At 39.4% G+C, this 66505-nt stretch overlaps 3 protein-coding genes across 4 annotated transcripts; 1 reads left to right on the forward strand and 2 right to left on the reverse strand.

Annotated features, from left to right (window-relative positions):
- Nucleotides 1-3900: 3900 nt before the first annotated feature.
- On the reverse strand, nt 3901-14762 carry LOC135474508 (uncharacterized). Its single transcript, XM_064754183.1, has 9 exons — nt 14449-14762; nt 12826-13255; nt 12178-12249; nt 11682-11927; nt 8814-9410; nt 8221-8325; nt 7831-7960; nt 6953-7040; nt 3901-6734 (listed from the first exon to the last, which is right to left on the reverse strand). Exons 1-9 carry the CDS (start codon nt 14511-14513, stop codon nt 6605-6607), a joined length of 1863 nt encoding a protein of 620 aa, XP_064610253.1. The 5' UTR covers nt 14514-14762; the 3' UTR covers nt 3901-6604.
- An 87-nt stretch (nt 14763-14849) lies between these two features.
- On the forward strand, nt 14850-18821 carry LOC135482239 (THUMP domain-containing protein 1-like). The gene is made up of 3 exons (XM_064762118.1): nt 14850-14894; nt 16228-16444; nt 17845-18821. The coding sequence occupies exons 1-3, from the start codon at nt 14869-14871 to the stop codon at nt 18739-18741; spliced, it is 1140 nt and encodes a 379-aa protein (XP_064618188.1). The 5' UTR covers nt 14850-14868; the 3' UTR covers nt 18742-18821.
- An 8271-nt stretch (nt 18822-27092) lies between these two features.
- On the reverse strand, nt 27093-60194 carry LOC135469967 (extracellular serine/threonine protein kinase FAM20C-like). Of its 2 annotated transcripts, XM_064748651.1 has the most exons (9): nt 59292-60194; nt 58738-58900; nt 34424-34548; nt 33228-33306; nt 32481-32573; nt 32163-32275; nt 30802-31092; nt 30096-30177; nt 27093-29401 (listed from the first exon to the last, which is right to left on the reverse strand). In XM_064748651.1, exons 2-9 carry the CDS (start codon nt 58749-58751, stop codon nt 29116-29118), a joined length of 1083 nt encoding a protein of 360 aa, XP_064604721.1. In that variant the 5' UTR covers nt 58752-58900; nt 59292-60194; the 3' UTR covers nt 27093-29115. The 2 variants fall into 2 exon arrangements, with proteins under 2 accessions (XP_064604721.1, XP_064604713.1); XM_064748643.1 differs by having other exon boundaries at nt 58738-60194.
- Between the last annotated feature and the right edge of the window lie 6311 nt (nt 60195-66505).

Genomic DNA, 66505 nt, shown 5'->3' on the forward strand with positions numbered 1-66505 from the left:
GAGTTTTCTACCGCTTTTGATTTATATTGTAGCTTTTGAATTTAAGCCTTGTTAAGAGTTTCTGTCAAATCAACCAAAGCACCAGGTAATGCCACAATTATTCTTTGTATACTTTTAGAGAGAAATGTAATTTTTAATTTTTGTACACTGTTTTTGTATAGTATAGATAATTTGATGCTTCACCTGGATGTACATGTGTGTATCATTTTGTGTGATAATATTGGAGGACAACCAGTTTCTTCTGTCTGTAATCTTCGGAGGTGACAAAATATATGGTCGTCAACTTGATCTTATTAGGGAAAGATTTTGAGTTTACAAATCTAATTTATGTTCAGTCTGTATGTACACTGTACGTTGAAAAGTATTTGTATGAGTATAGTGAGTAAGAATTGTCTTAACAGATAATCCAGTTGACTATTTAGTTATGTCTATGATTTTACCCCATAATTAGTTGGACAGTATTTTGTGCTTTTTTTTATGAGGATCTATTCTCTCACTCTGGGCATGTACAGTATTGTATACATTTTGCAACATTGATGATGATGATGATGACAAATCCCAAGTTTAATGATAAAAGACAAGATTTACAATGGATGGTATAATTTGCTTTTACTTGGATATATTACTTACTGGATGTTGTTGTAACTGATGTAGCTTGTTTAGTGATACAGTTATGGTATTAACATGTGTGTTGTCTTGTCCATCATAGTGTCATTCTGCTGCAAAATGCATTACATGAAGAGTGAATTTCTACTTATTTAGAAATAGCAGAAATTTCACGAACCTTGGGAGTCAAAGACATGTATGTGTTTGATTGATAAATCTGTCTATAATATTCATAGCTGATTTCGGGTATGAAAGGTACAAAAACGTATTTTGTGAATATTTCAGAAAGAATCTGGCTCATTCTTGGCCAGGATGCATTTTATTTCTGGAAGAGCCTAAAGACATGTAAAAAAAAAAGACAAAAAAATAAGGTTTATCATCTTTTGAAAACTTAATATACAGGTTGGGGGGGAACATGCCATTAAGCCAATTTTCAGTGATTCCAGATACAAAATCAGATGCAGGACTGATTGGTTGATGGGGCATTGGTAAGGATATTGTTCATTTTCTTTTGTCATCCTAGTGCACAAGATGAAAATAAAACTTTTCTTAAATGGATCTCTTTTTTTTTCCAAACCATTCCCTGTGTATATTTAGCCCAACCTGAAGTCTTCTTTTTATTTTCCCCGAATGCATTCCCACCATGTCTGAACAAAAAAAAAGAAAACATATATTCAAATTAATTTAAAACCAAAGAATATCATGTTTAACCCAACATTTCTTTAAGGTTTATGGAACAGTTTTCTTACATTGCCATCAATTGCATGAAATGTCTTCAGCTTTTTATGTTCATGCCAATCTGTTTTGTCATAACCACCAAAATTGAACAGGAGTAAAAAAAGGGGACTTGTTTGTTAAATCATTCCTTACTTTTTAAAGGCAAGGGGCCTGTGTACGGTGAAGACACTATTGCAGTATTGCCACATTTATGCCATTATTGGTACACACAAAAATTCTATGTTTTTGATAGTTTTAGTGATTGTGAATTTGAATTTATGGTCACTATTTTGTACAAGGTGTTCAAAGAGAGAGATTCTCTGGTTGTTTAAAAAATCAAAGTCTTTTTACATGAAATTTACATCGTCATAGAAAAGTAGGGTAGGACAGTAGAATACTACTTGTATATAATAGTATGTAATACAACTTTGATCTGTAATTTCTTCCCCTCCCCCCTTCAGTCATTGTTTTTTATTTCCATTTATTATCAATGATAAAAGTCTCAGACCAGATCACAGTGTTTCTGAAAAAGAAAAAGTTTCACTTGTATACAGCTTTACACAGCAGCTTACACAATTATCATATATGTAATTATAGACAATCAAATCAGTGCAATAATCCAGTGTTCACATTACATTTGCAACCACAAAACTAGTCCACGAGATTTACACCATTGACACCAATGGATTGTTCCTGAAAGTTTTTATGTAATAGTATCCAGTTATTTTATTTGAGGAACACTAAAATTTAAGCAGTTTAGTGCTGTAGTTTATATAATAGTTTCAAAATGGAATGCCGTCTCACAGGAGCCGTGCTAAAGTCTTGTCCACCGACATTGCTAGTGATTTACCAGAGTGTGAACTACTGCTAGGACTAAGGACCCCGTAACTTTCATGGAGAGAGTTTGTAGCCATTTGCGACCATGTATTCCATGAAAGGTTTACCTGTGAATTTGTTGAAACAGTTTCAAAAACAGAATTCGATTCGGTTCTTAATGAAACTGTTAATCACCAGATGTTTCTAGCTTTGTGTTAATGGCTTGTATTAAAACATGGCCACTCTAATCTTCTCACTCTATTCTCATCAGGTTGCAGTTATTATAACCGTATACTGTGCATCTTCTAAACTAATAGCCATTGATAAAACTTTGGTTGCTTGGAGAAAATAATATTGTCAGTATTTGCATATTCCTTTACTCAATCATAATAGTAAATTTTCTCTCAGTATGGTACTCAACTGTTCTTTGATCTCTCCAAATTTCTGTGCCAAAAAGATCAGTTACTAAACAATTATTTTTTTTTTCCCACCCTTAAGTATTACACCAAGTACAGTAGTTTTAGACTTGTTTTACTAGTGATTATTTAGTTCCTTTTTTTGTACAGTTTACCATGCCTATATTTGTAGCAATCTGTCAGAAAAATGTTTGTGCAGATATGTATTTGATACCAGTTTCGGTATTTGAAACGGTTAATAAAATTTTATATCCAGATTTGTGTTCTTGCTTTAAACTGTGAAGTACCTGACGAGTTTTGCCAGATGAGAGCCGAAGCTAAGTCACACTAAACTTTGATGTGTTGTTAGTCCGGCAAGTGCTTGAGTTGTTCAGCCTTGTGGCAATACATGTATATATATATATGAAGACCCAGACTCACACCCTGTGTTGGGTCATGTCAAAGGTTTTAAAAATGGTACTATTTGAAATATTGTATGCTTGTAACTCAGCGTTGAGAGGTTAGAGCAAGGAAACAGGATTGGTTGGCCAGGTGTGAGTATAATGTGATGGGGTGGGTTGTCATGTCTGGTGTCTTCAGCATGATACTTCCATGGCAGCAGCACTTTGGCGGCATGGACTGTCTGCCACAAGAAGACATAGTATATGTACACATACCTGATGACTCCTCGTCGTCAATGGACTGAAAAATTGCAAAGTACGACATTAAACCCCAAACATCCATTCATTTATTGTGATGTTTCAGTGATGCAGCGCAAAATATGATGAAATCAATTGTGTAATGCATTCCTGTGAGCCTATTGCTCCTCAACTTTCTGGATTACATACAAGATCACAAACCATTGTTTCCAAGCAGAAAGTGCATTTTACTCCAGCAGTTGATAACTTTAAGTGAAGGCTGTGACATGTTGATTCATTTGGTTGACAATTTACGCCATAAACATGCCATTTAATTGACACCTCAACGCCTGATCAAATAATCGCTCCATGTACTGACTTGTCGCTAAAAAGATTTGAAGAAACCCATCTCTCAACCCATTCACTGTTCGTCTACTCTGATTGGTACTAAGGTATAAGCGCTTCATTTTAAAAAAATAGGATCGTTTGGATTTATTTGTCTGATTGGTCTTTATATGCTGTACTCAAGAATATTTCATTTATATGACGTCAGCAAGTATTATGGTGGGAGGAAACCAGACGCTGCCCAGGGGAAACTCATACTCATCCGTAGCTTGCTGACAGACCTTTCCATGAGCATGCTAACCACAAGCCAGAGAGGCCCACAGGGTTATCTGGAAGCTGATGTTCATAAAAACAATAAATTCAAGCTTTTTCATGAACTCCATTTATTCAAATTAAAGAACAAGTCAAGCTTCATGATTAGTTTCCATTCTCTTAGCGTTTCTCTGTTCTTTCTGTAGGTTTAGAGACCTTTACCTGTGTTTAATGAGCTTACATGATCTGAAATAAAAAGAAAAGTGTAAGGTATGTACAAAAAAAAAAAGGTCTTAGATTAGCACTGGTCTTAATGTACGAACAATGTGTGAAACTCCACAAAGAATCATGATAGAGTCGTGTGTTTAAAGGTACTGCAGACAACAAATTAAAATATAAACAAACATTAAGGTGTACTCTGTATTAACTTCTCCAGATGGGTGTTTGATATCCGGACAGTTTTCTACATAACAGATGACAGTCCAGGTTTGTGCGTTTGGGGCAGTTGTTGGATGTTGATTACGGACACCAATGTTTCCTCTTAACTGCAAGACACCCCAACCTAGTTTTTCAAAAGTGTAAAAGCAGCTAAGCCCAGTATTACTTTTAGCATGAACAAAAGCCCACCAAATTCATTTCCTGCAATAAAGGAGAAATTTAGATTTGAGTCCGACTTGACCTTCGACGCTTTGAAACCAAACTGAAAAAAACATGCCTTGCTCAGGATCACATGGGATGTCTAGACCTTTAAATAGAATCAGGCATTTCTTCCTTAACACCCTCGACAAGTGGAAAAACATGAATGATCCTAACAACATATTTTCCTGATTTGAGATGTATTCTTGGATGACAGCACTGATGAACACCAAGGAGAAGAACAGCAGAAACCCAACTGACTGCAGGCAATGATAGGGTACTTCACACTTCTGCAACAGCCAAGGTGACCTTTAGAACTTTGCACAAGTGTCATCATAAAACTTAATCGAAACTAAAAGGAAGCTTATCAACCTCAGACTTACTATTCATCTGCAGACTGACAAAGACACATTAAACACATTTATGAGACAGTACACAGTGGATACATTCAACTAGATACCTTTCAGTGTTGTCAATGGACGTGAAGAGAAAGCGGCTTTCAACATCAGGAAGATTATCTAACAAAATCTATTCTACCGACAAAGGTGCATGTACAAAAAGCATTAACAGCCATAGAGTGCTGTGCAAACTGATGTGATACAGAACACATCAGAGAAAGATAACAGCATATACATAGGGGAAATACTTGATGAGGCGTTCTACAGGAATGCTGGTATTACTGGAAATGTACTACTCTGCGAGGTCCTTGCAATTTTTCAACTTAATAAATCAGTAAACAAGTGCTGTCTTACAGCCTGCATATTCCAATTTACATTAAGTCTCATTATCCCAGTGTGCCTTCAGCCTACAAATGTATAAGGTGTATGAAGGTGTTTTTTTCTTTTCCAAGAAATGACTGGTCAGACTGGTTTAAAAAGCTCACATTTAATTCTTTCCATTTTCGAATGGGTTGGTCTGGGGTAAACTGGTCAAGTGATTTCATTTAATCGTTGTCCTTCCAAACTCAACCTACATTTTTTGAGCACATTAAAACAAACTATCCATCAGAGATAAGCCACCCCACTTAACCCCACCTAACCCAACTTCATCAGCAAGGACACGATTTCCCGTTACAGTTGGTTGGTATGACGAAGCTAAGCTATCATTACCAGTATTACTTGACTGTCATCACATTTCAATAGAACAAGATGTCTATGAGCAAGTAGGAGTATTTCCATGATTTACCTGACAAACAGTTGTCACACTTACATGCTAAGATCATGTAGGATTCCTCAGGCTTACAACAGAACTGACAACAATGGAAATGGCACATATTTAATGTATACAAGTAAACAGAAAAAAAAGATCTTCTTGTATGAAATCTAAATGTGCTGCAATTTACTGTGTAACAAGTTAAACAGTTCCAGCTTAGTTTTATAGTTTATCCTTTGATATAATGAATCAATGATTAAATGATGAAAAACAACAGAACAGAAATAAAACACGACTGAAAACACTGGTGCTTTCAGCTTCAAGGATCTCTACTGTAAACAATGACATATGCTCTGTGAATAATCTTAAAGCGATGAAATTTGCCTGTCATTCAATGGTCAATTCACTAACCAACATCAAGTCATCAATCTCATTTGCTGATCCAAAACAGCCTTAACTTCATCACAAAGTAATGAATTACCACACCAAACTTTATGTTATTTTTCAGCTTTATACTGTGACATGCATCAATGAAAGAAAAAATAAAAAAAAAAAACCCTTTATATATATATATACAATGGTGAAAAATGTTAATATTTGGAACCAAAGTCAATGCATCAATTATCAAGAAATGCCAGACACAGAATACCAAACGTCTGATTAAAACTGCCCTAAATCATCTCCTGTGTACGCCATCTGGCCAAACCATGATAATGAGACCACTTGTATTAAAACACGATCTTTCCTCAACACAAATTCTTTTATCCACATTTATGTCAACACTATTATTTAAAAGGTGATATCGGTGATAGCAAAGTTTTGGTCAATGAAGGCTTCTGTTAACACAGAAGGAAGTTGTCTCTACACCTGGTCTTCTCTATACAGGTAATACTAACTACGGGCAGGTATATAATGTACACCAATACCACTGTAAGACAGTTAATCTGGTAGTGCACATTGTAAAAGTTCCCACTGCTGGAGTATCCACACCTGGAAACCAGCTTGCCATAATACTACTGAAGATTGACACCACAGGTATGTATCAGTTCATATTTTGACCGTAAACGTCACAGGTTTTGTGCCAGTGACCGTCCCTCCTGTTTTAAACAGAGCTTTGTGTATAAGTCCTGTGTCCACAGGTGGACCGCTTGGTTTACCCACTGAGTCCTTCACAGATCTGAAACACACAACAAACAAACAAACACAGTCAGTCAAAGAGGTACTAGTGATACTGAGGATAATCCTTCCACTTTTTATTCACCACAACATGGCTGACTTGGAGTTCTGCCATAGTCATTCATTTTTCCAATTTTTATCACTGTGCCTTTCATACAAAGATATTAGAATTGTGCTGCAATTTATACTCAGTACAATAGCGTTTGCACATGGTCTTACTTGGTGAGCGCTTTGATCTCTGCCGATATTTTGGGTGTTGGAACAGAGGCTGTAACTGGCGTGATGAGTTTGACCTGCATGGGCTGGCCTGTAACAGAGGACATGCAAGTTTTACACCGGATTAGTATGAAACAAATAACATATATATCATGAAACATGTAACATTTGAAGTATGACATACTGGCTTTGTATGATTTATTTATTTGATTGGTGTTTTACGCCATGCTCAAGAATATTTCATTTATACGACTGTGGCCAGCATTATGGCAGGAGGAAAATGGGCACAGCCCCACATGACCATCCGCAGGTTGGTGGCAGACCAGCTTTGTATGAAACATATAACATATCAAGTATGACATTCTGGCTTTGTATGAAGAGGAAACATATAGCTCATGTTAGACTGGCTTTGTTTGACATATAAATCATGATATGTTGACTTGGTACAAAACATGACAAATCACTATAGCCTGGCTTTGCATGAAACAAAAAACATACATATTATGATACATGAAACAGGATGTATAAATCATGATATGCTGACTTTTATATGAAACAGGCTTTGCAAAGAAATACAGGGCGTACAAATCATGATACCCTGGCACTGCACAAATCAGATCACATGCAATTCGTGATGCACTGGTTTTGCATCAATCAGATCACATGCAAATCATAATGTACTGGTTTTGTGAAGAAACACTCCAACATTGTTCTGAGGTGAACATATTCTGCATATCTGTTACTGAACTATGCATTTGTATATAGGTATTCAAACATCATTCATTTAACAGATGTAGACATAGAAGCATTTTGCATGTTACAACATTGCTAATATACCAACAACATTTCCATAAAATTCTAAATGTTTTATTCTCTCTCACCATCCAACTCTCTATTATGATATTTTTTCACGGCTACAACTGCTGCCTCTTTGTTGACGTAGACAACTTCTGCTGATCCTTGTTTGACCAATCTGGCCTTCTTCAGCGCACCAATGGCTCCAAATAACTCCTGCAAATGAGGAAAACACTGGTGAGCTATCACTACACGTAGTCAGTTATTACTAAAGACAAAATGCTTAATTTGCAAGATAATCTGACAAAGTAAACATTCTGATCAAGATGTCATGAAAACAGATATTCATCAACTGCTGCTTCAGTAACAAAATCAAAACTTCGAATTGATCAGGAAAATGTGCTGATCCTTGAAAACTAGTCCGCAAATACAAATGTCAAACGGAGCCAGTGCTCCAAAGGGCTTTGTGAACTTACGATGACATCATCCTGCGTGACAATCGGATGGAGGTTGGTGACGAGGATACGGAACCCCTGGAGTGGACTGAGGACATCACCAGGACCAACATCCTCAGTCAAATCCTGAACAGTATAAGAAAACAAAATGATTCAGTGTTGCAAGCAAGTCAGTTCACTGAAGATATGCTTAATCCTTAGAGAAAGTAACAAGAGAGCAGCCGTATTTCAGAATGCATGGACGCTTTTGAATAAGCATGCCTCTGAACACAGGCAATTTGATAGTGAGTTAGACTGTGCTTCAAAAAGTGATCTTCTATCACCTGTTTACCAGAGCTAGCATTCCTGTTGCTGTTTCAAACCAAGAGACAAAGTTACAATAAAAATTCTAGAGAACTATAGAAAAACACGCATGAATACAGGCATTGGATTTTAGTATGCTAATGCTTTCATTTCGAACTCTTACTACTTTCAAATAATTTTTGACCCAAAATCAAAACCAATAATACTATAATATGGTCAATGTTATTAGGCAAAATACAGATTTTTCACCTATCATTACCGATTACATGCAAATGCCACTGTCTAAATGACATGCCAACTCCATACTTTACCCTTTTAAGGCCATCTATGGAAGAGGATGCTGAGAGTGTTATCTTTTCCTTGGGCAAAACCCTGCTGCTGGAGCTTGGAGCGGAGAGGCGACCACTTGGCCGAGAGAGTTTGAGGGGAGCAGCGACTGGTGCACTGCTGACCGCTGTCTCACTCTGAACTGTCTTGGGGCGGGAACGGCTGAGGACCAATGGGGGTCCTCCTACCATAACAGGAGTCGCAGGCTTAGGGGGAGGGGGCCTTGATTTGGGCAGCACTGGTGTTGGAGCATTCAGTATGAATTCTTCTTCGTCAGCATAATCCATGGAAAGCCTAACATTTGGAGGATCGCTTTGTTTGTCGGTTATTTGTGAGGAATACATAATGGGAGCGGACCGTGAGACAGTAACAGGCTCAGAACGAGCGATGGTAACGGGGGCCATTCTACTGGTGCCATTACCACTTCTCTGGGGCCGAGCGTCTGTATTAAATGTTATAGGGGTAGGTTTGGAGTACTGCGAATAGTGTTCATTCTTCACTTTAATCACTGGTCCTCTGTCCGCATCTATCAGGGATGAACACTCAGAACCAAGGCTCATGGGCTCATCTTCAAACAAGTCCTGAAAACCAAAGCATCTTAGTGTAAATCTGGATTCTACTGATTGATTGATAGCAGGTTTAGCTAAACCAAAGCTTTACTTTGAATTCCTACAAACAAGGATGAATCATCTGGGTTCATTTAAGTAAAACTGGTTTAAACAGCCAAATCTTCCCAGCATAACAGGTATGAAACATTTCAGGAAAATCCAAAATTTAAAGTTAATGGTAAACAGTTAATGGTAATCAGTTCAATCTTAGTGTTTCAAGTTAAAACCAGGGAAGTGTACATGGACAAAGGTAGTATCATCATAGGGTACAATGAAAGAGTGAGGGCTTAAAACAAAAGACAACACATATTTCTACATTTATTTGATGTTTTACATCGTACTTAAGAGTATTTCACTTCTGCAACGACGGCCAGCATTATGCAAATATGACTCTGAGTTCGGAAAAATGAAAATGAAACGATCCTCGACATACTTTAGCCTTAGATCGATTGATTAGTTTTTTACGTCATATGAGCAATGTCTCAGCTTTACCAGGACGAGAATAGTTGCATTCGACAAATAAAGAACATAACACTTGTAGACCTGACATGACAGTCACCTTTTACAATAAGCTTTTCTAGACAACTGGGACACTATTCTTTTGACACCCATTAACTTTGGCATCTGGGGACAAGCCATTTCAGGCGAGTGTATGCTGGTCTACGCCATACGTAATGCAGCGGAGACAGATTTTCACACCACTATATGTAGACCCCTCTCCCAATAGGACATCACCAGATGAGAGTGAAGTAAATGGGAGTTCGGGGGCAGCAGGCCCTCGACTGCCGACGATTGTGCGTTGCCAGAAATGAATACAGAAATGATACAGTTATCATAAGTTGATGATTGAAAACAAAGTGTGATTATTGTAATTCCTCATTAATTTTGCCAGAGATGCTGTCTAATTTCTTTTATTCTAAACAAACTTTAGAACTTTCATTCTAAATAAACTAAATAAATTTAAGCATATTTACTACATTAATGCATAAATTGTCAACGATGAGGATTTACACTTTTAACATTCATTTTATGTGATAGAACAAGATCAATTCATATTTAATTGTACTGCATAAAACACCAGTTAAAATAATAAATATTTAACTAAAAGAGAGGACTGCCACACATTTTACAAAAACTGAAAACTTTTAAGGTGCTCCTTGACCTTTGTCCTTCCTAAGCATCTTAAATACCTCATTTGCTCACGTATAGCTACCAAATGAAGCATGTGTGTTAAACTTTTTACAGAGTTTACTGAAAAATACTGATAATGTTTCCTGGGTATTCTCAGTGAATTCATCTTTAATGAGCAACTAATTGGGAGTTCAGCACAAGGAGTTGTTAATTTCAAGGTTCTTTACAACAGATGCTGGCACATCAGGTTGGCTGTGAATTTCCCCAATCGGAGTTTGATGTGGAGTTGATGTTGTTGTTAAAGACGACGCAACCGAAGAACTCGACCCGAAAACTTTTGTTATGGAGTGGCAACTTTTGTTATGGAGTGGCAACCTTTAGCTAAGGCTGCATTGTCATGGGTTGCTTTTTCTGCTCTTTTGGAGCTGCTGGTCATAATGCTAACAAGCTTTTGTTTCGACATACACACATGAACATAATGGCGAACTGAACTGGTGTAAAACACTTGACACATGCACTCAGGCAAAGTCATGACTCTCCACTATTCAGTTTTTCTCCAGCACTTCTGATGCAATGTGACCAGCTGAATGCCGAACCCTTGAGAATGAAACAATGTATCTTGTGTCACATTGCAGGACTGAAAATTAGGCCCAACAACGAGAGTTTTAGCAGATACTTGTATCCTCACAGGGCGGAGTTTTATTGTTTGAAATACTGGTTGGAAAATTGGTAATTAACGGAAATATTTGCCAAAAATATCACCCATGATGAAAAAGTGGAATTTTAATTCAAAGATCGGAAGCCAGGAATATAAGAAACAGAATTCAGTTTTAAAACAGGACACATACGGCTGGAGAGGAAGCCAGAACAAGCTGGACTTGAACTCACAGCAACTACACTAGTGGGAGGAACTTGTCAACTTTGGTCATTCCACCAAACCGGCGTGCTAACAACCTCAACTGCAGGAAAACAAATAATATAACCCAAGTTATTTAGAAGAGGATGAAAACTGACCTAAACAATGACAGACATTCTTTTCTGATGAGCTTGGCAACAAATCAACAGTAAGGAATTAAGGAATTCTGGATGTATTGCTCAGATAACCTTTAATACCTCATAACCAGAAGGGACTTTCATCGAGGATATGGTCTTGGAGAAGCTGGGCATAGAGGGCTTCTCAAAGTTTGAAGGTTTGGTGATCTTCAGTTCACCTCCACGGTGTATCTGTACCCCTCCACTGTGTAACTGATTCCCTCCACTGTGTAACTGACTCCCTCCACTGTTAAACTGTAATCCTCCACCATTAGTCCTGGTGATTCCTCCGAATCGCACAGCACCTGTGTTTGGGTTGTTATTCACCTACAATCAGGAAAATAATAATAGATATACTCATGAAAGTTCATTTCATAAATTAAAATCTATCAAGCATGTTTAGATTATAAACTATGAAACAGTTTTAGTTAAGAAACCCAACTTACAAAATATATCCCCTTACCCCTTCAGAATATGCTGCTGTACCACTGTGTTAACATATGCAAGGCACCATGTGCATGAAAACAAATATTAACACAACTTACAGCCAGTGCGGTTATATATTGATACAACTTACTGTTCTCACTATCGCACCATTTCCTCCCGCTTGTGCCCTTACTTGAGTGCCAGCGGACGGGGGACTTCTCAACTGAAATGTAAGTCAAGACAGGTAAACTTTTAGTTAAATTTCTATAATTTGTAAAACACAAAACTTGTTTACTTAAATGTATTAGAGGCGAAAAATCTGGAACTATATCAAAGAACTCAAACTCCTATGAAAAATCAAACACTTTTGTGATTCTTCATTATGGAAAAATCTGTCTAAGACAGCATGGCCCCTTAGTGGTGCATTGTTTTGTTCACTCAGTCATGTTCAAGCATCACTTGTGATTTTTTAAACAATTAGAATGACAAACCTTTACTATACAAAAAGAGAATTAACACAGAGAACTATGTGATTCAACACTGCTTGAGCATAACAGTTCACATACTTTGGTTTTCACATTTCAAAACACATGTACCTGTTCAAAAAAAAAAAAAAAAAAGAATGTGAAGAAACTTGATTTATTTACTTATTTGATTGGTGTTCATGCCATACTCAACAATATTTAACTTTTATGAGGGCAGCCAGCACTATGGCTTTTCACATGTACGGGTGCAGAACGAACTTGAGCTTCACTTTCACATAACAAAGAGTTACACGCATCAAAAAAGACATAATCACCTGTACACGAGGACCTGGACCTTTGGTTTCCTTTGTAGCTCTGGCATTCTGTATACGAACACGAGCATCAGAAAATTTGGTTTTCTCAAGGATCTTTGCCCTGGCATCAACAGGTTTCTTGGTTGAAAGTTTTTGCCGTGCATCAAACTTCTGATAACTGCCAACACCTGTTACAGTCACATTAGCCTGTGGATTCTGATTTGCACCACTAAATTTTCTTGTAACAAGTCCACCAGCGAACTTTTTTGTTGTCAGACCAAATTGCTGCCCTTGTTTATCTTGTTTATGTTGCGCAAATCCAGTGGCTCTGTTATTAGTATTTTGCCATTTAATAGGGCTGACACGTTTATTTTTTGTAGTCAATCCTCCAAGACGTCCCTTCACACCAGGGTTTGATATCACAACTTTACCTTTGACTGGGCCGTTATATCTGTGAAAATAAGCAAGTCATCAGAGTACAATGTTGACATATGTCACTTTGGTGGGAACTCTCGACAAATGGGAACGACACTGTTTACACTCGCCATAACTGCTATCGCATGTTGGTTTCTTTTTAAAATGGAACTTTCAAGGCCACCAGTCTGCTAGGGAAAGAAGGCGAAAAAACTGATAAGGGCTAGAGGTGTAAGATGGATAAACTCTGGCAGTAATGCAAGAAAAGTAAGGATAATAATGTCTGACTCTGCCGAAAGTGATTACCAAATATAGAAGCAAAGGCAGAGTTTTTTAGGGCTAAGTGTAGCCCATAAAAATCTGATCAATAAGCTGAGGCGCCATTTCAGGAATGCTATGAGTTCAAGCAGATTGAGACAAGACAGGATGGGGGTTCTCATAAACTAACGCGGCTATAAGGTGTGATTTTATGACATTCCCGGCTATGCAAGTTGTGTATTCAGTGCAGCAAGTACCGTAAAATCTCATCTTTTAGCTGCGTTAATTTGCATGAGCCTTCACCCTGTCTCATCCATATCTGCGTGAACTCATGGGACTCCATAAATACTGAATCTGCTAATAACAACATAACAAGATAACTAGAATTTAACTAAAATATTGTGGGTGCAAGCAGGGAGTGAAGTCCAAGTTGAAAGTTCCGAAGTTATGACACAGCTCTGTGAGCTATAACAGTGTAAATGCTGTTATAAAAGACATCGAGGCATAAGCATATATAGCCCGAATATTCAGAACAGAAGTTGCAGCAGATTTTGAGATAAAACTAACAGCATGCTTCAGGTCAAGTCAGAAGTCGATCCACTAAAAATCATTAAGAGTTTCAGTATGTACGGCCTGTGTGACATAACTTACAAACAGTCCGTGTGCACACAATGGCGAGTCCAAATAAAAGTCTGAAATGAGAAGAGGTGTCAAGGACTTTGTTCATAAAAATATGGTTCAAAATGAGCTTACCAGGGAAGAAATTAACTGTGGACGAGGAGAGAATTGACCATATGTCCTTGGATGTATGTGAAACGAGATAAGGTGGGTAATTTAGCGTTAGCAGTGTTATTTGGAAACTCTTAATGATTTTACATGGAGTGACTGTTGACTTAAATGGAAGCATGCCGTAAGGCAAGTATACTGAATGACGCCTTTGAAATAAAGACAATGAACAGTGTCTCACTATACCCTTTGTTAGCCCGTTGTGTTAATCCAGTCTGTAGGATATAGTCATCTAAGGAGACGTCAGCCATACTTTCGTAACTAATCCACAGGGTAAGGTTTCTCAAAAATGTTGACAGTCGTCGCTGTTGTTGTTGTTGTTGTAGTACTGTGATACAACACCTGCAATGCAGTGCGTATTTTCATGCGCGTTAACACACAATTCCAGATAAAATTTACCTCAGCCTAAAGTTCATTGAAGTCCCTAATTTATACAACGTTAAATCGAGAAAACATCAAACCATCACCAACCAAAAACCACAATTTGTAATGCATCAAAAATGAAAGATCTTCGCATGGTGAACGCGAATGAAAGTATGTATTAATTTCACCTCCGAACAGAGAAGAGTTACCTGGTTGTTCTCACATGGTCTTCATGCGTCGTGCATGCAGTGCGATACGTTGGTAAACAGGTACTTTCATTTATCTTTTTTTGGAAAATCTGGGACAGATAGCAGCAAATATGACACATTAGATATGTAAGGTATTATGTTATTCAGAATGTGATCGTTTAATTCCAAGCCATTTTCCTCTGAGTGTAGAAGCCTCTGGCGCCCCATGTCCAGGGTGTGTGGCTGCATGGGTAACTTTGTAGGAAACCTGGATGGGTAACCGTAACTAGAGAAGATTTTTTGTTACCATATCGTAACTAGAGACGATATTTTGTTACCATAAACAAATCTCACCCCCAGACTACCACCAAGTGAAGGTGCAGTTCATGACAATGTAGTCAAGAACGATATCTGACAAGGATGTTAACAAAATAAAAATGAGATCTTCCCAGTTTCTTCAACTCTTAAACATTAATTGTCCTGACCAAACACCAGCATGATATAACATGAGTAAAAAGTTCCTGAGTAAACCTAACAGTTAACACAAGTCAAGTAAACAGATATGATAAACAAACACAGACACACTGACACCCATAGACCCTTTGGGCTTGTCATTTCTGAAGCCAGGAAAATTAATGTACAAAATGGGTACCAATGAATGATTATTCTATAGGTTGTGTAGAAGATAAGCTTTTCACGCATTATCACTCATTATGGACTAAAGACTTGACTGGCATCTGAATTACATGCAAGTAACAAACACTGGGACTGACGTGGTATTAATGTTACTTATCACACTGATTCAAATCGTGTGAAAGCCAGTCTTTCCTTAAACTGGAATTTATTTATCAGGTTTAATGAATGAAGGAAACCAGAGTCCCTGTATAGTGTAACCCACTGACTTTTGCCTGGTAAAAAGCAGAATAAGAGACTTGTTGAAGATATCAGCCGTACATCTTCCAAGTTATGCTATGAATGAGAATTTCTTAGTAATGTGTAAAAGAAAGAAAAGTAAAGAAAAGGAGATAGTAAAGCGCACCTTTCATGTATCTGGTTAAATTTAGTTCTGTAGTTCTGTATAGCTTATGATCAAACTGAATGATAGATCTGACAGTTGTTCAGTATGAACAGGTGTAGTCATATCAACAAGGCAGAGGCCCATATGTTGACTGTTCTCGAGCTTCATGTCATGACATTTGTAATTATCTGCTACTCTGGTAAAGCGAAATGTTAAGATTGGAACAAATTTGAAATGATACAAATATTGCAGCAGCATGTAATGTTCAAAACTTGGATGCATATTTTCTTGCTGATTACTATGTATCCAGGTACTCCTAATCACAGTTTTGTTGCATTATATTTTTTCTGTTCTGTTTATGTTTATCAATTGATTGGGCGGCCTTAAACAACCCAGTATGAGTGCACAGCATAAAGGTCATGGTGGAGCTGGGAAGAAAAGATCAAAGGCATATTACATCAAATGTGCCAAGCAGAAAAAGTTCAAAAGGAATGTGCTGGATGTAGAGATGAAAGGCTTCCTGGTAACGTGTAACTCGCACGAGGATCAGGCAGTTAGGGAGTGCTATAATCTACTGAATGAGTATGCTGACAAGTTGTATGGACCAGAACAGGTAGTGTTCATATACGTTATATTGTATATATGTATGTATACTTGGGGTTTAAAGTCATACTTAACAATTTTTCAGTCATGTGACAACAAAAGTCATTAGATTTGTGTACATATATAATGTCTTTTTGTGGCAGGACGAGTCCATACTGCCAAAGTACTGCCACCACTGAAGACACCAAACATGATACCCAACCCATGATAATGAAGTCATATTATACTGACACCGGGCCAGCCAGTCATTTTTCCTTGCTCTAACTTCTGAGTGCTGAACGCCAGATGAGGCAGCAACTGGTTTCATTTTTAAAGTCTTTTTTTATGACCCGACCAGGGTTTGCACCTATGGTCTCCTGACTTCAAGATGATTGGTCACTTCACACAAATATGTTGCCTTTCACATAGCTCGAAACTCCTGGGCTTAGCAGGTATTGTAAAACATGCATTCCTATTCTGATTGAATTAGTGCCCTGACTGAATGATTTAGCAGAAGTGGCCCTTTCCGGGGTTTGAATTTAAAACGAAAGTCAAAACTGGACGCCTAAGGACAGTTCTCTGTGGGCTCTACTAGCCCGCACACAAGTTTTGCTGGCGCTGACACAAAAAGATTTGTGGTGTTCTGATTTTGCATGGGATAGTACAGAATGATTGTTTGCCACTTTTGATGGATGCAAATTTCAAATTCTGACGCCACATAAGTTATAGTTTGGATTTTGACATTGTAGTGAAGCAACGGCCTCTCATGAGGCAAGATGCTTGAAAGGTTTTCTGCCAATGCTTGCAATCATATTGTAGGTTTCAAATTTTTGATTGTCTGACAACTTTTATACCCTCATTTTTAAGTAAGATGAGGACTTTTCTCTGATAAGTTTGTATTTTCTGCTGGCCCATTGAACCAGTATTATTCAAAATCTAGTGGTCCGACAGAACAACAGGGGCCAGTTTCATAAAGCGGCATACAACACCTTTTTATTGTACATTTGTCGTACGATATTTTGTACATCACAATTCACACACCATTGTTGTGTATGTGCGATTATCATACATGTACCACATCTTTGTGAAATTGGGCCATTTGCTAATTTTGAGCCCTGCTTTCACAGAAGCCAATGGCTTTTCACTGATCATGGTGGGTGCCTGAAGCCAGCTAAGGCTTTTCGAGGCTGGTTATTTCTTTCAAGTGGTGTTTTTCTCAGGATCTTGTCTGGTTTCATCCGCATATTAATCTGACTGCCGCTGCACAAGAGAAATATTCTTGAGCATGGTGATAAACCCCCATTGAAATAAATAAAGAAACAAATGGCAGTGCAGCGTTGATAGCTTGCTATGAAGGGAGATAATTTCTTGGGACAGCTTTAGTTATCTCCCTTGGGCTATGTACACTTGTATATCTTTGTAAATTTTTAGCTTTCAGGGGAGAAGTCCTCAGCTGCAGGTGGTAATGATGAATTAGGTAACAGTGATGCTGATGAGTCTGAAGAGGATGATATTGAAACTGCTTTACAGAAGGAAGTCAGGGCCCTGAAGGAGACAAAACCAACTGAACGACGCTTTCAGAGACTCGACTGTTCAGCAAAAAACTGCTTGTTCATTAAAGCAAATGTTGAGGACCCAAGCAAGCTTGGTCATGAAATACTAAGTGACATTGCTACGACTCAAATTCTGAAAAGCCGCTTCGCTCTTCGACTCTTACCTGTTCAGGTAACATGTAAGGCATTTGTTGAGGATATAATGCAGGCAGCTGAAGCCCTTTTAGAGCCTCATTTCCGTCTTCCCTTCGGTGAAAGTCTAACTTTTTCTGTTCTGTTTAAATCCAGGAATAACAACAGCTTGTCTCGTGACAAAGTCGTTCCCCGTATTGGCCAGCTTATAAAAGACATGAATCCCCTGAATTCCTGTGACTACCACACCCCGGATAGAGTGGTACTCGTAGAGGTGTTGTGTAAGATTTGTTGTCTTAGTGTCGTCAGAGACTTCTACAAACTGAGAAAATACAACCTGCATGAAGTGGCTTGTGTGAAATCAGCGGAGAGTCCTGCTCAAGAGCAGACAAGTGTTGCCAAAAAGGATACCAAGAAACCAGACCTAAACACTGTTGATTCAGGAGCTAGTGACATTCCAAATCCCGAGAGTGAAACAGAACAGAAACCATCTGAGGGAAATTTTGTTCCATCTCAACAGAAAACTCTAGGTGTGTCCTTAACTGAAACTGTAGGTTGTGGAACTGAAGTATCTTCTATTCCAAGCGAAGGATCCAAGATGATGCAAAATGAAGATGGGAATAATTGTACCGAAGACGCGTAGAATAATTTAATGTGGTACACATTTTCCTGCAGAAAATTTAATATTCTGTTATTCTTCAAGTCTGAATAAAATCAGTTCCTGTGAAATCCCAGTTTTTAGTATTATTAGCAGCTAAGCACTTTTTGTGGTTTTCCCTGATCAAGTATTATTTGCTTTCAATCAATGTAAAGCTTCTTGTAAATTCTCCTAAAATTATTGCCCATTAACATTTTATTCTGGGGTAGTGTTCAAATGGCATGTCATATAATCAAACTGCGTGATAGTAATTGGCCTCATGTTATGATCCAGCTGAGAGTGGCTTGTAGCAATGTTTGTTAGCTACCTGGCAAGGTTTGCTGCTTTCATATTCTGCATACCAACAATACACCTGACTGCGATTTCAATATACAGGTGAAATAGGTACCATTGAGTATGCAAATTAGCACCAGTCAAATTAAATCAGAACTTTGTGTTCAGGCCCAGTATAACCTGTTATCACTGGTATCCCATTGTGTTCCACGACTGCTGGTGGCATGTCACATAGACCTTTCTAAACTGTGGCTTAAGAACACAATATTCAATCCCACTCTGACATCCTGACCTCAGACTTACTTTTGCCCAGAATAGAATGAAAAGCCACTGGACTCTGCCGGGTTTCTTCCCACTGTAATGCCGGACATCGTCATACAAGTGAAATATTCTTGTGTACAGCATAAACACCGATCAGATAAATAAATAAATGGAATGAAAAGTAGAGTCGTTGTGATGAAAGGTGATGATACATTATGTATGTTGGACCGGTCCATAGATATGGATATGTGCAGGAAACTTTTGATGGAGAAGTATGTTTGTGTAACTGAAACATTAGTTTTTCAAGCAGGATATCATCCTACCTTCAAATCAAACCTCAAAGCAACATCCTAAGATAAAAAGAACTCAGAGACACATGGCAAAAATGAGCAACATAACCTTGGAGAAATTTTAGATCATATATGGTAGTAAAACAAATGAGTATTGCTGAAAATATTCTTATCAGATATGTTGCGATCAAAACTAATCGCTGTTGAGGCTTCTTGGGCAGATTTACATTAGGAGCCTGCAGAAACCAGATAAAATGACTGGCCACAATGTAAACCCCCACTGTGACTAGCTTTACACCTCAGCTAGGTGGCGTGAGAAAAGCACAGTGCAGGTGGATTGTGTATTTATTTTTAGCATTTTTCCTCACCTCAGACTTCTTCAAAGTTAGCTGATGTCTGGAGGGATGCGTGGTTGTCATGTTTTTTGTCTGTTGTGGTTATGTTCATTCCCTGTTGTGGTTGTATCTAAGGTCAGACAGTTTTGGTCACATGGAGGCCTTGTTTACTCATCTACCAAAGGTGATTCACTCTACCTCTGAAACAGTATAATACATGTAGTGTGGCCAACATTAAGACACGTTCATTCGGCATAACCTGACTGACTCACAAAAATGGGACCCTTTCGTACTTCAGAGTTTTTATTGAGATTTTACTCAAAATTCTTTTGCACTTCAGTTTCTTTAAAATCATTATCTTTGTGGACAACACCCCTTCCTTTGTATCAACTTACCCTTATGTCATACCATGAGTGTTGGCAATGGTGTCAACATCAGGAAATAACCACGCTAAGAGGAAAAGCAATGTTAAACAAAATGTTAGGGGTTGTATCTTAGAAAGCATTGCATGTATTGGTTTTTCACACATGCGGAGCACAATAATACGAGGCAGATATGTTCTATCATTGATGCGCTGTGTGCATATTAATTACTGCAAATTACAAAATTCATAATGTAATGTATTAGAATCAGTGTTAAGGCAAAACGATCTGAAATTTTACAGACATAAAAAGCAAGGGGGATGTTCCATCAGTGATGCTCTGCATACATATCAATTACCATCAATTATCAAATTCATGACTTTAGTACTTCATGTATTCAGCTGAAGTTTTGCTTTCATGTGTTATCTGCAAGTGAGCTCTTTGCTAACTTTGCTACCAAATCTAAGTTTTTTCAGATCATGTCGGGTAACACCCAACAAATAATATTTATTAAAGATGGCCTTGGTATTTTAATATATGAGGAAGAATCAAAAACTTTCAACTCGATCCTTTGTATCTTGTCTGAGGCGCATACAGGGCTCTGTGGGCTCTCCATGTCTCCTTTGGCTGTCCATGGTGCCTTTTTTTTCCTGGGCTCTTCATGGCATCTTTGGGTCTTAGTGATGTCTTGGGTTCTCCATTGCCACTCTATGGCATCTTTGATTCTCCATAGTTTATGGCCCCTTCGGCCCCCCATGGCACTTTGGGCACTCCATGGTGTCCTGGGCTCTTCATGGCATCTTTGGCTCTTCGGGATGTCTTGGGATTTCCATTGCACCTTTGGCACTCTATGGCATCTTTGATTCTCCATAGTTTATGGCCCCTTAAGCCCCCAGTGGCACTCTGGGCACCCCATGGTGTCCTGGGCTCTTCATGGCATCTTTGGCTCTTCGGGATGTCTTGGGATCTCCATTGCACCTTTGGCACTTTATGGCATCTTTGTTTCTCCAGAGGACCTGTGGCAATTTATGGCACCTTTGGCCCTCCATGGCACCGTGGGAACTTCATAGCGTCCTGGACTGTGCGTGACAGCTTTGACTCTGCATGGTAACTTGGGCTCTCAATAGCACCTTTGGCATCTTTTCTCTCCATGAGTTCTTGAGCTCTCCGTAACGTCTTGGGCACTGCATAAGACCTTGGGATCTCATCACATCTTGGACTGTCCATGGCATGTTGGAATCTACATGGCATCTTGGGATGTACATGGGGTCTGGGGATCTACATGGGGTCTTGGGATCTACTTTAGGTCATGTGATTTACCTTTTGGTTTTCTTTGGGTTTATACAGCATCACCAACTCCCCATGGCCTCACGGCATATATTTATTTATTTATTTAATTGGTGTTTTACGCCGTACTCAAGAATATTTCACTTATACGACGGCGGCCAGCATTAGGGAAACCCACAACCATCTGCAGGTTGCTGACATACCTTCTCACTTACGGCCGGAGAGGAAGCCTCACGGCATATAGATGACATTGGAATACGTGCTGTTGATCGTGTGTTGGTGATGCATCAGGTTTTAAATTTAACTTCCTGTTTTTGTTTTTTTCTTCACTTTGCTTTGCAATGAAATTAATAACATATCGAGTGAATATTTTGATGAAAAATTATGATGAAAGATGTGTTTTTATTGTTTTGTTATTATTTTTCTCTAGTTTGGCATTTCACTTGGAAGAGTTTTGTACCAGGGACATCTTCATTCTTGATTTACTTAGTCGGGTGTGGAGATTGGAATGTATTTTATGAGGTTATGGGTCTATCGTCTGTCAGACTTAGTTACGACTTCTCAAGCTATTCATGTCTTTAATGTGCATGTATATTAAATATGATGACTATACAGTATTTTGAGTTATTCTAGACCAGCAACGTTTAACATGATGCACTTAATATCTAAGCCATGTTACTAATTCTGCTAAGCCATGGTAGCAAATTTGCTACCATTTAGGCATTTGCATGAACAGTTAGAATAAAACCCTAACAGGTAATTTGACAAGAGGCCGTTTTTCACCGGCTATGCGTGACTATTTGCTAGTTATCACACTGTCTTCGCTGCTCTGGTTTTGTTCTCTTTGCTGTAGTGTTTTTTATTTTCTCTTTTTGCTCACTTTGCTGACTGTATGGATTCCTGAAATTTAACTTATTTTTGAGACAATTGTGATAGAGAAAGTGTTTAACACTTGCCATAATCCTGACCCCAGGGGCCAGTGGTGGCCGCGCAATTGAGATGATTGAGGTCAATTTTCGAGAGTCCTTTGCCTGCAGTATTCTCCAGATCTTGGTGTCAATGCACAATTGCCTGCGTTCTTAGGACCGTTCAGCCGATCTTATGTATGACGTCAGATGGAGGTCGTTTACCTGTGGCGAAATGGCATTGTTGACAAATGAAGATTTACGTCAGTCTTAATAAAATGATAGCATTTTTTTTTCAACTAGAGCATTAAATGAAAATGATGAAATGATAGTGAAAATGCATCCCAATATATCATATGTACGCCAGCTGCAAGGGAAAGAAATAACTGCCTCGATTCCAGCGACGCATTAATCTGTATACCTGATCCGATAAGAACGCGAAAAGCCCAACTGATTTATAGAAAGTGATTCACATTGACATTTATATGCAGACTTTCAGATGTTTCTTTTAATATATGTTTTTTTTTTATATTATTAAAGTGGCCTGATACCATCAGTCTGAAACCTGCTTACTTTTAGCAGCTCAATGCCAGTCCATAATTTATGGGAAGAAGGTCGTTGAGGAGGATTACACGAAGAGCAGGGTTCAATCCTATGTCCTGTTACGGAATTCTGGAAATTCCCATGGTTTCATCGTTCTCGGGGTCTTGATGGCAGTAAACGGTCGACGGTGCTCTTTCGTGGAGTCTTACATGCAGTTCGCTTGAATCCACTTGTCTTCCACCAATGGCGGATTCCACAAAACCAATTTTGACTTAAGGCAAACCTTGAAATACGATTTTAGAGCTTATTTTTGGGGCCTGTGCGTTAAAATTTGGACCAGCTCATGGTTATTATCTCAAGACAAAATGTGTCAAAATTTGAAGTTCCATAACCAAAAAAATAAGCATTGTGGCAAGGTTTTAAATTTTGACATGTCGGAATTGTGTTGTGGAATCGCTCCCAGTATCACATAGACCTATAAGTCACACGTCGGAAACTTGCGAAAGGTCGGTAGATTACGCCAAGCCTTCAGGTTTTCCCACCTTTGAAACAACGAGCCATAACAAGGCGCTCGCGCCGTTCGTAAGGAGCATGGCCAGGAACCGTCGTATATAGGCCTAAGTGAAAAACTTATAATATAGTGTTAAACATTGAACCGATTTCTAGGGCCATAAACTCGCTTTACCTCGCTGTCCTCGTCAGGATGATATTATGATGACAATTACGATTCTAATTTATTGTTGGTTCCGTTTTGAAAACTAGCATCTCTGTTGACCGCATTGAGAAATGTGTTAGCTATCGATTCTTGTGTAAATTACAAGACGTCAAAACAACCTGAGTTAAAATCACCCAGAGCGTCATTATTAATGGTTAGATTGTGTTATATATGCTATAACATCGGACACAAATGCTCAGATTGGCAGACGTCACCGTAAATTGCCCCTAAAAGTTTATGGTCGGATCAATATTAAACTAATGCCTGTAAAATGTGTGTTTCACAAATTTGTGTGGAAGGCGTTATGATCATTTCATGTCAAGTAACTTATATAAGCTGATGTAACAGGTTGGCTAAGCTTAGGTGTTACACAACACCTCTGTTCCTATACACGGTCAACTGTCCACACACAAAGGACCTGATATGTTAAGTCGGAGAAGCGGCCCAAGTGCAAGAAAATGTGCACCTTAAAAAGCGAAGCTGACTATAGCTGTGAGTGACACACTCATAAGGCTACTTCGCTTTTCAGTTCTGTTTTGCTCTTCTTTTCCTTATTTGGCAAGCATGTGACTTATAAAGCTCCAAAGATGCACTGAAGGGATGTAGAGGTCATAAAATCGAACAATGGTAGCCTGTTCAAGTCACACTTGTTTTGCATTGGACTCTGTAGAATGGTGAAAATCACTGCACCACAAATATAACTTTCTGAAAAATTCGCAGTTAAGCACCAGTCAGTTTAATAAATATAGAACAAATTTAACTTTCAGCTTTATACCTCCGCAACGCATAACATGTTAATGTTAATGATAGCTAGCGGACCGCATATGCTGTCAACCAGGATTCACGTATAATTTTGTTAAAGTTATCAAGTGTTACGTAATACAATACCTTTACCATTCTAATTCAAGATAACACTTGCAAGAAGATTCGAACTCTCCTCGGGATTGAATTTGTTCTCTACATTGACTTCGTTAGTCCACTGTACTCTGAAGGATGCCTGTATGAGTTTGGCAGAAATACGGATTTTAAACTTGCCAAAATATGACAAAACTGATCATATTATAAACTTTATGATAATTTTACTAATGAAGACAAACTTTAACCAAAAAGAAACTTTGACAGCACGTAGAAGTACACGTATGGAAGTTTCATTATAGGTATTTTTCTGGTTAACGTTGATCTTCATACTGTAAATTAAAAACACCGCGCCTCGTTTGAACGAAAATTGACGTTTTTGATCTAGAATGCATCCTTGGCGCGTTATTACTAAGAAACCATCTCATTTATGGCCCTGTTAGTTGTATGGGTGATTCAACCAAGTTTTATACTTCTGATTTTGAAGTTTACAGCATTGTGCTGGGATTTTGAAATTTGCACTTTCTTATCGTATCTTTTTGGGGCGGATTATTCGCCTTACCGTACCAAGCCCTTTTCAGTGTAACAGTTGTATCCACGACATGGCTACAATACCTGAATGGGGAGAGGTGAAGGTCAGTGGTTTACTCCAGACACTGGTTTCCTGAACCCGTAAACCCGACAAAAGTGATATATGTGAAAATTTCTTGGGCACGGCGGTAAACATCAATCAATCAATCAGTCATTTTGAGGCTGTTTTAATGACTTAATTTTTTTTTAAAAATCCTCCTTTTTATTCAGAAAAGATTTCTAAAAACGTTTATGTTAACGTCTAATGCCAGTCGGTTGTATCCCATTGACGTATGGAGTTTTCCTTTTGTTACATGTATCGAAATATACCATAGTCAATAGAAAACTACAAATGAACATTCGTTTGTTTCTTTATCCATGTCTTTACTCGTGCGTGAGTGTTTATTCTCATGTATCATTGTAATACTTTCATAATGTTGCATATTCAGCTGGAAAGCTGTAGATTAAATAACTCGGCACAACATGAGTTATCATATAACAGTTGACATTTAGAATAAATGATTTTAACACAGTTTGCTTATTTCTTGTTTTACAGCTCAATTATACGTACAATACCTCTGTGTTGATCGCACCACACGGCTTTAAGAGACAGTTTTACGTCTGTCACTAGACTCCCTGCAGAGCATTTGCTACCGATATCTTCAGGTATTTTAGTTTAGCTATTGATAAAGGCGCGCTTGAGGATGCGCTTTTGTCGTCTCGGAATTAAGACCAGTAGCCTGCCCATATAATTCACAAATCCACCCACAGCACTGACAAAGAATACGTGTAAGGCTGAAGTCATTCAACAATGTTATACATCTTAACATTGAAAGATAGCTGCTGTTTGAAGAATGAAAACTGTGAGGCTGGAGTATTATAGCTGTTAGGAAGAAATAGGCACAACTCAGAAGCCAGTTCAAACAAGCATGTCCCCTACCGGTTTAAGTTGTCATAACAGACATCAAATCAAATTCCAGAAAAGAACAAAAATGGTCATAGCGAACAAAAACTTTTGTAGTGGTGAGCAATGAGAAACAGTTTAATTCAGAACAGACAGCCCGGAAAACTATTCATAACAGGAAGTTGTCATAATTTCGCTGAAAATAAACAAAACAACGTAAAGCTCTAAGATGACCTGCAATGTGTCGTGATGAAACCACATACTGTAAGTTTAATATGTATAGACCTAGTGACGTTCTGTTTGATAAAATGAACCGTTTTGACAGGAAGTCTCGAAAACTTCCAAAGCCCTAAACAGGACACATGCGGCCATAATTTTCTCCAGACTGGGCAAGACTTTGATTTAACGTGTAAATCGCCATGGTGAAGCCACGTGATAAGTTTCATTTCAACACGATGGACCTTTTAAGGAAAAAATGTCCGGAATACATATTCATGACGGAGAGATGACGGGTAAACCTAAAATTTCCCATTGGTACCGCGGGCGGTGACTGTTAACTGGCATATTGTTTTTTTTCTTCTGATTGATGCTTTACAGCGTGCTCAAGTTTACTTTACTTACACGACGGCAGCCTGCATTATGGTGAGCGGAAAGCGGGCATACCTCGGGGTAAACCCACGGCCAGCCACAGGTTGCTGAAGGATCTTCCCACATACGACCGGAGAGGAAGCCAGCATAAGCTGGAGGTGAACGCAGAACTCCGGACAAAAGCATTAATTTATTTATTTATTTGATTGGTGTTTTACGCCGTACTCAAGAATATTTCACTTAAACAACGGCGGCCAGCATTATGGTGGGTGGAAACCGGGCACAGCCCGGGGGAAACCCACGACCATCCGCGGGTTGCTGGAAGACCTTCCCACATACGGCCGGAGAGGATGCCAGCATGATCTGGACTTGAACTCACAGCGACCGCAAGACCGATAAGCATTTGAACTTGAGAGGAAGTAACGCCAGACACCAACATTCAACACCATTATTTTATTTTTTAAACCATCATAAATATTTATACAGATAAACCCTTTCATCAGTCACATTTTGGTAATTCATAAGTTTTACAAAAATAAGGCCACTATATTGTCATAAAGCGAGTCTGTTAGTCAGGCCTTTTATATACATATAGCTCATAGTTCCAATGTCCTAGAATTGAGCTTCATCATATCCCACTCTTGACAGCGTAATGGTGACGCACAGCGAGCATGCGAGCGATCACAATAAATATACATTCAACCAATCACAGTTAAAATGCAACGAAAATATGCAACAGCGTTGCGAAGTGTCACATATACAGAATGCTTACGAGGACTGTTTGTACATAAACAATTACACAACGATCAGACTAACTTGCGTAGGTCTGCATGCCCTTTGACTGCATTTGCAAGAAGCTGTGTCTTTTGTTTAAATACGTAAGTCAGTATTTTTGTACTCAACTATGCAACCTGTGATCCCATGAAGACGCCTATATATTCTGTCAAATTTCACGAAGATATAAACACATAAACATAATAACTATTTATCACGGGCAGAACTGTGTTATTGCGGAATCCTTTCGTCATCTCGACGTCATGCAGTGCATCTGTGCAAGACAACTGTAATAAATATAGCTGTAAATAACTGCAATATAACCGTAATTGAGTAAAACAACTTATTTCCAAAACCATCAGCTGGCAAATAAAAAACCTTGAATTCAGTGAAACCTAAACATGAAATAAACCCTATATATAACCGATGATTCTCAGTCAATATAAAAACAACTGTTTTCTAAGAAAAACACAGGAGATGTGCAGAGATACTTCTGAAAACCTGCGTTATTGTTTGGAAGACAGTTTTAGGCGTAGATGGCTTTTAACAATTCTGAAGAGCCAGCCGAAAACAAACACCACAGGCTGAAAATCTGAGAATTCACAATATAATCAGGCCTAATTAAACTGAGCTGAGTTAAAAGCTCACGCAGGACAGCTAAACGAGACATGCCTATAACGGCAAATGCGCTGCCGGTGCAGTGAATGAGCGTGAGTTCGTGGTACGACAAGATGCGAGTCTAAAACCCAACCACAGAGATGCATGAAGGAAGAATTTTGGCAATGATCGAGATTTTAGACGGAATGACGAGAAACCATTGCCAATGCAGATCACAACATAAACATGACAGCGATCTCGTGAAGCTGGGTTTCCACTGAGTGGATGCCAACATCATGCCGTTGTTGTACTATACAAGTATTGAACAGGTACGTATACGTGTTATCTTGAGCAATGCAACATGACATTATATATGTTGTTAACGCCGCCAGTTCACCTGTCAAGTTTTCTCCGTAAGCGCTTAAGCTTGAATGTAAGTGTGATCTGGCTCCATAATTTATTAGCGATGAGCTGACACTATATATATAATAACTTAGCAGGTTCCTGGGTAATACCTTGAGGTTTTACAGCTTGTACAGCAATACCTGCATTTACTGGAAATATGCTGGGTTCGCAGTGTACGTTAGGAATTGCATGGAGCGTGATTATCCGAAGTTCATGAAACAATAAGTCAAAAAAAAAGTAAATTAAAAACTATTTATGTGACACGTGTCATATAATCAGCCAGGTGAGTATTGCCGTTTTCCCTCCGACTCTTACCCCCTAACCCCATACCCGCCTCCATCTGTCACCCTCATATGTACTGATTGTCAATGTCACCACATGTATTCATCAGAAAGCCCACTTGTTCATTGGCGCTACGCAATATTTCTTATCCGACTTAGCATGCACCAAACACATGACCCGGTGCATGGGTATAGGGATTTGGCATGGCTGAGGAATGTATTCGTCCGTATACATTTCTTTCTGAAGGCATGAGTGCTTTAAAACGTGTTCGATATTTGAAATGCCCCGATTTGGAAACGTCATTAGCGACTGCCAGTCCTTTTAGCACTTTCTCAAACACCACAGATATTGTTTCAAGTCGCTTGATGTCCACGCTCCGGAAGGCGTTGTTTCCGTGTTGATACATGAGCCCTTTAGAAGCCATCGTCTACAATAACTCGGTCTATTCTGTTACCATGCTCCAGGCAATCTGATATTGTCCGTAAGACGATGGACACCCGTCGGTCGAGGGCCTCTAAATGCGGTTCCAGTAAGACAGGAGCAATCCTATCCGTAGACATAGACTTTCTCATCATGTCACTCAAGTGTATAGGACCTTTGTAAAATCCAAGAAGCTTCATGAACGTGGAGCGACGAATCAAACAGCACTGGTAAATAGGTGCCAAAATAGACAACTCGTCATGCTTTGTCTTGCCGAACCTGAAGTACAACAAATAACCATCGGCAAATTAATGGCTTCTTCAAAAAGAATGTATATATTTATGATTTCGGCATACATTTAAGAATTATTTCATTTATACAATGGTTTTGGGTTTTATGGGGACAGGAAACCGGAGTGCCCATGGTAAACCATCGACCACCTTTCGCAAGTTTCTGTGGAAATTTCTCATGTGTGACGTACATGCTCTCACTCTATATTGCTGACAGACTTTTTGAATGCGTTTTTCGTCATCAATGTCCAAAGAACAATGAGAACGGTGGAATGTAGAAATTTCCAATGAAAGACTGGGACTGACCAGCACCTCCTGTGCCGGTCACATTTCAATAAATTCAAGTAATTTAACATTATATTCTACTCGTAATACTCGTAATAAGTTGTCGTATGGTTTCCAGTTAACAAAAACAACATGTTTGAAAAAACGATATATTGAAGCCCTGTCGGATGAAGGTGTATCCCACGTCATTAAGCGAATCATACTATAGAGATGTTTGAAGACTTATGTATATGTGCACATCAATGCGGCACACCAATCACACACAATTATATACGGGTTTGTTGTTGTGATAATGTTATTCGGCTTATTCAGCTGTAGAAGCTAACGACGTGGAATGTCGAATGCCACGTGCAGGCGTGAACAGGAGGGCTAAGGTCGAGGAGAGCACGAATACTCACGATCTGCCGTGATCTAAATGCAGCAGGAACGTGTTGTTACCAAAGTCGCGGAATGTTTCGTAATGGTGACGGTCCATGTTACCTGGGGGAAAAACATACGATCTACTGTTAGAGGCAGAAAGGATGGGAAAGTGAGCGGGGTATTTGAACAACGGCATCAATACGAGAAGACAAAAGGTACAATTGTCCGCTTGCAGAGACTGAAGCACTAAAATCGATTACGTTTGGACGCACTGTTAAACCCATGATGGGTTAATGGACATGGACTCCATTTCAAAGACCTTTGCAGTTAGAGAGTATCGCTCACAAAACAAAAGACAGCATTCCTCATTCTTCATGACATATAATATGTACCCCACTGTATTAAAGCAGTGTCAGATTTCAATATGGCTGCAAGTAACCTGATGACGAGAATATCGCTCAAACCACCTAATGTCCAAAATTATCAAATTAAACATTTCCACTTCGGTGTACTGCTGCTTGAATGCTATGGTACGTTTGTGTCTTACCAATGAAGGCATAAAATATCATCTATATGCCACTTTTCTTTTTTTTTTTTTGGCTTTTTATCAAATGTCTTCTTTGTTCCTCGCTGAGTTTTGTTCCCAGTGAGACTCACTGCCTTTACGAATGACAGTGGAAATGTAAAATGTAACTTCATCACATTAATGAATTTAATGAACTGGCTCTGCTACTTGCTAATTACCTATGAGGAAATCAAACACGGTAAGGTCCATGATGTCTAAAAACCGCCTCCCAGTCTTAAACAATGGATTCATGCGGACGTCGTCACAGTAGTCGTCGTACACCTCCCACGTTGCCTTTCTATGTTTGCTGTACGAGCGTTTCCAGGGATTCCGCCATGTTTTTCTAGGCGCTAACTTCTCCGGTGGCAGAAAGCTAGCAAACGATCCCTCCAACATGTCCGGAGACCCGCAAACAGCATGCGTAGTGTCGCAGTAATACGAACATGTGCCATGGAAACAATGATTTTTGGCTGGAACAACAGGAAATGTAGGAAAAAGGCTGAACATTTGAATACTTGAACTCTTTTATCATCATATCTTCTAGCATCGTTTACAGGAAGAGAATTTCAAAGAACAGGATGTTAAATTACGGCTCCCGTGGCGATGTAAGAGAAGTTCGTTGTGTGGTCACGGCCAGGGGCACAGGAAACTCTTACCCGAACCTCAGTTGGCTTACTTTATAAACGAGTTAACATAGTTTATAAAATCAGTTTCGATAAAGGAATGCTAAGTCCGTATCACTTCCTGTGTTGGAGCTGTAGCCTGATTGATGTCAGGGGAAAACACATACTTTCAGTAATGCCGGCTTTTATTGGTACACCATTTATCTTTGTTGGAGCTTTCACGTGTCCCCCAAAGGCATTGATTAGCGAAAGCTGACATGTTGAAATAGCCCTGTATATCTGCCTGCTCAGCTTGGTTGGAACGTAATAGAATAACTGATGTGACAAGAGTTTCTGTACTTCTGTTAAACCGGTATAAAAACCATGAAGCCACAAACGACCATGATTATGTATTGTATAGGTGATAGCATGCAGGGACAATCCAATCACCTCACAATTCAGCTGTACATCCAAGGCTTTTTGGACAATGAAAGTTGGACGCAACCTAATATTTCTTAGCACCGTCCAATATGGGGCGGGAGAAAGCATGGAAGATGGTATAAATGCGCCCCAACAAATACCAGATAGAGCTGTTTCGTATATTTCGACCATACGTATATTGCTATCAGACCTTCCCACGTATAACGCCGGAGAGGAGGCCAGCATGAGTTGCACTTGCACTCACAGCGACCACATTGGCGAAAGGCTCGTGTGTCATTGTGCCACGTCGGCAAGATAACCACCCCTACCACGGAGGCCCCCCGAAAACTGTTTTGCCTATTAAACACAGTCATTGTAGATGGATGAATAGCTAATGTGCCCTTATATCCTCGAGGTAGAGACGGGCCCATGCATGTTTGCCCTAAAACAGATACTAAGATCCTTGAAGCGTCGTCACATATCTATTGTAAGTAATTCCAGTGCAAACATATACCAACCTGGAGATACGAAGAAAGTCTTCGCTAGTTTATGATTGGCCAGTCGATGGAGATCATGTGTTATGTTCACGATTCGACCGGCTGTTGGTGGAACCCTATAGAATCCGAGAACCCTGCATGGTTGAAAAACACAACAATCATCATTACACGTAAAAGTAGATAATTAAAACTTCGAGGTTTCATTGAAAAGCTTGACTGGATTTTCAAAAGCAACTTGAATTACAAACAAGCAGATTAAGAAGGCTCTCATAGCCAAAGAATAGCTCCTTCGCAAATTTCACACAGTCGCATTCATAAGTATATACATAAGTAACTCACCTGTCTAAATGATAAGCAGCTATTTCAGCGTTATGACGTTCAAAATCAACGAAGTAAAAATGGTTGGGAGGTGTTTCATATTCCCGTCCAAATCTGTAACAGCCACAACAACAATGGTCGGTGTTAGCCATCAGAAGAATGTGGATGATGTGTGTAATTAGTTACTTGTAGTTTATGTATCTGGCTGATGTTATCTCGTGAATGTTTCATTTATACAATACATTGCAGTTAGCGTTATGGATTAAGGAAGCCGGACAAAGGGATGATAGAAAATGGAGGACAATAAGATTCAGCGTGCAGTTAACCTGTAAGTACCTATAAGAAAAAAAAGCATTTTGTAAAGAAATCTAAGAATCGATAGGTCTACGCGTTTAATGACGACAGCCTAAAATGTGATTGTTTTATTTCTTCATTTTCTTAGCTGAACGCCGTACTCGCAGTTTGGAACTGCAGCGAGGTTTATTGGTGGAATAAATAAATCAGAATACTGATACTGGGAAACATTTGACACTTAAGACTAATAACCTTTATTTTTACATTTTTCTCTTTATTTTCATTATTTACATTGCAAGTTTATCATTCTTCTATATCGCCAAGTACCGGTAGTTTAAAACCGTGGGTAGGTGGGACGCCATACGTTCCGTCAACATAGACGCGGTTTTAAAGGTAAATTCTGCGTGATGATGGAGTGACTGGTACCTTGCCCTCTCAGCACCAAATAAGTATGTTTTTGTCTGGTTGTCTTACCTTTGTGGTTTGAATAGTGTCATACCCTCGTTATTCAACGTGACAATAAGCTTCAGTTGCGTCCCACCACTCTTCTCCTCTGTGACAACACAAGTAAACGCTCTTTAGTACACACAGATTCGACACGTCAACAGAGATCAGTCGTGCACATGCTATAGAAATATATACCCTCATCACAAACCTTCACAGAAACAAACACCGAACACGACGCCCCTTCATTTGTCAGGTGTCGGGAAAGAACCTGACAGATATATAAAATACTGTCTCTAAACGCTGCGCCGGAACGTGTTTTGTTTACAGATTGTGCGGCAGCGATGTTCTGAAGCTGTAAACAACATGTGAACATAATAGCTTTCTTACACTTGCTGTTCTTTGTTAGGCTTCTCGGAAATCTTAAGATCAGTAAAGACAAAAAATCCGTCATACCTACCAAGAAAGACAATTGTAAATAAGTACATAGGAATAGTGTAAGGAATGTAAGTATATGTACCTTAAACATGTTGGTATCTCCTCTCGAAAATCTGGGATAGAGAGTAATAACACTCATAGTTGGGTGGGGGGTGGGGGTGGTGACGTTTTTTTACAGCGCGATGGTCCAGTTAAGGAACTGTTCTTGCAAATGGCACAACATGAACAAATTAGTAGATGACCATTTACTAAATGACGTACAACCCCAAGCATACATACATATACCTAACACGACGCCATCATAAGCCTTCTGAACTGAGTTCATCCCTATAGCCCAATCTCAACAAAAGGTCTATCTTCAACCTGAACTATGCGTTCATTACCTAACTGCCTAGATCATCATCTGACGATGTGTAATCCAAGGTACTGCACTATTCTCGCGACTGGAGCTATAAACTAATCAACAAAGTCAGCAAGACAACTAATTAACTGGCTTATCCCTCTGGCCCCAGGGTCATTAAGCTGTCTTACACTTAAGTCTTAACTTGTGACATTATTCATGAACTTAAGCTTGTCTTGTATGGTACTAAAATAAACATTTTCACAATTTTAGCACAATATACTGTTTTCAAGTTAAGGCTAAGTCTAACATAAATCTGAGACAACCTTGTGATCGTGGAGCCAAAGAGGTATCAGTGTGAATACTAGTGTAAGAGTCTTTTCAGTCCGTCACCATTAAAGTCAGTCAGACGGTACATGAAGGTAGATAAGTTGAAGCTTGCACTTACCGACATCTATAATCTCCTGGTTAACCAAGTCCCGTATCAGGTCTTCTGTCGTCCCTTCCTCGGGGTCATACAGAGCATACTTGCGGATACCGATGTGGAAGCGTTCCCAACTTGTCAAATTCCGTCTGTTGAATAAAAAGTGACAATCGGTTACATTGACATGTCTGTGGAAAAGTATTATGTCTGACAATCAAGCGGTTTTTAGACAGTGGGATTCTGTGGTAACAGCGATTCGTATTATGTCGACATGTTATTATATTTCTGTTATTGGCTGCGTATAGTATGAAATATAACTTATCCTCTTTTCTTTCGACTCACCACATGCGATAAGTTTATAGCATACATTACAGCGTGTAAATGTGATCAGCAATCTCTGATACAATCTGACATCTAAACATGGGTGGGTATAACATTGGGTCATTAACGACATTGCCATCTTATTTCGTAGTCTGCATACATCTATTGATTTCATAATCATATACATATATATTCAGTCTAGTTTTTTTTTTACTGGCAGCGGCTGTTATGAAAGAAGCTAAATTTTTAAAGCTATTGCATGTATGTAACTGAAATTACAAGCACCCGCAAAGCGAATTAAACCGTAACGGTTATCTCTTCTATAGGCCTATACATAACGCTGGGCCTTGGAGATATACTGGTGGAGCGAATGTGACACATACCAATATAGCACCAAACAATTCACACTTTCGGTTACGATAATCTATACAGTCTTTGTCGTAAGCTAGAACGTTTAGATTCCAAGTTTTGAACACATCTTAACAGAAATGGTAACAAGGGGAAATAACACATATAAAAACATTCGCTTCTCAGTCGGCAGACTTCAGACTAGGTAAGCCAGTCTCTAGATCTCTCTATACACCATGGTCCAATGTTTGAGGGTTCATAGCGTGCCCTGACATCAGTGTACTCCCAGCCACAGGCATGCATATAGACACACGGGAAGCTTGACTGAACAGCCCGACCTTTCCGCGTCTTTAGACCCTATTTACGGAAGTATACTGAGCGAGGAGTTTACCTCGACCTTCATGCAAAATAAACACAAACAAGTGTATTTGAATGTTTCATCTCGCTGATTACTTTAGTCATCCTGCTTGGAGTTGGATTGGCTTATTACTAATTTCTCTGGTAACGGAAAAGTTAGTTAATGAAGTCCTTGGTAACGGTTAGGCAGATTAATGACATTTCTGGTAAAGGATAGTTAATTATTGAAAGTTTGTGGTAAGAGATAGGTTGATTATTGAAGTCTCTGGTATTGCATAGAGTTTGATTATAGATGTTCCTGGTAGAGGATAGACTGATTATCCAAGTCTATGGTAACAGCCAGGCCAATTAACGAAGCTTCCGGTAAGATAGACTGATTACTGAAGTCTCTGCTGGTAACACACCGGCTGATTACTGAAATATCTAGTAACAGATAGGCCGATAAAAGGCTGATTATTGAAGTCTCTGGAAACTTAGAATTTGATTATAGAGGTGTCTGGTGACGGACAGATTGATTATTACTCGGATAGGTTAATTATTGACTGAATGAACGAATGCTTGAGGTTTAGCGTCGTACTTAACAATTTTTTAGTCATAAGACGACGAGGAGTCATTAGGTGTGTGTATACTGTGTCTCCTTGTGGCGTGGCGAGTCCATGCCGCCTAAGTGCTGCCGCCACTGAAGTATCATGCCGAAGACACCAAATATGAAACCCCATCCATTCACATTATACTGACACCGGGACAACCTGTCCTGTTTGCTTGCTCTAAACTCTCAGTGCTGAGCGCCAAGCGAGGCAGCAGCATATACCATTTTTTATATTTTTTGGCATGGCCCGACCTGGGTTTGATCCCGGGTTTGCCAGCTTTGAGGCGGATGGTCTACACATTAGGCCACCAAAGCGATCGTTAACTGTTGAAGCCTCTTGTGTAACAGACAGTTTGATTAGAGGCGTCTCCGATGATACATGTGTTAATTACTGAAGTGTTAAACGGATTAAGCACTGTATTGGATGCTGGACAATTTGATCACTGGTTGATTATATGAGCCAAAATGATCGACATTAGTGGAGGCGTGAAAGACTGTAGGTGGGTTGCCTGTATACTGGTGATAGGAAAGGTTGTAGGCCTAGAGCCACTAAATACTCAATGTCGTATTTAGACTTGACTTATCATTTCTTTTAACGATCAGCACGCCAAAAGAGCACACAATGTATATCAGATTTCTGTTCGTGGAAGGACTGTTCGCCGATGAATGATTGGTGATCATTTGCAGTTATCAAATGCACATCTCATCAGTCAGTATCAGACAGGAGTCCATTTCCCCCACTAACAGCTGGTTATATATGGATAACGCATACCCCATGCACACACAACGCCTCTGGGAAACATAGTGGAAGTAGGCAGATAAAATTCTCTATATTTGTCAATCTGTGCACGTCACCACGATAGGATATCCCCTCCCCTATACTCGATAAAATCATTCCAATCGCACCCGCCATCTTTCCCTAGTGTTGTAGAAATAACAACCGGAGGGCTGAATATAGCACAGCTACACACAAGCGGTAAGTTTCACGCACGTGAATAAACTGATTCTGGTTATGAAGCCGTTAACCTATAAGGAGCGCTTTAATCACGTTATTTTACAGTCCAAAAGTGTTCTAATTTTTCCCCCAAAAAGACCAAAAAAAAACCCAAAAAGAGAAAAACTGTAAAATGTTGAATATGGCAAATTTTCTTCATAATAAACATCAGAAAATGTCGTTATGAACGGTAACAAATGGATTCTGTTTGACATGAATGACGGATTAAAATTTCAGCTGAAGATTTTAGACAAGGATCTCTTAGACTAAAGTATTTGTTTAAAAAAGATAAACAATATTTGTCCTGTAATATGTCACGCAATCACGTTGGCACAAATTGCTGCGACACGATTCGGTCGCCAAAAAAGTTGTTTAGGCTGAGTGTTAAAACAGACGGATTGGCACAAACCGGTTGTCAAATCTAGGTCAACTTCCATAACAATAAATTTCATTGTGTACAGTATACGCAAGATCAAACTGTTTCCATTTTTGCACTTAAGAGAAATGACAGCCTGTTTGAACATCATATAGCCTACTTCTTATGACTGAGAAACAGAACTGGACTTGTTATACAGCAGGCCATGGGAAGATTAAGTTGTCAGAAAAGGTTGTACATCAAAACAATACATGGATGACGAATATACCGCTGTAAGCTACTGACAACATTATGAGTCAGTATATTCTTTGTTGTGAAAATACAACAAAACAAGAAAAAAGAAAATCAGTGCAACACAAGTTAATGCTGTACACCATTAGCAGCAAGAACAACCCACGCACATGCTCTTAAACGGTTCACGGATCACTCATGTGACCGCATAGCCCCCATCCCAGAAATAATCAGAGTTCAACCCCTGAATTCATCAGTTAAATGACAAAGTGCCTACATAACACGGTTCATTATTGTACTGTGTATTGTACTATATGTATGATTGGCTTAGGGGTACGACAACCACTGTGGAGGCGATAACAGTAAACAGAAAGTCTGTATAAAAAAGCAATGTAAAACTACAAGAGAGATAAGATAATGAAGATATGTTTCAACTTTTCTTTGTTTAGTACAGATTTTATGGTTGATAATCCCGTGTAATCTATTTCATCTCTTTTTAATTGTAATATTAATTACGTTTTTCAAGATAATTTTTACTTAGCCTACGTAGGACTATTCCATCAATGTCAACCTCATTTATACTGGGTCGTCATGAATGAAAAACCAACGAACATTGACTTTATCGTCATTATGTCAGTTTATATGAGACAACCGGACCTCCTGCGGAAGTTTTCCTGTCAGTGGATATACTGTAGTTCACCAAAAGTTTGGCCATTTTGAAATGAACTTTCAGGAGAATATCATGGCTTTAAACTTATAATTCTGATGCCAACAGTCATGTATTCCTGGAAAGAAATTAATCACAATAAACTCTAAGAGGTGGATGAATCAATCAGAACAAACAAAAATGTGTTATTTGAAAAAGCTCAACTTGAAATACAGTATGTCCATCTTCAAATATACAACGTGCACTGTTCAGTGTGTATACCGCAACTATCAGCTTATAGTTGACAGAAGTAATCAAGGGAACAAATACTGACCCAGCATACACTATATGATGTGAACAATTGCGTATGCGTATTTCAGGTCAACGGGAATACGTCTCTCTTGTATTAAGAATAAGTCAGCAGCTGCTAAGGTCAAAGATAATCTTAAATCCCCTTTCTGAGGACACAGGCGTCGAATGTACCTACACAATTTTATGATATTAATGGTCACACATGGTGTTAAAACTCAGCTCAACTCACTTTTACTGGGTTTCAATGAGAAAGTACAACCACAGCATAGATGTCCTTAAAGAACAGCTGTCTGCCTAGGTACATGTACGTCAGCTGGGCATTATGGGAAACGAATGAACTGTTTCATGGCCATTCATGTATAATACAACTATTGTCAGTTGCTACAATGAAGTTAATGTATTGACCTAACGCCTGAATTGTCCATGGGATGACTAAAGGCCCACGGCCTACTTCAATTCTGTTTCGATAAGCTGTTCATTGCAACATACTTCAATGTGTATCATACACAGAAAAGTCAGATAAATATGGAGTCAAGATGAAAAACACTAACAATATTCCGGTGAATAAAACCAATTGGAAAATTTAGTTTTGTCTACATTAATTGTATATATCGACAACCAAAAACCTAATTTTGGTACACAATGGTTCCTCTATAGACCAGTAAGTTTTAATAAGCTAAAACTGGTATTGGATCTTTACTTTGAACACACCTACGGTTTTGGGCCAGTTTTTTTCTAAACAAATTAATACAGGACCGATTTTGTGTTGGGGTAAGCAATCGATACTTCTCAAGGGGTATTTATGCTTGGAATGTGATTTCTTCAGTTTATTTCTAGCTTTTTTCTAGGAAACCCTTTCCTGTCTAGATTCCTTTCTGTTGAAGTCAGCCACAGACGAGATACTGTCATATAAAGCCAATGTATATATCGCTGGAACTTTGTTAGCTAAGATAACTCTCCCAGGCCAATACTCCACAAATGACGTTAGCTAGAGAGTTCGATCAAATTTGAATGAACCAGCGACCTTATCATTCACAGTAGGTTGAGACATACAGCAAACAGACGAGACATTGAGACACGTCCACACAGAGAGTGACAGGAGCTCTCCTGTGTGAGAAGATACAAATGTGTGCTTGACGCTGAAGTTAGCCGGCGGGCCGCTGTGGGTTGATTACTCTAATCGCAGTAAGCTGCTTTTGTGCTGGATAAATACAACAGCCTTCAGGACTGGGGGATACACAGAAACTCTCCCAGCCCCCTCACCCCCGTGCGTCAATTGGGGTCTGCAAAAATTTACCTGCGGCTAGAAAAACAAGACCCGGTTCGCATGTCTCTCCGAATCCGGCGGTAAAGAAAAACAGGTTGAGAATGCTGCAATGTGAGCGATGGGTTGACGCCAGTGATCTCTTCAGTCTCTCTGTCCACATGGCGGTCTGGTGTTACAAGGCGTAACTTATGCCACCTGGTCACTGTCACGCTGTACAGGTGCACTGTACCGGCATCTCAGGCACCGGTCACATATATGATCCCAGACTGACCATTACCTGACCTGGACCAGACGTACACTGAGGCTTGCCAAAAGACATGAACTGAACAGACCCTATATACACCTAGTCTACATACATGTACATATATACACTGTAGTTAACATTTGTTTGAGTATACCCGAGTGACCAGAAGCCATTTAGTGGGTGGGTTATACAGCCAATGGCCTTATGCTGTAACCCATACATTTACTTCTGATAATGTTTCTAGACATGCAGCTAGGAGCACCTCGATATGCTGAAATATTGCCAATCTGGCCTTATTCCCCATTCATTCCAAACAGGAATGCCATGTGAAAGCTGACTGTCGTAATGTGAAAACCGAGTTCTGCATATGCTTATGACGAAAATGAGAGGTATATACAAGAGAGTGTGTGACACCGACGAGAGCTACGACAACATGATGATGGATATGGATCGACAAGAGTAGAAACAAACATTCGTATACCAACCGCCAACCACTTTGCAGCATTTGTCAAGGTTTTATTTTCACCGTTCAAGCCTGTACACAGCAAGAGACCTAAATCTAGTGACGTGTCAGGCATTCGTAAAACAATGCTCAACCATAATGGATGCTCCATACCAGTAGTCGCAAGAGCAAAACAACGTTAAACATAAACCACCAATTATATTCATTGTATAATTTAAAATTAATTGACACATTAGCTTTTGTAGTAATAACTTGCCATGTTCATCAAAATCTTCACGCACTGCTCATGGATCTCTAAAACAGACCAAGTCTGCATATGGAATCTACATGGCCTCTCGCACAAAGATTTTACAAAAAACAGCTTTCATCTGCAGTTAATCTAATTACCAAAACACGTCTTGTTAGTTTCAAAAAATACCCACAGATATCTGACGTTATTTGTTCTTTGTATATATTTATTAACATATACTATATATTCTCTCAAAAATCAGTCAAAACTCGTGATATAATGTATTTAATCCACTTCTTTATTGAATTAGCGTTTGCACTGTAAGGCCTACTGAAGATTCACAAAACATGCCAATATGACAGCCATAAACATGATCTACGTAAAGCTTGAGTAAATATTATAGAGCACGACTTAAATCGAGGAAATAAACAAATCAAGCAAAATACCAATGTAACTTGTTTTGTTTTAAAAACTGTTCTGATCCGTGGTGGAGTATTCCCTTGTGTATGGATCAGGTATGTCAGCAAGCTGCGGATGGTCGTGGGTTTCCCCTGGGCTCTGTCAGTGTTACTCCCACACTGGGCAAGGGCCGCCGATGTATATATGTGATACATTTCTTAGTACGGCGTAAAACCGCAATTAAATAAATAAATAAATAAATAGGTCAGTGGTCACGCGCTTCTATAACGATATGAACAGTAAGATTTCTCTGTTTTTCTTTTACTTTGTTAGGACAGACTTGTTTACTGTGTGTTCCGGATATAAAAAAAAATCAGGTTTAAATAATGCACGATCGTTTTATGGGGACGTGAACCATCAGCGCCATAACCAAACAGGATACCAGTCCAAAAATAATACGAAGCAAAGCATTTCAAACTTGAACTCCTTGTGGGAACCTATCTCGTGTCGTTGCCGTCCAGACAAAGTTTTTAGACCAGGACCTTCATAACGTGTGTCTTTTTCTTCCAAAGATGACGTTGTTGTAATTTTTGTTTGTCTGAGAAGTTAGACGGTATCCCAAGCACCTGCGGAGCGGCTTGTGCTGCAGGCGGCGGTTTACATGTGTTAGGCTGGGTAAGCCGCCATCACGCAGTCCTGTCGGGTAAACACACACAGTCTGACCCATTACACTGTGGACTTACACGTAATTCACAGGTAGACAGTGAATTGGTTGTATCAGGTGAGACTTGAAGCCGCTCTCCCAGGTATACATGGTTCTAACCAGACTTTCGCAGTCTGCACATGTGACACTGAATACAAACTGTGTGACTTGACACCAGGAATCAAGACCCACAAAGACCACCTTGAGACGCTGTGAGCACTTTTTCAAGGATGCCATGGCGGAAGTAGCTCAAGCCTTTAATTGCATTCAGCATAAAAATTATGATGGCTAACGAAACCTGTTTGTGTGTTCAGCAAATTTACAACTGAAGCACCGCTGTATTGAGCCTTAATCGAGAAAAAAACGTCAGTGTCGGTTGCCAATTGTGAAGGTTTTGCTGACAGTTTTTGATGTGCAATATATATATTAATGATCAACATCCATGTTGAGGATTTAAGGAGCCTAGTGAGACAAACTGTGCCAAAATAAACCTGTACTCATTATTTACACAATTACAAAAGGAGGGATAACATTATGAGTGGTACAGATACAGAGCATAGCGTGTCGCAACAAATCAATTTTAATGTACATATTAAAGGCTTGCCTACCTCTTTGATAATTTCAACTTTATGTACCACGCACATCATATTTACTTGTATCAGGCTTTGTCGTTCTTTTGCCATTTGCATTAGGGCTTACTTTGAAACTTGAGTAGTTTGACTACGGATGACTTACTCAATTTTGATGTAAACAAACGTCGGAACGATCATAAGGTTAACGGCCCTCATCTAGAAGGTTATGTCATTTGACGAAACACCCGCCATGAACAGATCGCGAATGAAATCATCGAGTCTTGCCAATAAAATACTGAGCTGTGTGAAGTCTCTGTCAAACCAGTTCAGGAAATGACAAATTTGATCAACGATTGTGTTTTGCAAGTCCAAGGTGAAAATGACACCGCCACAATATTGAGGTTGAGGGGCTGATTCGGAAAAGAAAGTCAAAAAATTAAAACTTCCCTTACAATGCTTAGCTTTTGGTGAAGTGGAAAGTTTCATACATTCGTCTTCACATAACATGGATGAGGTTGTCAAAATTTTAATTTACAAGGCTTGAAAATAAGTTTAAGAATCATATATCAAACTTTGACTTGAGTCAAAACTGTCTTTGTGGAAACGGTCCGAGGTCTACAGTGAATCTCGACAACGAATGTCCAGAAACACTTTGGAAGAGCCCACACAGTGGAATGCTATTGGGTTGCCATTATCATCACTGCATATTTTTTTACCTAATTTTGCTTAAGGTATGATGTTACTATTCATGCATTTACTTGAACAGTTAGAATGAAACCCTGACTGAGGTAAATTGACAAGAGATCGTTACGTGTGACCATTTACTAGCTATCACACTGTCGTCGCTGCTCTGGTCTTACTCTCTGTGCTGTACGTCTTTAGTGGTTACATGTGACCATTTGCCAGCTATCACACTGTCGCCTTTGCTTTGGTTTTACTCTCTATGCTGTAAGTCTTTAATTATATGTTAACAGTATGGGCGCAAATGTTTCAAAACGCTTTATATCCATGAAGAAAAATTGAATCGCGGTATTCGTGACCAACAAAACATCTAGATTGGAAAATGAAACCTCCGCAGTAAACAATGGAAGCTCTTTAAAAACAGCTCGTTGGTAATGAATACAATGCTCTTTTATCCACCTTCCGACACATATCATGACGTAAACACTTTTGTGACCATTCCAAACATAACGGTGGTACGAGCTTAAAGTTTTGTGAGGCCAAAGGACGTGTGAATTACGGGGGTCATCCTACAGTGAATATAAATTATCACTGAAAATAATATATTGTTTTAAGTCACCAAAGTTATCTCGAATATAAGAAAACGTTAATAAATAACCGATAAAAAATACATTTAAGTGTTCCTAAAAATAGCCTATATATATATATTTGTATGCTCTTATGAGTGTTTTTTTGGTGAACCTGACCTTGAAGGTCGTGTGCTGTAGGGTATGTGAATATATTTTTTGTGTGAGTGTAGAGAGCTGGCGTCCCGCCTGGACAAGGTCACGATCATGTAGATCATACACAAACCCGCAACGTGCAAATCGATATATCTGCAATACAGGGTGAAAACTCACGGACATAGGCGTGAGGACAACGACTGGTCAGAAGTGCCCAGTAAACCCAGTGTTTGACAGGCCGGGGCATTCTACACCACCTCTCCCCATCCGTACCCGCTGACTCGTTACACAGAGAGGCCAAAAGGAAAGGCCAATGTGTAATATGGTCTTAATGTCATATCCACTTTGGCTCTGGGGTCTGTTGACAGGGCAAGGCATTGCACAACCTCTGGATTCCCGGCAGCGCCGTATTAAGCCAAATGTGGTTGGAAGAGCCAAGGCGCAGACCGCTCAATAAGGCTATGGGTTACATGTTAGCCCGTCTGTGTACAACCCTCTTTATCCACCTGTTTCTGGCATTCGATATGTAGGCCTAATCACAAGTGCTCGGCATGCTTCATGTTTAAATGACATGATTGATACATGCAAGAAAAATGTTTCACCTTTGTTGCGCTCACGTTTTCGGTGATGTTGACGGCCTCTAGTACATATCACCACCTTTTATACTTATTTTGCACAAACAACTTTTGGGGAATCTGTATTTCGGGTGGTTATTTTGGAAAATTGTCCCTTCAAGAGATGGAGAAAACTATTATCTGGAAAACTATAATCCGCACTAAGGAGCCAGCGATAGCTGAATCTGATCGCTGGACGTCATCATTCGATGGTTCGTGCTACACCAAATCCGTGCACTAGTGGATTTGCCATGATAAATGGGAAATAAAGGTCCCGGTTCAAAAAGCGATTTTAATGTTAAGAGCGTGTCTTAACTACAATCTCCACTCAGGAGATACTGTAGGTATATTAACAGCATTTTGTCGTAGTCACTCATTTTGTTCTGTATGCAGAATCAGTGGTATCAAAATCCATCATGGGATTAACTACCGCGTGTTGATTAAGAAGAAACGCCACAGGCCTGGAACTCAGCAAAAATTTTCATCCGCGTTTCCATCAGCGTCATTTGAAATCTAACCTTCGTGGTTTGACAATAAGAAGAAACTGCTAAACCGTCCCTTTCTTCGTGGATGGTTATTCCTTAGCCCCAAGGTAAGGGCAGACAGCCGGGTTCCCTCACTCACACATGGAGCCTCATGTTATTCTCTCCACTAAACTAATGGCTTGTGTTCGTGCTTAAGAACTATTTGTCTTCCGCAGAATTATTGCCGAGCGGGGGAAAAGCAAACTCAAAATAACACAAAGGTCTCGCTATGGCAACATTAAAGAGTTGCAGGTTTCCTAATTTAGTAGCGAATGAATTTAAAAAAAAAACCACTGTGATACAGAGAGTAACTTTGATCGCATTCTTTGGAAACAGTGAGAGCACTGGCAGGATAAAAGACGAACGGTGCGCGCATCTCATCACACCTCGTACAAAGTCTTTATACCGTCGTCGTATTACCACGAATCTTGTTTGATGGCTTAGACAGGCATTTCATCTTGACCAGACTGCGCACGTCAACTCTTGAAGTCACAAGTCCTATCCAGCTTTATATATCTATGTAAAATATAGCAAAGCCTTTTATGCCATTCCCACAGCTCCTCGCTCTGAAGAATGACAAAAGCCACTAGCACTATATGGCTGAAACGCCAGTGTCTTAATATGCTATCTGTAGGCATTCTCAGCCTTTGGCTAAGTGTTTACGCGAGACACTTTTAAAATAAAGGGCTAAGGGGCTTTATATATCAACTTGAGACAGGTCTAGGAACTACCCAACTTAAGCCCGATATAAATGACAGGGAATGTGAAGTGGTGTTCAGTAGGCCAATCACAGTCACGCTTAGTTTGACTAGCAATCGCTGGTGAAAGACGTAACAATTAGATCAGTAATAGTCAAGGTCATTTAGACAAGCAATCGCTGGTGGAAAACGTGATAATTAGGTCAATCACAGTCAAGGTCAGATAGAAAAGCAATCGCTGGTGGAAGACGTGATAATTAAACCAATAACAGTCAAGGTCAGTTAGACAAATAATCGTTGGTGAAAGACGTGATAATTAGATCGTCAAAATCAAGGTCAGTCTGGCAAGCAATCGCTGGTGAAAGACGTGATAATTAGATCAATCACAATCAAGGTCAGTTTGACAAGCAATAGTTGGTGACAGGCGTGATAATTAAGATCAATCCCAGATAAGGTCAGTTAGACAAGCAAACGGTGGTGAAATTAGATCAATTACAGTGAAGGTCAGTCAGACATGTGGTTATCTCAGGTCAGGAGAAAGGATCAACAGATCTATCACAGTCAAGGTCAGTCACACATGTGATTATCCCAATTCAAATGAAGTCATCAATAGATCAATCACAGTCTAGTTCAGTCTGACATGTGGTCATCTGAGGTCAGAAGAAAGGATCAACAGGTCAGTCACAGTCAAGTTCAGACTGTCATCCGCGAGTAGAAGACAAACTACCCAGAGATCATTCGCAGATAGAAGAGACGCCTACAGGAGACAGGAATTTTTCTGATTGGGCTAATTTTCTTCATTTCTTTCCCTTTTTCAGTGTAACATTGTGAAGCCACGGATGCTCTTGCGCACACAGTTCTCAGTCAGTTCTTCTGGAATCACCCGCATCCGCCATTAGTTAATTTCTTGCTCACGAGTTAAACTATGGTTGATGGCATGAGCAGGAATCAGACTCGAAGACATTGACGTTTTCCACTGAGGTGGTTTTAGAAGCCCCATGTACTCGTTAAGACCACTTGTGCGTGGGTAGACAAGACGCCATTATTCCAATAGACAGTCTTCAGCTAACACGCTTGTCAATTAGTTGGAGCCTTGAAGACTACAGATAAATCTGACTAACACGGTTTTAAACCAGAAAATACCAAACTGTGTAAACCTTGACTTTGTAACAAAATAGCGCTCTCATCTTGTCGCCGTGGGCGCTCACGTGACGTCTTCTCTGACCAAACCCCAGCTCTTCATGACACTGTCCAGTATAACAGCACACTCAGAGAAGAACTCCCACAACGACCATCCCCCGGGCCGTTATTATCCCAGTGATTATTGTCCCAGTTCGGACCTGAGATCTGATGATTTTAAAGCTAAAGTAATGGTCTGTAGAGAAAGGTACAATGCGACCATTCCTCAAACCCCTAGCGGCCTTTTGTCAATGGAATCCTCCCTATTAAGCTTAGTAAGCAGATTTCCACATCAAACTGATGAAATCGCTGATTTTTGTATGTATGTGTGTATGTAGGTAGGCATGTAGGTATGTATGTATGTATATATGTAGGTAGGTAGGTAGGTACGTACGTACGTACGTACGTACGTACGTACATACGTACGTATGTATTATGTATGTATGTATGTACACCGACTATTCTTATACCGATGAAGCAGGGTATCAGTTTAAATCCTTCATCCGACACCTCATGAACCTTAGTTTATTCCGTGAATTAATGAAGTCAGGTCAGTTGTAGGCCACAAAATTCACATAAACTATTGGATATCACAAATCTTAGAAATCATAAGTAAATGTATATTAATTTTTCTCACAGATCACGTCGTAATTATACATTCATGACGCATCTGTTACATAGCGAATGACTCATGAACAAAACGTGCATCTCATATATATACATACATCTAACATGCGCAGACACACGTTTCAGAATATGCTAACCAGTACATCTTTTGAATACACTTAATCCTAGCTGAATAAATTATGACATGCTTAAATAATCCCTGACAGCGGCTACCAAATTTGCATACAAAGACTACATATTTTAATAAGCATGTCTATGTTAATGATTTCAATCTCTTACATCCAACGTAAGATTAAATCTGTCCTTGATTAAATAGAGATACAAAATGCATTAAAGATACTGATATATGGATATTACAATAGCCACAAGAATATGCCGTTTGAAAGCATGAGCATAAAAAGGTATATCCACGCAACTTCTAACGTGACTATACCGCCAAGTGAATCTTAGCGCAGGAGTTAATTGATGAGACAGCAGTAAGTCGGGATAATGATTAATTATTAATGCCATGTGATCTGAGTACCGAGACATATATAGATAATGCAGTTCTAACCGTAGAAGGAATAAAGAAATTTTCTGAGTTCGTCAGAAGATTTGTGACGCTTCCGGGGGAGGCGGGGAGGGGGATTCGGGGTTGTCGTGTTGAGGAGGGCTAAAACAGATACTGCAAGTGCGTGTACGTCAAAGCGATATTTATATTGAAATCTATTTATTTAAACGTACCTTGATTTTCTGATTTCTCTGCTTTACAGAAAATATTTTTACACTGTGAAAAACAAGACGTATTTTCGTGTACAATGCATTAACCCTATGTCTATACAAAGAAGTGGGTCTGGGATATGCATTTTTGTGATTATGAAAGGAAGAGGAGTTTTTCGACTTTGAAGTCTGGTGAACATTTATGTTTCCAGCCACGGGGTCAGGGGGAGTGTGGTGCAAACTTCTGCTACCACTCTCTATATGTAGAGCTGTGAGTTCAAAACCAGCTTATGCTGGCTTCCTCTCCGGTCGTACGTGGGAAGGTCTGCAGCAACCTGCGGTTGGTCGTGGGTTTCCCCCGGGCTCTGCCCGGTTTCCACCCACCATAATGCTGGCCGCCGTCGTATAAGTGAAATATTCTTGAGTACGGCTTAAAACACCAATCACAAAAAAATCTATATGTAGAAGTTTCATGCCTTGTCTACCGGAGCCCATTATGCACTGACTGCCCGTGGGAGTTTTATCTCCTACGCCAACTGTTGTTATCACACTTTTCATATAAAAATTGGTGTTAAGAAGACAATGTGACTGTTCACATATATGTGTGGAATGTAGGTTCACAGGAAGCACAATGATCGCTGCGATACAGACACTCATAAATGGTGAGGAAATGAAAGACGCGTGTACACTACAATTATCCGTTTCTTACGTATAAATGTGTAAAACATGAAATCTCGTATATATCGCAACGGTCAGGAATGATGCAATATATGTATATGCAGCGTATATTTGTATGTTACTGGAGTGGGTTGTAGGCTATTGAATATTTTTTACATTCTTTTCTATCAGCCATCACATATTCTAATATTCTATTCACATATCTAATGGAGGCATGTATAGGTTTATTGACCATGCCGCAGGGGGGTGGCAAGATTACAAGTTAACAACCCAGCCAACAACGCCTGAACATTGCTCGACTGAATTATGAACGTCAGTCAACAAAGCTTTTGCCTATCCAGAAGAATACGCGTATTTGTATAAACATCGATGGGTTCCTCTTTAGATTTATTTATTTATTTGATTGGTGTTTTACGCCGTACTCAGGAATATTTCACTTATACGACGGCGGCCAGCATTGTGGGTAGAGGAAACTGGGCACAGCCCGGGGAAAACCCACGACCATCCGCAGGTTGGGTTCCTCTTTAGATGTGTTGTGAACACAATGTCGGGCAAGTTAGTGCCCAAGGCCGAACAGTGGAAATGGCCAGTTTTCTTCTTCCATTCAAGCACGGATAACACCGAACTGTTTGGAGCATAGACATATCATATCAGCAAATACACGCGTCAGAGAAATCAAACTTACTGCCGAGAGACTATGCAGGAATCGTCTGGGCATGTCTACAGGCAGAAAGAGCACTGTTGCATATATGTATTATACCTTATAATCATGCGTCATGTTGACCAATCGAACGCAGCCATCCAATCAAATGACAGAGACAACATGGCGTGCCATCGCATAATTCCACAAGTTAGCCTTCTGTCAATGTCCAGTCATGAATAAACATAGGATAATGAACAGTTGACACGAGACTCATCAATATGCACTAGGACAGGTCAATAGCATTTTCATCTCTTGCTATATTTGGAACCTTGTAATAATCAGTAAAACTAGGACATGCTAAATGCCGTGTTGCTAGTGTGCATGCTTTCTCAGTATTTTAAGAAAACATAACTTGAATTATTTTGTTTTTCAGCAACGTGCCTTCTCATAGAAATCTAACTGTTGATTAAAAATAGAGCCTGCATGAGAAAAAAAAAGGACTACAGATGATAAACAATTCAATAATCGGACTATATTTGCTTACCACATGGCCAATCAGGTAAGGAACACTTAGTGTCAAACGTTTATTAGAGATGAGCACATGGCTTGACCACATGCTTTGCCAAACCAGCCAGGAAGTCATATTTACGCATGGATGGATTTATATATCATTTATGACAAATATTAGTGCCTTTGTCGATAGTTTTTACTCTTTCCGAACATGATAAAAAAAATGAAAATGTATGTTTGAATGTGTAAAGGCAGTGAAATTTTTCTGTCGCCAACAGATTCATGTTACAGACACCTATACTGTACCCTTTAAACCTACGTTACTAGTGAATTTCAAACCCACAGAACTCAATAATCTACACTTCAGAGTGTAGAACTCTGTCGTTTACTTGATCAATTATTCGACGCCACATCGTCTGATTGATGGTGGGCTTGAAGCCACACGTTATGTAATTGGCAAGAAGTTCCATCAGAAACATACACGATAAAAATAAAACAAAGCAAAATACAAAGTAATACTGTTGTAACTCTAGTATGCGTGGAATGAAACTATAATGGAATTCAAAAACAAGGATTAATCAAGTCTACTACATCAAAAATAATTAATGTCTTATTTATTTTTACTGGAATAACATACGGTTTTGAGTAGTTTTAAATCCTATACATGTCTATGAAGAAAAATACTCCCGAGTGATTCAAGAAAAAGCAAATAAATCGAAACTGTAGAAAAAACACCAACCTTGGTGATGACACCTATGCTGATAGTTAATTAAGGTCGTAAACATGCTTATGTTCGACATATAAATACACACTTTCAGTTCTATTTTGGAATATATACTATATTTTTATCCGTGATAAACCAATAAGAGGCCTTCCAGTACCGGTGCATCACTAATTAACGCCATCTGTTTTCTTTCCCATCAAGGTAAAACAAAGTATATTCACATAGTCAATACGCGGTTAGGGGTCTAGATTTGCTGTAATGAGGCGAGAACTAACAAGAGGTGTAAGGGTCTGGGATAATCACGGATTTGCTGTAATGAGGCGAGAAGTAACAAGAGGTGTAAGTGTCTGCGATTCACACAGATTTGCTGTAATGGGGCGAGAACTAACAAGAGGTGTAAGCGTCTGGGGCACCATAATGCTGGCTCCCGTCCTATAAGTGAAATATTCTTGAGTACGGCGTAAAACACCAATCAAATAAATAAATAATAATAATTACCATAACAGCCTATGTTGTAGAGATATGAAGTGCACTTAGCTAAGGGCTACTTAACACTAAGTAGTTTTCTTGAAACCAACTCATGGGCTTAACACCGAGCCAGCATATAACGATTAGAGCCGGTATCATCGTGATTGTTAAGAGGTATATAAACGTGGTGGTTTATAATAAAAGATACTGTTTGGTATTGATTACCACACCCCCAAGGTGTCAGCTTGAAACACCATGTCAGTATATACAATTATATCTTTATAGTGGCCTTATTAAGACTTCATGCAATGCATGCCATCGCGCAGCTGCGAGGGATCAAATGGTGGCTCAGAAAGGCAAATGCACATCATGCAGATTTGTAAGCCATCAAGAACGTCCGATTTCAAACAATTTCACCTGGGATATGAAAAACACAGTCATGTTACTATACTCCAACCCTTTCTTGTCATAAACCTTTGAAGGTGTACGCTGATGAATAAAGCCGTTTCGCCTACGTGATCAACATCATGTTATAGAAAGGTTATTACTGGCAGATTTTGGTGCATGCAATAAAACATTTTCGGAATTTCTTTCACCATTCTGTGACAAGAGAATGCCCCTGGCGTACATTTCCTTAGTCCTTATAATTGGACAGCATTTACTTGAGCTCATAATTGTGACTATGACATCGCACTACGAATTAAGGCCTTGGTCCCCGGAGACATATGGTATCTCGACATGCACCATTAAGGTTTTCCATACACCCTGATATGCTATATTCATTGTCCTTTCCTACCAAGCTAAATAGCCATGTCTGGGAGAAACATTTTTTCCCCTCTTTTCCTTTTTGTCATTCTTTTGTCAAAACGACATATTTTCTCTCAGGGGCTTAACGATTTTGTTGATGGAGATGATATCATATATGTATGCGTGTAAACTCTTGGAAAGTAAATCGGATGGACACATAAACAAAACTGCTTCCAGGATGATGAATGAGTTAGAGAAGACGTTGAATGTTGAAAAGGGAAGTATATAGATTAAATAAACGAGTTACTGTCAAAAAAAGAAAACATCGATTAATTTTCCTATAAAAAGAGGTTAAGCACATGACATCATTTGCTCCACTACAAATTGGCGTGTCACCTAAAAACACAGAAGCAGCCAGTTCTTGACATAAATTCGGTGCAAAACAGGAACTAAAGTGAAGCGGCATCACGGAAGGGACAAATATATTCGTCCACAACAGGTCTGGCCGGTTTGAGGTTTTACCTTATGGTGCGTTCTACTCAAATTTCTTTGATCGTAAATGAGCTGTTGTTGATTAACGACTAACCTGTTTCGCTGCGGGGCTTTTGACCATCCTACTCATATATTTTAAATGTGTCCTATCCCATGTAATATATATCTGTGAATGAAATCTCAGGTTCAGTATACAACTTACACTGGATCACTATAACCAACATACTCGAACATTCCTTGATGTTCACAAAAAGAGATCTTGTTATTCCACCGTACATTTAAAGACTTCAGTTTTCGGTTAAGAGCTTCGCCAAAACTCTTTGCGATTACAGACTTATTCCGATTTTCACCCACTTGTCGGATTCCACGATTTGACACAACAAGTCTCATCCCTTGAACTCGGCTTAACGATATCGCAGTCATATACCAATCGTCTCAGCATAATCACGAGCATATACCCAGATTTCATGGATGGTGTCAGCTATCGATTTTTTTTGTGATCTTATTCTCAGATTGATTTTTCAGCTTTTCTTGACCTACTGACCACCATTTAATAGCTACTGATAAAATACCGACTCTTATATACCGATATATATATATATATATATATATATATATATATATATATATATATATATATATATATATATATAGACACTCACTGCTATAATTTGAAATGAAATACTTGAGAAATCTCAAATTGGGTGTCCCACAGGGTGCTCTGCTCAGCTTCCTCTCATTAACCTAGACTTCTGGTCTCTCCGTACACAACACAGGGTATAGAAGAAGTGTTTACCTTCGTGTCACAGTGAAAAGATCGTGTTTTATTCATTAAAGTGCACTTTACTGGCTTTTCTCGGTCAGACACACCACGTGACTCGCAAATTCCCGTGTACAGCAATGCTCCAATATTCCAGATCTCGCGTGACAATGCGTGAGAAGCAGATATTGCAGATAGCTCATTGCATTGTGGTACAGGTTTGACAGAAAGCCAACATTCCATTCTGTACGGTGGAGTAACAAGTGGCTCAAAACGCACACTTGCAAATTGAACCCATGTGTCACAAACTGATATACCTGTCCACGATGGCATCAACTCGAATATATCATCAGATCGAGACTTGTTTTTACATAATATACCAGGCGAAATGTCAGCACATCACTGTGCCAAATTGAATCGATACGCAAATATAGCTATTTAATGTATGGACTGTAGTTCTGCCCGGCTGATTTTGCCGATATAAATTTACATAAACACAGACTGAAGTTATGAAGTTGTATGAGTGTGTTGAAAACTCGCTGTGTTTTCTATACAGTCTACAATGTTATGCGCACAATGTACATCGGGATGATATAATCGCCTACATACATATTTTCCCTACAAAGGTACATATACTAAAGTAATAGTCAATGAGACTATAGTATAAAGTAAACAAAGACTACTAATATGTTAACTGATGGGGTTCATTACAGGGGAATGAAAAAGAGGCCTGCATATCAGAATTTACGATAAGAAGGAATTACACATAATTATTTAATAGAAGAGTTTATCGTGGTTTAATTGATTGATTGGTTGATTGATTGACCGGTTTTAACACCGTGCTCAAGAATCGTCAACTTACTATAGTACTCCCTTAAAGCTTAAGTGTTATATTTAACATGATGAAGATCACGAGGAGTGACTGTACTTAAAAGAGATACATATATCTGACTAGTTTGATTAAGAGTTAATGATTCAACATTCTTCATATTCCAGCCCCATTAAAAGTGTTAAGTTTTTTAAACCTTGTTTCAAGTGTTTGTTTCAGATGTTGATTGACCAGCTTTTAATGGAGTTGAAATGTGAACACTTTGACGAGTGTTGAAGCATTAACACTTTATAAAAGTGTTCAGATAACTCTTTAGTCTCTCCTCGTGATCTTTACAGTGTTAAATGTAACACTTTAGTTTCAACAGTGTATATGACAACGGTTAGAGTTATGGATGGAGAAAACCGGGGAATTAACCATGGAAATGTTACAAAGTATAACACATCTATTTATAATTATTCAATTCTTCAGGGTACAGGTACAAACCCTGTTCAGACATCTGAGCAGATAAAAACATCAAGGTTTATTTAGATCGTTATATTTCAGGTTCATTACTTTCGTGGTATTCCTTATGTACCCCTAATTTTTTCTTTTCTATTTATAATTCAGCAGCTCGACGAATTAGTGATCTGCTTACACCAGGGATTAATTGTGTTTTAGATGATTATATCAAGGCAAAGGGTTATTAAACTGATAAACAATCCGGTATATGTATATATGGTACAACTAAAACAGCCTCCAGCAACGCTGATACAGATCAGATTCCACAAACCTGTATTTTTTAGAAAATTTTATTTAAACGTTAAAAAAGGGAGAGGTAGTATTATTGAAACGGAGAAAAGTGGGAATAGTTTTAGCTGCATATATTCCTGTGAACACTGATGAATTATTTATTTATTAATTTATTTATCTGATTGGTGTTTTACGCCGTACTCAAGAATATTTCACTTATACGACGACGCACAGCATTATGGTGGGAGGAAACCGGGCACAGCCCGGGGGAAATCCACGACTATCCGCAGGTTGCTGACAGACCTTCACACATACAGCCGGAGAGGAAGCCAGCATGAGCTGGACTTAAACTCACAGCGACCGCATTGGTGAGGAATTGTAAAACTTTTTTATGAATAAATGGATGCATGAATATTGCTTAGCGCAGCAACATCGTGGCGAGAACATGTCTGAACTAAGAAACATGCACTAATTGGTTTGCGATGCAACACTGAGATCATCCAAAATCAAACAAAATAGAAGGGCATTAAAATCAGCTGAAATAACTGAATTTAAAAATTGTACATTTAAATGTATAGAATTTATTTTTTATGGTATATGCCAATGACCTTTAAATATTTAATGACGACCAAACGTCATCAACCTTTCAAGGACAAGGCGCAAGAGTTTTGCTCGTCAAAGCATCAGTCCTCATGTATTATCCACTGTCACTGACTTGTCTTCATCTAATCTGAGCTTTGAATAGGGGGCATGAAGTCTGGGATTTGAGTGTTGCCATTATGCAAGGTTTGTGAGGCTCGGTAAACAGCTAGAACCTAAAAAGACTTGGCACCTGCTCATCTCTTTCGCTAGCTGGAGATCCGCAAACAAAATCAGCGGGAATTCATCGACCTGGCTTCTTCTAGAAACAACAGGCCAGATAAATCGTTCGACAAGCGCTGTAATTGTGTGACATCATCATATGAGCACTCTGTGTTCGAGCTGGTAAGAGTTTCGGGGGAAGTCGCTTCCTCTGGTATCTCCGTGTGCTCGCAAGTTGCCATCCTTATGTCCGAGCGCGTGAGGATGACAATGTCGCGTGTTGCTCAGTGTACAAAGTCGGCAGTAACGGTGTATATAGTGTATGATATATATATAGCCGTGTTTAATCGTGTGTAAAGCAGCTGTGTGCCCAGAACACTGGATCCTATCAAACTGTTGTCAGATAACACATGCACATGCCATACACCTAGTCCTCACAAAAAGTAGAAATGCAAGTAATGTGCAAGTTGGAAAAGGTCCACTTCTGACAACTTTCAATCTGGCATTTATCATTGAACTGATTCATAAAGGGACATTCTTTGTTTCGACAGTCTGTGTACACTACATATAACAAAACATGGCATTGTAACAAATCAGCATGTTTTGTTTGTTTCGTTTATTCGATGAATGCTCGTGTGAAAGGCATACATTCGATTACAAGCAGTTCTATACCCGTATAGAATATAGGGCCCTATACCTATACTGGCAGCATTGATGCTAAATGCAAACGTTTTAGATCTCACTCCACAGGAAGGATACACGTCATATCGACTGATTTTTAAACAGTATTTTCTATTTTTGTGTGTATCCTATTAACATTGCTTTTTTGGTGAGATATGTTGAAATATAATGCACCTTACAACACACAAACTCCATCGGAAAAAAGGGCATTTTCCAGAATCCATAACACATTTCGGCCAGAATTAATTGTATCCTAGCTGACAAGCTAAATTTTCCTGTTTATACAGCTACTCATCGACACAGTGTCAATCACGTAAACACAGCTTTCCCATGGTTCCTCATACACACGTACGCCTATAAGTTATGCCGGGCAAATTTTGCCGCACATGGCTGATTCTGGACAAAAGAAGGGGATGAGTAACTAGAAAAGTTTTGTCTGTCAATATTCGATTTAATAACACCTATATTCTACAGTATCTCTTCATAAAAACCGACAATATACATATATGGAACGGTTTCAATTACTGTAAAAAAGAAATTATGACAATGTACACACCAAGCTATCTTAAAGTTTTTGTTATGAATATAGTTGGATTGGTTTCACTGGTACACGATATATAGCCCTGCTAAGCGAATCAGAACGTCGACAGAGAAGCTCTACATTTCTACTCTACATATAGACGTCTGAATAATTTCACTCTTCTACAAGGCGTGTCAAAAATAGGGACAGTAATATAATCCTTTTGTTTTGAATAGATCTGATAAATGATACAGTTCTGTTTCCAAAAGATCAGTCTAGAAAGGGCTTCATCTAGTCGTTCGTGGCTAGGTCTGCAAACTATCTGTGGTTTCCCCAGGCTCTGCACGCTTTCTTCCTGGCCGCCGTGGTAAGTAAAATATTCTTGAGTACAGCGTAAAACACCAATCGAATAAATAAAAAGGTCGGAGCAGACCTGTTGTTGTCCCTGGTTTGTCAGATGTTTGACGAAGGCGCAAACTTGTGTTTTATGGTCAAGAGCTAGAGGGTATAGTTTACTATGAATGTATATTACTCGCCACGATATGGCTGCATTGTTGCCAGTGTGGTGTTCAGTACTATGGTTCAAGATTACGATCGTGTCTGGTTATCACCCTATATACACTTATTCAATAATTATGAAGTGTGAAGAAATGGCAATGTGTGTATAATGCACACAGTTCTAAGTGATTTGTATAACACAGACCACAGAGTATTGGATGTTTGATTTCAAACAATAGCCAAATACGCAGTTTCAGTCTTAAGAAAAAAAAATTTGAAATTATATTCCGCTGAAATTTTTTTATACAGTCATTACAATCTCTATTGAATATTCAGGGTCGTAATGAAACAGTAATCTATTATTCAACATCTACCGGTATTTCCGATGATAATATTAGCATCTTTCCAAGGGCATTTTCAATATGAATTAGGCAAGTGTGTATTATTTACACAAGATTACAATATTAGGTCTTGGGCATTAACTTAAACGAATACAGGCGCAAATTAGAGGTCATGCTCTATGTGAAGAGTTAATACTCGGTGCTTTTGTTTCGGATTAATTTGGAATTAGCATGTTTAAATTGCCCTATATCAGCATGGTTAGAATATGCATGCGCTTCAATTGATTTGTTAGTATTTAAATACACTGCATGCAAGACCAATTATATAATAATATTTAATCAATATTTAAATAATTTATGAAATGCGATTTGTTTTTGGTGCATGTTAATGGAAGTACACCTGATTCACATGAAGAGCCATATAGGCCTACACGTTGGCGTACAGAAAGATCTCTGTCTCGTGACCGGACTCATTCACATCTGCGAGAGCATGGGATGTTTTCTGAATACTTCATGCAGTTAAGCTGAGACAATACTGGGAAATCTACTGTTTTACATGTTAAAAAAAAACTCCTCCACTTTATCAGACCGGTTATTCTATATTGACCAGGTGTTTTGTGATTAACGTTGTAATTAGGCTAATAGACAAGCGGACACAGTTTCTCAGTGTGGGTTCATTGTTTTCTAAACTTTTCAACCCGTGGGACGGAGTAAGACGCCAGCTAAAAGGTTATTTCCAGCCTTCAGAGGAAAACCTTGAAGAAAAATACTCCCTTCCCTCATTGATTAAGTTATTACCTATGACAAGGTTGCCTGTGGAAATACGGACAGAAGCCACTATCCCTTACCTAGCTATCAGATAAGCCTGTTCATAGACTGAGTAATTACTTGTGACAAATGTTATACAATATTTCCCGAGAATCATGGACTGCTACATTTTCCCATAATTACCAATTAGACTCAAGCCTCGAGGTCGAATTCGCGTGCTAGTCCAATCTTCACATGTATCAGTTGTAGGATTAAGAAGCGAAACTTTACCGAGGTACTATCGTATATAAGGTAGAATAAAAAGGGTCTTGAAACCCAAAGCCCCATATATGTAGAGTGGTGGCTACTTACCTTGGGTATTCCATGTACAACGGTAACCTGGGACTTTTTGGAATTTTCCATTTGGTAAAAGCAAACAATGGATCGTCTTCGAACTCCGTAAACTCGTCATCATTGAGCAGGCTTCGTCTTACAGAATCTTCTAGCACCCTCAGTTTTAACTGAGTTCCAATATCTGGCTTAAAATAAATAATTTGTGGAGTTTCAGTAGTTTTCTTCTTCGTCGGCTTCTCATTACCGAACATATTATCGTCGTGTCCCATCGCAATATCTTCGTAAGGTTTGCCATTATAATCATCTATCTTTGGACGAAAAAACAATTTGTCCTTTTCTGGACTAAAATTATCACTAGTATAGTTGCTCTTGTCTAAGTCCTTCCTGGGGAAGTGTATGTGAGCTGCCTCGGACCCCCTAGATGCCCGGTCAGCACGGAGCAGACCCTCCTTTACCAAGTATTTCGACCCCACCTGAGCGTTCAGTAAGGACGGTAACTGACCAAGAAGTTTGCCCGAGAAGATCACTAAGGTAAGGCCGATTCCGACAACAAGTGCCAGTAGGCTGCGTACCTTCAGCTTCATGGTGTCCTCTCTGCTGTCAAATGAGTCTTCCTACCTCCTCGCTTCGACTTAAATAACACTCTTATAGTGTTCTGCATTCAACTTCGTTCCGCTTGATTTTGTTTGCGCTAGCTCCATGCCCTAGGGTGACGAAATCCCCTGTTCTGTCCATGAGAGAGAGTACAGAATTGAGTGTCCACCGGGATCATCCCCACCCTGTTCTGGTCACTCTTTGGGTATAAGGCAGGTGAGTATGGGTCAACTAACCATCCACTGCTCCATCTGCCGTGTGAGGAAATCGACAAGTCAGAAGTGGTGACACTGTCAGTGTTAACGCGTCTGAAAATCAGGTGTCCGTAGCTGCAATTCCGTCCCAGCCCTAGCCAGTCACAGGTCCGACTGATCTGCGAGGACGACCCAGGTATTAAAGAGGAGTCCGTTAAGCTTGACAGAGACGGCCCATTGCTTTCGCCGGTAGACCAATCGTTTACGGTCGCCTTACTCACTCCGTGCTCCGGCTTTGTAGCTATATGACGGTCGGGTTTTGATAACTGGAGACTCTCTCCTTGGTTCACACCGTATATATAGCTGCGAACTCTGACCTAGATCACCCTCAAAAAAAAGCATAAGCAGGTGGGAAAAACTTGGACGTGGTATTTTGTTTTCCCGGTAGTTTTCACTGTTGAGCTCATGGACATCTTCACTATATAACTGCCATGTTTTACTGCAGACAGGTTTAAGCCTGGGTCAGTCTATAAAACTCACGTCTACCTGTCAAAAAAGCAGATTAACTCTCTAAGTGTACAGGTAACAGAGATATCGGCTTTTCCTATCCGTTCTAACCTGAAGATTTCTCCTGGCTACTCAATCCCACGTTATCAAACAGGCAGACTTATTCCCAGGGCCAGCATCTAGGCCGACCACACGATCCAGCAATGTAACTGAACCGTTTCGAATCGTGCATTGCCTTTTGAAATGCGACTATACTGCCTAACAGAAACGAGGCCATAGCTTAAACATTTGGGAAAGTTTGTTCCGTGTAGGATGATAAACACACGCGTGGATACAGCCCCCAATTGGGACGGCTAGATCTACCTGTGCGTGCAACACTTACCTGGTTAGGCCAACATGTTACTGATGACAGTTTTCTCTTGACGTCACCGCCTCAGTAGATGATCTCTGATGAGGACACAAATGTGCGTCTGTGTGTGTATCTGACCTGACTTGTTCCCAGCTCTCAACAAGTACCATCTACTTTATTGTGCATATACCCATAAAGTTAGCGAACACAGGTATTCAGACATACGCGGACCCTTCATTATAGGTGCCCACCTGCTCAGGCAAGATTGTTCACCGTGTCGTACCCGCGCTACCGTAGCAAACAGGTAAATTCTTAATTATGCTTTTCCTGGAGGAATACATCTGTAATCTGATCTGCATATTTGATGACAATGGCTTATACTATTACGGGGATATGTCTTGTCAGAAGTACCTGGTTTCACCTTCTTTTATAATACCTGAATGTATCAAATATTATACTATATTTCCCTCTTACTCACAGTGTTTATCATAACTTTGTCCATGCCTCAATACGACAGTCATGTCAGCCAATGTGCAGTCAGCTCTGAGCGTGTCTTCTCATACACAAAACCTAAACAGCCAGAAGTACAAGGAAGACAGTATGTAGAAGATTGATAAAAGACGATTAAACAAATACAATGGAGGATATCTTGCAAAGTTGTCAAGATTTGCCTGTAGTAGGTGCACTACGTGCTGTAAAGACCTAAAGGCGTTGACTGTCAACGACAGAGAAGATGAAGACGCGTGTATTTAGGCTGTCCTTAACCTCACCTCAAGGCATTTCCACAATTAACCTTTTTCTTCGCTGATGCAGCGTGGAGATTATAGTGTGACATGCATAGTGACGATACTGCTGCTGGTAGCCCGAAGGCTTGTTGAATAGCGAGTTATACCTTACTTGTTTTTGGTTCTATCGGCGTCCATCTGTGATCACGGGCAAGATATAACGTTGAATGGGCAATCCGGCAAAACGGGCAACAAAACGCTACATCTCACTGTGAGCAATCAGAAATCAATGGCTGAAGTGTATGGATAAGCTTGTATACGCCATATTGTAACATACTATATACATTCTAGAGGCGTGTGATTCAAACATCTGTGGTACACGATAAATAAAAGGTGCGCGGTTTAAACAGCTTCTTCAGCTATTTGAACTTTTTGTACCTGATATTTGCAGATAACACAATTTTTTGTAATTCTACAGATAGTGTATACCATGAACACACATCAAACACAAGACAGATTTTATAGAGTTAATTATTTCGTGATTCTCCATAGTTCTAAAATATCCTTTTCAAGGCATGAAAGTTCTCATTAAAAAAGGACCTGTTAATGGCAATGATGATCATACAAAAATAATTATCCTAAGAAAAAGACTGACATTTAATGAATAAATAAATGAATGTTTATGGCTTAATGCCTTATCGGCAATGTTTCAGCCACATCGAGGCGAGAACAAGTTGAAAATACGAAGCGCTTCATGGCTTTCAATATGGTGAAGATAACATCATGCACTGATCAACTGTTGTTGATACGCTATTATCCACAACATATTCACTACAGACACTAAGTCTGTGTGTGATGTGATGTGTAAGTCCGTGTGTGGTGTTATGTGTAAGCCTGTGTGTGATATCATGTCATGTGTAAGTCTGTGTGATGTTATGTGTAAGTCTGTGTGCGATGTGATGTGTAAGTCTGTGTGTGATGTGATGTGATGTGTAAGTCTGTGTGTGATGTGATGTGATGTGTAAGTCTGTGTGTGATATGATGTGTAAATCTGTGTGTGATGTGATGTGATGTGATGTGTAAGTCTGTGTGTGATGTGATGTGATGTGTAAGTCTGTGTGTGATATGATGTGTAAATCTGTGTGTGATGTGATGTTATGTGATGTGTAAGTCTGTGTGTGATGTGATGTTATGTGATGAGTAAATCTGTGTCTGATGTGATTTGATGTGATGTGTAAGTCTGTGTGTGATGGTAACAGACAGCTGATGCAAGGAATAACCAGAGTAGGAACCATACGACGAAATCCCCACAGACAGGTTTGAACTTCCGGTAATGTGCAGTGGAAAAACAACACTGAATGCCGCTTCTTTATTATTTGGAGCCTGTAGAAAATTAACTAAGTGTGTAGTATTGTAATACCTTACTGGTTAATATATAATATCAGACAAAGTCTAATTTCAAAATTATAAATTAACGGCTTCAGTAGTGATGGATTAATATAAATACAGACCATCACCTAGAAGCCACACAGGGACCAGTGATTTGCACACAGGCGGATTAATGAAGGTTCATGATAAAGCAATCGGTACATGCAACAGAATGGGGTGTTTTAGGGGCTACGCAAAGAGGTCCATATCGCGGTAAAAGCACTCACTGTTTTCTGCTGTAAAGCTGCAGTGCTGGTGTACTACATAACTGCATAATTAGCAGATATACGCCTGAAAGTGTGACATACCACATGCCAGAAAATACAAATGAGCACATAACTTTAAGGTGTCGAATGGAGTTGACGATTTCTTTATAGAATAAAACCATCAAAACAAATGAGTGGTACTTCTCGACATTCCTGTCCTATAGGGCCGTTTTTCCATACAGAGCCGCTCGGCCCACTTGGAAAATATTAACTAATTTACTCAGTTATTTATTTGATTGATGTTTTGCCCCATACTCAAGGATATTCCACTTATACGACAACGTCCCGCATTATAGTGGGAGGAATGTAGCATGAGCTGGACTTGAACTCACAGCGACCTCAATGCTGAGAGACTCCCTAATTATTTATTTATTTGATTTATTTATTTGATTGGTGCTTTACGCCGTACTCAAGAATATTTCACTTATACGACGGCGGTCAGCATTATGGCGGGAGGAAACCGGGCAGAGCCCGGGGGAATCCCACGACCATCCGCAGGTTGGTGACAGACCCTAATTATTGCTGGACGCTTGCAAGCTAACCACTCGGACACGAGGCTCCACAAAATATTGATATAACAGTCCAAGTGGAACCAGAAATACGAATATAATATATGCTGCAACCGAGATCTGATGTTACTTGTGAAATCTCACCTGAAATCCAATATGTTAAAATTATCAGTGGCTGATCAGATTGCTCATAACTGCCACCCCTAAACCCCATAACACTAATATAGGAGATAATGCTACAGACAATAGCAGAAAAAAATCACTTGATTGTTGACAATTAGCTTTAAATAATCACCACAGTCTGCCAGAGGATCAATAAATGAAAAGATTATTATTGATTGTTTTTTGTGGAATCTAGAAGTGAATTCCTCTTTCGAACATGCGCGTCCGCGACTGTATAAGCAAGATTCCTCAAAGATGACAGTACCTATTCATGATAAAAGCTCCAGTACGAATTGATGTATAAATGTAATTGTCTAGAGGCGAGCACAGGAAGTCGACAAGAAAGGCTTTTCCGATCGTATCGCCATTTCTAGAAACTCATCTTTAATCCTCTCGTCAACGATAACATCAAACTTGTCACTTTTGACACGACTAAATATTTCAGCCAGGGACTCATTTAGAACAGTTTTGGCGAAGTGTGTTGGCTTCCAATGATTCTTCCAACTGCCACCTTAGGACGTCTTGTTCTAATTAAACCTCCTGGGGGAATAAGAGATTGACAATGCAGTCACCACTGAGCACTGCGTCAGTGATTCTGCGGGATATATAAGTGTGACCAGTCATCACCTGTTCAGCACTAAGTCAGTGATTCTGCGGGATATATAAGTGTGACCAGTCATCACCTGTTCAGCACTGAGTCAGTGATTCTGCGGGATATATAAGTGTGACCAGTCATCACCTGATCAGCACTGAGTCAGTGATTCTGCGGCGTATATAAGTGTGACCAGTCATCACCTGTTCAGCACTGAGTCAGTGATTCTGCGGGATATATAAGTGTGACCAGTCATCACCTGTTCAGCACTGAGTCAGTGATTCTGCGGGATATATAAGTGTGACCAGTCATCACCGTGTTTGACTAGTTGGTAAAGTTCTCATCGAGGTAAATCCATTCTGTTTCAGAAATGGCCTCGTCAGTAACGATAGGCCTGTTCCTTAGCCATGAATAAAGCAAGACACGTACGTTTATAAAACAAGAAGCGGATTGTCGCCAAAGCAACAGTCATACAGTTAAGCAGAATCCAATCTCCATTAATGGACAATCAAGGATTTATTGATGTATTAAATTACCACAATGGTGTGCGTAAATATTGCATGGTAAGTCACCATTAAGCAATAAACGCGAAGTACCAAATTTGCACTAAGATTGACCTACCTGGCGGATATATATATATCAATGGGATTTCTTTAAAAACTGTTTCGATTAATGAAAAGACTAAAGAGTTTGACAGCCTAAACCACAGACTCAGGCACAGGATTTTGTTGGCTTCGAAAGGCAGAGTTCCGTAAATATACCCCGGGTATGTCTATAGGTCTATAAAAGAACGAGGATAAAAAGGTTAGTATTAAAAAGGACAAGGTTGGAGGTTTGTTGATCATGATCATGCACATCATTAATTGATCTATGGCGTTTGAAAGTAACAAGGTTGTTTATTTATATGTCGTGCAATTGTCACTCGGTAAACTCGGTCAACATCTCTGGTGTAGAGCTTGTAGGCGAGAGTTTCAGGCTTAGTTCTCACCTTGTGAGTTGTCAGTGCGGGTGGGGACCCGGGATCGACTCCAGTTCCAGCGGAAACAAATCCACACACTACTGATTACTGATCGGGCTGTAGTTAATCAGTCGGATGAATTAGAGAGCACTGTGCCTATACTCGGTGACGAGTTGTCCCGGTTGTATGGCAGCAGAGTAAGTTTGATTAACTAAAGTAGGTGGGGCTCATTGAAGGTTCTTATTTTCATCGCTTTATATTTGCTGGAAAACCAAGGTGAAGTGACAACAGGATTTTCCTGCAAATGATACATCGATAAACAGATTGTTTTCACGCAAACTCTGCCTTATTTGCTGCAATCAAACTCGAATCTGTAACGGCCACAACAATACGCAGTTATTCTGGTTCGCTGAAAAGCGATCTTTTCGAACAATACTTCTGATGTAGTCAATTTTATCGATCGTAAACGCAGGTACAAATATAAAAAAGAAAAACCTTTGTATGTGAAGACATGTGACAAGGAAAGAATTAATAAAGATGCCGGGACAATTTGTAGTCGAAATATGTATTGCTAAAAAAAAGCATTTTAATCAAACAAAAAATTTATATTTTCAGCAGGTTCGCACATGGTTTGTTTAGGTGTGCAATTTCTACAACTACTGGCAATAGACCATCACACGATTGAAGCGAAAACATATATAACTGAATTAAAATAAAGAAGAAAGGCCCGGGGATGAAACCTCGGATCAAGTTATGAAAATAGAAAACCTGCACAACTTCGTTACGTTCGGGGCATAGGGAATATATCAACGGTTACCATAGCAACAAAACAAGAGAATTCAATGATATTATTGGTAATTAAGGAGAAATGTGGGCAAGGTCAAGTTTGGCTTTTGTGTGACGTAGCTCGCGAGAACCGGCAATACCTCTGTCACCAGCTCGCCATTGTACACGAGAAACTTACCGATGAAACAGTCGGTAGCGATTCTTACACGAGATCTCAGAGGTCATCTCAGTTTACTCCCTCTTAAATGATTTCGGTGAGGACACTTAACAGTAAACAAACCCTTACATATCCGAGGTGTACATCGACAATATCACAAATACTTGTGTCTGATGGGTTATTTTAAAAGATATGATGTCTGTTTTATTCTTCGACACATCTGCTATATGCCCGGCTGTGGTTGCTAAATATTTCCGTCTCTACCCAGAATGTGAACTCGTACAGAACAGGCCTTTACTGACCAATCAATAAGCAGCTCAGTCGAATTTCCCAGCATTTGTTGGCTGTATCCGGTATTGTTTTCAAGCAGAAAGAACATAATAAATGATGGCGCAGTTTGCAGTTTCTAATTATTATTTGCAGTGTTTTATAGGAAGCCATGGCACCAGTTGAGCTACCGTGTCAGTGAGCACACTAGTACTAATCAACGTATTTATTTATTAGATTGTTGCGCTAATCAACAATGACTTACTAAGCCTTTATACCACATTTAAACCGC

Source organism: Liolophura sinensis, chromosome 1 (genome assembly GCF_032854445.1).
Source record: "Liolophura sinensis isolate JHLJ2023 chromosome 1, CUHK_Ljap_v2, whole genome shotgun sequence".
NCBI lineage: Eukaryota > Metazoa > Mollusca > Polyplacophora > Chitonida > Chitonidae > Liolophura > Liolophura sinensis.

What these genes read in the sequence shown, in the direction of transcription:
- LOC135469967 (XM_064748643.1), bottom strand. Translation starts at nt 59,303, where the DNA reads ATGAAGCTGAAGGTACGCAGCCTACTGGCACTTGTTGTCGGAATCGGC. An exon ending in GACTTTCTTCGTATCTCCAG is followed by an intron (nt 31,093 to 32,162) that starts GTTGGTATATGT and finishes CTGTTGTTCCAG; the next exon opens with CCAAAAATCATTGTTTCCAT. An exon ending in CATTTAGATCACGGCAGATC is followed by an intron (nt 29,402 to 30,095) that starts GTGAGTATTCGT and finishes GTTGTACTTCAG; the next exon opens with GTTCGGCAAGACAAAGCATG.
- LOC135482239 (XM_064762118.1), top strand. Translation starts at nt 14,869, where the DNA reads ATGCAGTGCGATACGTTGGTAAACAG. An exon ending in TGCGATACGTTGGTAAACAG is followed by an intron (nt 14,895 to 16,227) that starts GTACTTTCATTT and finishes TAAACAACCCAG; the next exon opens with TATGAGTGCACAGCATAAAG. An exon ending in AGTTGTATGGACCAGAACAG is followed by an intron (nt 16,445 to 17,844) that starts GTAGTGTTCATA and finishes GTAAATTTTTAG; the next exon opens with CTTTCAGGGGAGAAGTCCTC.
- LOC135474508 (XM_064754183.1), bottom strand. Translation starts at nt 14,513, where the DNA reads ATGGCTGACGTCTCCTTAGATGACTATATCCTACAGACTGGATTAACA. An exon ending in TCACGCAGGATGATGTCATC is followed by an intron (nt 7,961 to 8,220) that starts GTAAGTTCACAA and finishes CCTCATTTGCAG; the next exon opens with GAGTTATTTGGAGCCATTGG. An exon ending in TCATAATAGAGAGTTGGATG is followed by an intron (nt 7,041 to 7,830) that starts GTGAGAGAGAAT and finishes CCTCTGTTACAG; the next exon opens with GCCAGCCCATGCAGGTCAAA.